Raw genomic sequence first — 72,089 nt, 5'->3', positions numbered from 1 at the left:
GCCGGTATGCCTCCATGATGTTGTGTACGTGTTGTTAAATGGTAGCGGCAGTTTCAGTCGATAACCTTTCAAGTATTTGCCCGGCGGTAATCGCCTCTCATACCACTCGATGATTTTACCAATAAAAGAGGCAGGCGCCGGAGACTGGAAGGCAGGAAACAAAGTTTTATTCCGTCGGAGCAGAACACATCAGATCAGACAGCAAGGTATCGTCACGAGGTGCTCTAACTGCATCTCTGAGACCTGGTCTCTTATACACTGGTTTATTGCTTTATTATACATAGTACATTCTTGAGATTCCCTTGATGTGCGGGGGAAATATCCCCTGAAGCCCCGGCTCAGATCCGATCCCACACATGGTTACAGTAGAGGTTCCCACCCTACCCGCAGTGGGAGATGGCTATCGCGCAGCAGGGAATTCCGCTAATTCCCGGGGGTGTGTGCAACCGGCCGGGTCTCAGGGGGTAGGGGCTTTGATCTACTGTAATCCCTTTGATGTGGGGTGTTTCCCTTACAGTAGGGGCAATAAACTGCATCCGCAGGGCTAGGTGATGGCCTGGGACCAGTTCAGACAATGGGGCGCAGAGGAAGGGGGTTATCAAAGGAGAGGCATGACCATGTATGGGTTGTCGGTCGGAAGTGGTTCCGTAGCAGGGTCGCGCAGAAGGAGAGGGTTTATGGCCTGTATGAGAGAGCGGGGGTGGCCGGCGCGCGGGGGATGCTCGCAGCGCCGGGGGAAAGCGCTGGCGATCGAGAGTGAGCGGGGAGAGAGAGTGGGGTGCCTAAAATGGCGACCGTACATTTGCTATGCGTGGCGCTGGGGAGAGGCAAGATGGCGCAGATAATGTTCAGTTTGCAAGCTAAATTTCCACAGTCCTCCCTTTTAACATATCTCGCCAGCTTGTCCGGCCAATATTCACCTTTGTTAGCCTCTCAGTTACAGTATCGTCAATGTTCGTCATACATTTAAAGATACAGAGTCTTAAGGGTAGGCAGGAGTAATCTGACACATTTGTACATTGTCTCATACAGTTTGATAAAGTAGGCGAGGAGGAAGTACATTCAAAGTTGCAGTATAGTCGTGTACATGGCTGGTGTTGTATGAATGTTACTATACAAAGTTACATTTTCTTAACTTCTCAGTGTACAGTCGGAAGTGATTGATGCAACATCATGAAGAAGATAGTTTAATATAATAAGGTGGTTGGGAGAGGATTTTCAACTTTGACATGGGTCCTTCTTTCCAGTGTCCTTGTTTTATAAAGAGCTATCACTGGTAAGCTCTCATTGTTGTCCTTCTTTCGTTGGCACTGTTGAGCACCGGCGGTGGAGCTAAGGTCCAGCTCAAATCCGATTTCTCACGTGGCAGGGTGTGACCACTCACTGTTCTTTGATCACAGTCCTGTTCCTTAACACAGTTCACCACAGGCACTTTGAGACAGGGTGCCGGCCTTTTGTTCCTCGGTAGTAGGTCAAAGTCATAGTCCAAATGAAAGAGGAAGAGAAAATGGGGTGGCGTGGGATCGGATCAAAAATGCGGACCAAGGAGAGCAGAATCTTTCAGCACTGGGCCCATCAATCGGGCCCGACGGGTTGAGACTTCAGGCACGCTGGTCAGTGAGCAGGGGCCTCGATGTAGCCCTTCGCGCTTATCGTTCTGATAATGGTGTCTCGTCTCACACCCTTTTTGCTTCGTCGCTTCCCCCTTGGTCGATGTCATAGATGCTTTATGATCCGCAGCCAGACTGTGCGTCACGTCCGACCCCTCTCTTCCGATGGCTGCGGGTTATCCTTGAATAGGTTATAAGAAACGAAAGTCTTAGGGATTTTGGCAGGGAAGACATTTACATACTTCATTCTCTCTCCCAACCACTGAGTAGTTGCGGAAATGCTCTTATCTGTTACTATATGATTGGTGTCTATTAACTCTGATGTTAAGGTGCGTGTTACTAGTCTATTAATTACTGCTGTGGTGCAGGGTTCTGTGGGTGTCCCTGTCCATCGTCTGGCCTTCTAGGTGTCAGTTTCTGCGCCCTATAATACAAGGTTTGGTAATACCCGTAAGTGCGTGGTGCTACGGTCATGCGTTCACGAGTATCCTTTTCATACAGTAGGTGACCCTTTATCAGTTTAAAACAGGGCCATCAGCTGTTTCGTTCGGGATACTCTGAGACGGCTAGTATAGGGCTGGAGTTATCTTTGGGAGAACAGGGTGCTTTAGACATTCTATTTCGGGCTAATTGGTCAGGGGTAATTCTGGGCGGTGGAGATGGTGTCCCTTAAGAACAAAAACCACTGACATATAGTCCCCGTGTTGAGGGTCAGATTGGGAGACATCAGTCGTCTTACCTGTCCTTTCCTTCTCAGCCGATTAGGCTTAACGTTTGTAAAAAGGAGAGGTAGTAACGTGGTAAAGTATGGTCGTTTTTGTTTCTGTCAATTTGTTCGAACACCACTGTGTTCAGGCCAATTATACACTTACCAAAGAGGTGTATGTCGTTTATTTATTCAAGAAGAAAAGAGGGCAAGAAAGAGCCTTTTGCGAGGGAGGGGAAGAGTGAGTGAGAGAGAGAGAGAGAGAGAGAGAGAGAGAGAGAGAGGGAGAGAGAGAGAGAGAGAGAGAGAGAGAGAGAGAGAGAGAGAGAGAGAGAGAGACGTGTGCATCAAGTAGGCTATTTTGGCATACATACGACACAAAACGAGAGAGAGAGAGAGATGGGTAAGATAATAGGCCACTTGGTGCACACACAACATGGAGTAGCATGGGTCTGTTCCATGTAAGAAAACACAAGCGGGGAAAAGACATAAATTCGGTGACCACGTACACACAAATGCCGGATAGGGTGTGACAGTACATGCATCAAGACGGAGACTCAGGGCTGCGTCGAGCACGGGGACCTCTCCTTTCCTGTCCTCTATTCCTATGCATGCTGCGTACCTTTAGTATTTTGTAGTTTATCTTATGGGTTGTCTGACCCTTTATTCTCCTCCCTTTGATCGGTGGACGAGCACTTCAATCATACAATGACGCTCTCTTCAAGTGACCCGAACATGAAATGCATACACATTCATATCGTATAATCGTAGTACACACGCACAATCATATCATACAGTTTTTCATGCTCCCAATGGTGGTCTGTAATTTTACGCACTATCTCACAACGTTTGTCTATGTTTTCCCTGATATTGAACTTGGTGCGGTCCATGTCCACTCCACTCGTCAGTCGGAACTTCGTCGTGACCTATAGAGGGGAAAATAAGAGGGGAGGGGAGGTGCAGTATTCAAAATACCCCAGCGCGCGCAGACACGAAAAGTTCTACCTACCATGTACCAGGCTAGCCGCAGGGGTGGGTAATACCACGGACCTATTATTCTTTAGTTCGAGGCAAAGATGCTCTAGTTCATTCATCTCCTAAATTCGGGTTCCCTGGTCGTGCATGTATTTCTCAATTGGTCGTGTATTATGGTGCAGGATACCATACCTTGCGTGCGACATATATCTTAAGTTATAGTTCATTATTGATTTGACAATTCTTGGAAAAAGGGGGGGGGGGCAGGCGTGATGGGTACAAATTCCGTTAAACAAAAATATTTTAGGCAAATTGAGTCCGTATTATCTGTATGCTTTCGCTTAGGAGTGACAATCTTTTATTTAAAAGAGAAACCTTCAACAACCCAGATGATTAGTCATGACACTGATTCCGTAATTCCTTTTTAAGAAGCCCTTTATTTAAAACAATGTCAGTGTAGAAATACGGGCCTACAGCCGCTATAGGCCGGCCACGGTGCGAGGGGCGTCGAGCAACATGAGCAACACTAGATTAACATAAAAATCGGTTCCCCCCCCCTCTCCCCCACCATCATGTGTGAAAGCATCGCATACATATATTTATATATCTCTTTTTAACACAAATGTCACGTGGCTGGAACGCCACAAGGAGTTGTAGGCCACTCCTACATCAGCGCCATCTTGGGGCGGGGTCGGGCCAGTGCACAGTCTAAGTCTTTCCATGAATTAGCTGTTGAACCAGAATTCCATTCGGTAGTTCGAGAACTTTCGTTAGCGTCAACTTTGCGTCAGCATGGCGTCACTGCAACCTTGTAGCAATGCCACGGTTTGTTCTTAGGGCGGGGCAGCAGGCGGGTTCTTCCGCCGACGCTTTACTGTCTCACTGCACCAAGCGGAGGCAAGGTGGCTGCCGCCCGGGGGCAAAAAGAGCGATGGTGGTGGTTTTGTCCTTATCGGAAGTCCGCAGGAGTCGAATGTCAAATGACTCCAACCAATTCTGCAAGGCTGAGGGGAGCGTTCTGTCAAGGGTGGGGCCCATGCCCTAGCAAACAAGCTTTCGAGTCCAGAATAGTCTCACGGTGGGACAGGCCTGGAACCGGAGGGGTCAACCGCCGGAGTTCAAGGGCAGCAGTAGCAGCAGCTCTTCGGTACAGTCACCGGAGAGGAGCCAGCAGCAGTAACAGCGGCAGTCCGGATGGTACCGCCACCGGGGTGATTCCAGTAGCAGTGACGACAGCAGTTTGGATGGTATCACCACCGGGGTGGGTCCCCGATTACCTTGCTGCGGGGGCCCACTCCTCATGTCGGGTGCTAGCGGCAGTCCTGGTGAACCCGGTGCTTGGGTGGTTGCCTGGCGGCCGCGTGCAGGGGTGCCGGCTCAGCCGAACGGCGAATGAAGTGGCAGGGCGCAACTCAGCTGGCTGACGTGTGAAAGATGCGGTTTGGGGTGCGCTCATCTGCTGGCGAGCCTCCACCTGGGGAGGTGGGGGAGGCCCGTCCGCGTCGCCTCCCCCCGCCAGGGCACCCTCCGTTATTGAAGGAAGAAGTGACTGGGAAGATCCGCACAGCGTGCCAGGGTGAAATTCAGCAGGCCGATGAAAAAGATGGCTGGGTGCAGCTTAGCTGGCCGGCGAATTAAAGACGGTTGGGTGCAGCTTAGCTGGTCGGCGAGTTAAAGACGGTTGGGTGCAGCTTAGCTGGCCGGTGAGTCAAAGACGGTTGGGGTGCCCGGCGAGCCTCCACCTGGGGAGGTGGGGGAGGCCCGTCCGCGTCGCCTCCCCCTGCCAGGGCACCAGCCCTCATTAAAGAAAGAAGAAGAGAAGGCGGAAAGGCCCGCACAGCGTGGCAGGCTCCGCCTTGGTGTTGCCAGAACTTCGGCGCTTCGTATAGCCTCCGGCCTATTCGCACAATCGCCCGCCACTGATGTCAAGGGATTTTTGCATGGCTTTTATAGCCCAAAGTCAACTAAGAGGGACCGCCCAAAACAGGCCAATGTTGCAATTTCAAGGAAGGAGAGGCGAGGACGGTGTCACGTGGACGTTAAGGCTTTGGGATGGAGGTTGCAGCAGACTGTCATGTAAATAGTTGTTTTAAAACGTGTTTTAACCTGTTTACCCTGTTGGTGTGTTTGTTATATCCTATAAGTTATTAAAATGTTATAACTACATTACTTCGTTGGAGTGTTTGTACATATTTGTAGTCTGATGACGAGCACAAGGAGGTTACTGTGCAATCGGAAAAATAACATAGCCCGATTGTGCGCGATCTAGCCCTAGTTTGGTGACGTCGATGGTGGGTGTCAGCAGGCTTCCGTTTGTGCGGGATTTTGTCATGCTTATTGGGCGGGGTGGGCAGTAGGGCAGACATGTTTAGGTAGCGAGAGTAATGGAGTCGGGCTACCTCGCGGTCGTCTCGACCGTGAGCTTGACTCCTTTCCCTTGGTTTCATATGTCCCACAAAGGGCTAACTCCTAGCGTTATTTTAGTTTTTGTAAGGTCAAAAAGGATCCTACCAGTGCCTTTACTATCTTGTCGATTCCTGTTAGTTCATCCTTAGTTAATCGATTCATTCTGGTGGACTCTTTCTTTCCTATCTCATGGTCGTCTAGCGTTGTAGTCGACGTTGGGTTCGGCACAAGAGGCTCAGCCGGCGTGGAGGCCGCGAGGGCCGAGGCCCCTGTACTGCTTTCGCTCGTGTTCGGGGGTTGTGGGTGTTGCACTATTGATTGGGAGGGTGCATACGGAGGGGGCATGTAAATGATCGGGGGACCTAACAGTAACTCGTCATTCGTTCGCTGCTTGGAGGACAACTCAGGGTAGAGCAAAGAAGGGGTCCTAACAGCGTACTGGCCTGAGGTTTCGGGCTCCTGTCTTAGTTTAGTTTCCCTTCTCTCCTTTATGTCTTCTTCTAACTTTCTAGCGGCAAGGTGAGCTGCCTTTCGTAATTCCTTTTCTGCTTTTACTTCTTCCCTCTTTTTCCGTTGCGTCGCTTCTTTGCGCCACATGCCGATACTGTCAAGCATAGTAGGCGTCGTCTTATTGCTACGCAGAGCTATTTCTAGCGCTTCTATCTTATGGTCGTCGAAGGATCCCATCAGTGGCCACTGACTCTCGGGGTCCTTCTTTGTATATTTATGCCATAGCTTGGTATAAGCTACGGCGACTAGTCCATATTTAGTGAACATGTCCTTATTAGGGGTGCCCTCCAGTGGAGCCGGATGGTCCGGGCAGAACCAACTACCAATCAGTGGGGAGAAGATAGGCATGACGGGTTTCAACGGGGACAAAAGTCAGCACTACCTATCTTTTCACTGCTTGCAAAGACTAGACAGAATATCTCTATTCTTCGTTATTTGCAAGCAGAGAATACCTCCAAAGAACCAATATCGAACAACTAGTGTTCGGACAATCAATCAATCAATCAATCAATGGGAGATAAAGATAGGCATGACGGGTTTCAACGGGGACAAAAGTCAGCATTACCTACCCTTCCCTATTTGCAAAGACTAGACAGAATATCTCTATTCTTCGTTATTTGCAAGCAGAGAATACCTCCAAAGAACCAATATCGAACAACTAGTGTTCGGACAATCAATCAATCAATCAATCAATCAATGGGAGATAAAGATAGGCATGACGGGTTTCAACGGGGACAAAAGTCAGCATTACCTACCCTTCACTATTTGCAAAGACTAGACAGAATATCTCTATTCTACGTTATTTGCAAACAGAGAATATCTCAAAAAGCACTATTCTCCAAAACAATCAATGTTCGGACAATCAATCAATGGGGAGATAAAGATAGGCACGACGGGTTTCAATGGGGACAAAAGTCTGCGTTACCTACCCTTCACTATCTGCAAAGGGAGAGAGAGCGAGAGAGTATTTCTACTCCTCCCCGTTTGTAGACAGCGAATATCTCAAAAAGAACAATCAATGAGCAATACTAGTATTTCCAAAGCGTCAAACAATCAATCAATTATTTCTCAATTTGTCGTGTATCACGACCTTACCCGGACCGCGTGGACAGTTTCTCGTCTTCCGCCTCCAGCGCCCGATCGTCCTCTACTCTCCGTATTTGCCGCGGCACTCCTGATGGTTCCCAGTCAGGACCGTGGATCACTCGAGAGAGGTCTGCTCGGAACCAGTGAAGTTCGGATGATCGGCTGCCAGACAAGGGTCTATTGGGCAGGAGCTCTCCCGATCGTTGCAGTCGTTCACTCTGTCGTCGGGACCTCTCCCACTGGATCCACGTGTCGCTGATGGGCCCCACGTTTGGGACGCCAATTGTTAAATGGTAGCGGCAGTTTCAGTCGATAACCTTTCAAGTATTTGCCCGGCGGTAATCGCCTCTCATACCACTCGATGATTTTACCAATAAAAGAGGCAGGCGCCGGAGACTGGAAGGCAGGAAACAAAGTTTTATTCCGTCGGAGCAGAACACATCAGATCAGACAGCAAGGTATCGTCACGAGGTGCTCTAACTGCATCTCTGAGACCTGGTCTCTTATACACTGGTTTATTGCTTTATTATACATAGTACATTCTTGAGATTCCCTTGAAGTGCGGGGGAAATATCCCCTGAAGCCCCGGCTCAGATCCGATCCCACACATGGTTACAGTAGAGGTTCCCACCCTACCCGCAGTGGGAGATGGCTATCGCGCAGCAGGGAATTCCGCTAATTCCCGGGGGTGTGTGCAACCGGCCGGGTCTCAGGGGGTAGGGGCTTTGATCTACTGTAATCCCTTTGATGTGGGGTGTTTCCCTTACAGTAGGGGCAATAAACTGCATCCGCAGGGCTAGGTGATGGCCTGGGATCAGTTCAGACAATGGGGCGCAGAGGAAGGGGGTTATCAAAGGAGAGGCATGACCATGTATGGGTTGTCGGTCGGAAGTGGTTCCGTAGCAGGGTCGCGCAGAAGGAGAGGGTTTATGGCCTGTATGAGAGAGCGGGGGTGGCCGGCGCGCGGGGGATGCTCGCAGCGCCGGGGGAAAGCGCTGGCGATCGAGAGTGATCGGGGAGAGAGAGTGGGGTGCCTAAAATGGCGACCGTACATTTGCTATGCGTGGCGCTGGGGAGAGGCAAGATGGCGCAGATACTGTTCAGTTTGCAAGCTAAATTTCCACAGTGTGACATACCGGTCCCTTCAGCTGTCTGGTCAGGTTCTGGCCTCCGCCTGCCTCCACTCCCACCACCCCTGCCCACACGAGCCTGGCCTGCCTTTGTGGGCACATCGGGTCTACGGGACCCCTGAGGGATGGCAGTTGCGGTGTTGTCTGCCTCCTCCTGGATGCCCGGCGAACCTTGTCCCTCCAGGTGAGACTGGCTCAGTTGTTCAGTGTGGGCAGGGCTCCTGGGTGTCTCCTGGGATGTCGCACTAATGGGGGTGGTGGTTGGCACAGATGTACCTGAAGCAGGTGCTGCAGGGGCTTGGACACCAGAGGGGCCAGGTGGGTTGGGGTCATCCGCGGAGTGTTGTGAGGTGTCGCTGCCGGTGGGATCAGGTTCCTCCCGAGCCTGGGACTGTGGTACTTCCCCCCCATTGATGGGGGGAGGTCCATGACGTTGCCCTGTGTGTGAGAGAGAGACAATGTTAATGCTGTTTAATGCGACATCCATGTTTCATACATATTCTAGTTGCCACAGTTCCTCCAGGTAGTTGTATGTGCCTAGCATTCACATCAATGATCACTTGTGGATGGGTATGTTGCAGGGGACTGATTGAAATGTTCTCCATGGTGTTTGACATGTCGAATTTGGGCTTGTATGCTTCTTTGGCTGTGGCTTGATCTTGTTGTGTCACATGTCCATTGTGAGAGTGGGTAACTCCATTGGCTGCCCCGGGGGTGTGTGCTTGTGTAAGGGGTTAGTGATCATCCCTCAGCCCAACGCTGTTCAACATCCACATGGCCCCCCTCACACAAGTGGCCCGCCACCACAACCTCAAGATCATCTCCTACGCCGACGACACCCAGCTCATCCTCTCCCTCACCAAGGACCCTCACACCGCCAAAACAAACATCCATGAGGGTCTGAGGGCCATCGCCGACTGGATGAGGAGCGGCCATCTGAAACTGAACTCGGACAAGACGGAGGTCCTCATCCTCGGACCCACACCCTCAGCCTGGGACGACTCCTGGTGGCCGACCGCTCTGGGGACAGCACCGACACCCACCAACCACGCACGCAACCTAGGATTGATCCTCGCATTCTCCCTCTCCATGTCCAAGCAGGTCAACGCCGTCTCCTCCTCCTGCTACAACACCCTACGCACGCTCCACTGGATCTACAGGTGGATTCCGACCGAAACAAGTAGAACAGTGACACAGGTCCTCGTCAGCAGCAGACTGGACTACGGCAACGCACTCTACGCAGGACTCCCATCCAAACACCAACGGCGGCTAAAACGCTTCCAAAACGCCTCCTCACGACTGATCGTCAATGCCCCCCGCCACAGCCACATCACCCCCCTCCTGAGTGACCTGCACTGGCTCCACATCGACAAGAGGATCACCTTCAAGCTCCTCACCCACGCACACAAGGCACTCCACAACGCCGGACAAGCCTACCTGAACATCAGACTCAGCTTCTACACCCCCACCCGCCAGCTCCGCTCCGGCAGCCTCACCCTCGCAGCTGTCCCCCGCATCCAACGTACGACCGCCTGTGGCAGATCCTTCTCCTACCTCGCCGCCAAGACCTGGAATACCCTCCCAACCCACCTACGACTGACACAAGACCTACTTACCTTCAGAAGACTCCTCAAGACCTGGCTCTTCGAGCAGTAGTGGAACCCCCCCCCCCTCAGCGCCTTGAGACCCTCACAGGTAAGTAGCGCACCTTACAAGTACCCTGATCGATTGTCCTAGATATCTGAGCTTGTTGTGTTTGAGTTTGCAGTGTTCACAGGAGGGCCTTGTGCTGCCTACAGCAGGGCCAAGTGTCAGCTACCTTGTCAGTACTTTGCCAGTCCCTGTGCATTGAGCATGGTGAATGGGTATGTACCTGGGCCATATGGGCTGAGGGCAATGGTGTCTGTTTCTGAGTTGTACAATATGTTTTGTGATCCCCACCCTCCCAGCATCCCGGACATCCAGTCTTGTGTTTGTGGTTTGTGTAGCCTGGGACATGGCATGGCCTTGCTTTGTGAATGGGGCATACACATGTTAGTGGCATGAGCGTTGTTTTTGAGTGTGGTTGTGTCCGGGGAGGGCTTGGGGTAGGTGAGTGCATTTGTTGTAGTTGGGGTGTGGATACCATTTCCCCCATGTTACGTAAGTTGTTTGTGTACTCACCCGGCTCGGCAACTCCTTCGACTCCGTGTACTCCCACCGGCGGAAGCAGGGCCACCACCTTCTCCTCCCAGGGATGGTAATGTACCGGTCTGCGGGGCAGCCCATCTCCAGTGATGTTGCTCTGGGCGTAGTCCTCGTTCATTTTGCGCTTGACTGCCCTCCTCAGATCGTACCACCTGGCTTGGCATTCATTCCTGGTCCTTCTGAGGGGCGCAACAGCATTCACCCAATCGACGATCCTCTGCCACAGGCGTGATTTTTTGGCTATGCTGGTCTGTCTGACGTTGTTCCAAAGAGCTGTGGCTCGACTCTGATGACTTCGTTGACAAGGATGTCCAGCTCCTCCCTTGTGAACTTTGGATTCTTGTCTGTGGGCATGGTGTGGGGTGTGGGAGTGGATGGTTGTGGGTGTGTGGGTATGAATGTGTAGGTGTGTGTGTGAATGTGTGTAAGTTAAGGTGTATGGGTGCAGTTGTTTGTGTGTGGTGTCTGTCAGCAGTGGGTCTGTTGCAAAGGCTCATGGTTTGTGAGTGTGGGCCCTTTTTATTGGTCCATTTGTGGGTGTGGCTGGGTTTGAAATTTTGGTGGGTGTGTTTTAAGAGGTGGTTGTGAGTTTGGGCCTCTGTTTGCCTGTTTGGATGTGCCAGGTCAGTCTTTTAGATGTTTTTTCTACTGTAGACGTGTTTTGTGGTGTATTGTGAGTCGAATTGACGCTCCTTGTGCTGTTTTACAATGTCCTGGTTCTGTACGAGTCGTTTTAGCATATGTAAGGTGCGTACATACGTGATGTTGTTGTACAGTGCTCACATATGCAATGTTGTTGTACGGTTCGTACATACGCGATGCTGGGGTACGGTCTTGGGGTTTGGTGTGTACAAGTACGGTGCTGGGGTACGGTGCGTCCAAGTACGGGGCTGGGGTACGGTGGTGGTGTACGGTGCGTACATGTACGGGGCTCGGGTACGGTGCTGGGGTATAGTGCGTACATGTACGGGGCTGGGGTACGGTGCATACATGTACGGGGCTGGGTTACGGTGTTGGGGTACGGTGTGTACATGTACGGGGCTGGGGTACGGCGCTGGGGTACGGGGCTGGGGTACGGCGAGGTGGTACGGTGCGTCCAAATTCGGGCCTGGGGTACGGCACTGGGGTACGGTGCATCCAAGTACGGGGCTTGGGTACGGTGGTGGGGTACGGTGCGTACAAGTAAGGGGCTGGGGTATGGTGGTGGGGTACGGTGCGTACACGTACGGGGCTGGGCTACGGTGGTGGGGTACGGCGCGTACACGTACGGGGCTGGGGTAGAGTGCAGACATGGGGGGTACGGTGCTGACATATGGGGGGGAGCGGGGGCTGTACGACTCGTATCCTGGGCACAAGTTTACCCGGATTATAGTGGTACGGCGTTTGCTCCGTACGGGGCCTTTTCCATGCGCGTGTGTTTTCGGAAGGGTGGTACGTATCGTACTTGCTCGCTCGGACTTCAGTTTTACGATTTGTATGTAAAACTGTCCGGGGACGTCTCGTAGACTTTTCCCGAAGCGATTTGTATGCATTTTTCACGTACGAATCGTACTTCACCGGTTGTACGGGACTTGTACGATTCGTACGTAAAAAAATACGGATACGAGTCGTACGGTAATTTTTTTTAACGGATCGGATTCAGCACCAAAATATTAAAAAAGGGAACAAATTGAATTTCAGATAAAATTTCAACAAAATGCATATTTTACAATTGAATGAAAAATATGTTTCAAACGAAAAATATTGCAAACTATAATATTATTATTATAATAAATCAAACACATATTTATACAAATTGCAACATACAATACATTACAAATAAAATAAATATATATGCATTTCCCACCACATTAAAAAGAAAACATTTTTAAACTAAATAAATATAAACATAAATACTCCCAACTAAAACAATACAACAGTAACAAAATATTTTACACAACACAAAAATATGATTTACTATTCTAACTACAATAAATATAAAATTACATAAAATATAACATTACAAAACACTACAATTTAGTATTCCCACTACACTTAAAACAACAATAAAGGGGTCGATTCCAATCCTGGAGAAATATTCCCCGTACGAATCGTATCCGGATTTTTTTACGTACGAATCGTACGAGTCCCGTACAAACTGGCAAGTATGATTCATATGTAAAAAACACCATACAAATCGCATTGGGAATATACCCCGACACGTCCTCGGGTCGGAAAGAGTGTCTGACACATCCCCGGACGTTTTTACGTATGACTCGGTAAACCGACGTCCGAACGCGCAGGTACGATCCGTCCCGTCCGTCCAAATCCCCACACGTATGGTAAAAACACTGTACGGAGCGAACCTCCACAGCAACCATGGAGACGTCCAAACATGTGCCCGCATACGCGCTGAACACCCCCCCATGTCCGCGCCGTACCCCCAGCCCCCCCCGTAGGTCCGCGACGTCCCCCCAGCCCCCCGTATGTACGGTGCGGACCCCCACCCCACCCCCCGTATGTACAGTGCGGGGGGTCCGCACCGTACATACGGGGGGGTGGGGTGGGGGTCCGCACCATACATACGGGGGTGGGGGTCCGCACTGTACATACGGGGGTGGGGGTCCGCACCGTACATACGGGGGGTGGGGTGGGGGTCCGCACCGTACATACGGGGGTGTGGGTCCGCACAGTACATACGGGGGTGGGGGTCCATGCCGTACATACGGGGGTGGGGTGGGGGTCCGCACCGTACATACGGGGGTGGGGGTCCGCACTGTACATACGGGGGGTGGGGTGGGGGTCCACACCATACATACAGGGGTGGGGGTCCGCACCGTACATACGGGGATGGGGGTCCTCACCGTACATACGGGGGTGGCGGTACGCACCGTACATACGGGAGGTGGGGTGGGGGTCCGCACCATACATACGGGGGTGGGGGTCCGCACCGTACATACGGGGGTGGGGGTCCACACTGTACATACGGGGGTGGGGGTCCGCACCGTACATACGGGGGGTGGGGTGGGGGTCCTCACCGTACATACGGGGGTGGGGGTCCGCACCGTACATACGGGGGTGGGGGTCCGCACCGTACATACGGGGGGTGGGGTGGGGGTCCGCACCGTACATACGGGGGTGGGGGTCCGTACCGTACATACGGGGGTGGGGGTCCGCACCATACATACAGGGGGGCTGGGGGTACAGCGCGGACCTACTGGGTGGGCTGGGGGTACGGCGCAGACCTATGGGGGGCTGGGGGACGTCGCGGACATACGGGGGGCTGGGGGGGTGTCCGGCACGTACCGGGCCCCCTTTTCCTCACGCTTCGCGGCATACCTAGCTTTACCGGCACTTTTTGTGTGCCGTAAAATTATAGCCGTCCGGAGTGCTGTCGGTACGAATCCTACTTGCTGGTACGTAAAAAGCTGCCTAACTCCGTCCGCATGTCGCGTACGCGCCGTCCCGGATCACATTTGTGTGTTTTTGTGTTGGTCGGTGTTTTGTACGAATCGTACGGAAATGGTGTTTCCGTACGAATCGTACTTGCATGTTTGTATGGTGTTTTTACCGGGTACGAGTCGGACGGAGAAAACGCTCCGACCGACGGTTCGTACCCGGTTTCTCCAGGATCGGAATCGACCCCAAAATGTATAGTTAACAAAAATAAAAGCAATTCCCACTCCAGTCAGTGCAACAGTAGGGAAAGCGTTGGATTACAGAGGGGTAAAATGTACTATCCCATTCCAGTCAGTGCAACAGTAGGGAAAGCGCAGGATTGCAATTGGGTAAAATGTACTATTCCCACTCCAGTCAGTGCAACAGTAGGGAAAACGTTGGATTGTGAAAGAGTAAAATCTACTATTCCCACTCCAGTCAGTGCAACAGTAAGGAAAGCGCTGGAATACAAAGGGATAACATTTATTATTCCCATTCCATTCAGTGCAATTGTAGGGAAAGCGTTGGATTGCGGAGGGGTAAAATTTGCTATTTCCACTCCAGTCAGTGCAAAAGTAGTGAAAGCGTTGGATTGCGGAGGGGTTAAATCTACTATTCCCTCTCCAGTCAGTACAACAGTGGGGTAAGCGATGGATTGCTGAGAGGTAAAATGTACTATTCCCAATCCAGTCAGTACAACAGTATGGAAAGTATTGGATTGCGGAGGGGTACATTTTACTATTCCCACTCCAGTCGATACAACAGTAGGGAAAGTGTTGAATTGCGTAGGGGTAAAATTTACAATTCCCACTCAAATAAATGCAAGAGTAGGGAAAGTGTTGGATAGTGGAGGGGTAAAATTTACTATTCCCACTCCAGTCACTTATACATTAAAAACAAACAAAATATCTTCCAAAAAATAAAAATATTGTAAAAATAAAGTAAATAAAAAATATATAAATATGTTGAAATAATAAATATATATATTTAAAAAAGGTAAAAATAAAAACATATCATAATGTTCAAAACATATCAAAAATACCTACAAATATTATTATAAATAAAATACAAAAATGATTTTCATACAAATAAATATTTTTATTTAGAAATTATTTATTAACAAAAACATTGATTATTACATAAATGTAGTTACTTCCCACTCTTTAACACCACAAAATTCACAACCTGCACCTCAAAAATTATTTACACTGTAGGAAAGTAGGATTTGCTTCTTATGGTTACCCCCACATTTTTCTTGATTTTACACTGTTTTGACTAGTCTGACTGGGATCCTGCTAATCAGGACCCCAGTCTATCTGCTTTCTCCCTAAAACAATATGCCATGTACTTTGGTACACTCCATATTGGATGCTGTGGTACCATTATAATTCCCTAGTATATGGTACACAGGTACCAAGGGCATAGGTACCCCAGAGGCCTCCCATGGGCTGAAGCATCTATTATGCCACCCATGAGAGGCCATTCAAAATTGAACTACAGGTCTCCCATTGCAGCCTGTGTAAGCTGGTGCTTGCACCACTTACTTTAGATATAGGTTCACTATAGCTATAGGTCACTGGTCAGCTGAGCAGCCTTCTTGACCTGGTCAGCACAAAATGGATGCTGCCGACCAGAGACACATTTCTGCTGTCCTGCTGCTGAGCCAAGCTTGAGCAGAGGAAGGTAGCACAAAAGGGATCCTGTCACAGGGAGGTGTGACCACCTCCCAGACAGGATCTAGTGTATTGGGGCTGGGTGGGTGCACTTCCAAAGTGCCTGAAAGTCTGCACCTGGGCGTATTTGGTGTCCCTGTGCATAGTCCAGCTCAAACCAGTTCTAGGAGCTGTTGGCTCCTGCTCTGGCGCGAAACTGGACAAAGCACATGGGAGTAACCTTCCCTCTGTCCTGGCCCTCCCCTTGGAGGGTCCCCTGAATCTGTTCAACCCTCTTCCATGGGTACATAAGGGCTTACCTGGCTGTAAGACTCTAGATTTTATGTGGACAAGATTCTGCAACAAGAAACTACTGACCTTCGACCATCTGGACATTCTGGACTTCTTGGAATTCGACTGGGCCTGACTTCGTCTTTCTCTCTGTCCAACGCATCGTCTGTGCCCTTGCACCATTCAGGCCCCATGCAGCACCTGTGGAGCACTAAGGACAACTGAAGAATCTCCCTTGGAGTGAAGGTGTCGCTCCCCTGCATTCGCAGGCACCATAATGCAACTGACCTGTCTGCTTATCCTGAGTTCCTGTGGACTCTAAAGGCTGCAGCAACACAGGAGGTAATTTCCAAAGTACGTTGAGGTTGATCTGCCTCCTCACTGAGTTTGAAGTCAGTATCACTCCTGGGGACCGCATAACCTGAACCCCTGTGCAACGCATACTTTTGCAAGTGCATATGCTTGTTGGCAATTCCTGAGCTTATGCATTGGACTCCGTGTAGTCCAGACCCCGAGCAGTATAATTACCAAAGAACTCTGGCCTCCTCACACCAAGTGCTCTGTGGGCTGGTACATTGTGATCTCCTTGCGACTCCTGGTCATTTGGTCTGTGGGTCTTCTTGAGGGTCATCTTGATTTCTATTGGGCTTCACTGGTTACTCCAGACATGCCCTGACTCCCCATTGCTTGGGAGTCTCCTGGACCTTGCTGGTCCACACCGTAACCTGCTTGACCTTCCTGCGTGGGTTGCTGTTGCCAAGGCTTGTTTGTGCTCCAGCCAGACACTGACCCCTCAGCACTCGACATCCTTTGTGGGGAAGCTCACATCTGGCTCCTGGTTGTCCTCAACGTTTCCTGTACTTCATGGCTGGAGAGTCAAGAATCCCTTCTTCGCACCTGAAGTACCCAACATCAGTGGGCATTCGTCTACCAAGCCCCTGGTCACCCTGAAGTGACCCAGACTCTGTACCCTCTGCTTTCAGGTTCCTTCCATCACAAATCCACCCTTGGACTCCTACGGACACTTTCTTCCTTCCCAGCAGCAGCTCTTCTTCTCAGCCCTCCATTGAGAACGACAGTGGTTTCTGACACCACTCCAGGCATATTCACCCGTCTCCTCTGGGATAGGTAACTCGGGTACTACGATATCCTTGGGTGGGGTGGTGCTCCAACCTCCTAAGTTCCAAAGGGTTTCCTCGAAGTCCGCCGAGAAGGGTCATTAAACTTTAAAATTATAAACGCGACTTCCCCATAGAATTGTATGGAGCCCGGGGTCGTGTCAACACACTGCACCTGTCCTCCGTGGGGTCCCTTTCTTTTCATCCTGGGTGGTTCCTTGGGGTTCCAGCGATTCTACATGATATAGACACTGTCTCGACTCCAGTCGTGGTTCTTATACCACTATTTTAGTATATGGTTTGGTCTCCCCCTGGAGCCCACTGAGGTGCCGATTACGAACCGGTAAAAACCGGGTACGAACCGTCGGTCGGAGCGTTTTCCCCGTCCGACTCGTACCCGGTCGTAAAACTTTACAAACATGGAATTACGATTCGCACGGAAACACCATTTCCGTACGAATCGTAAAAAACACCGACCGACGAAAATATACATACGAATGTGATCCGGGAATGCTGCGACGTGACGTCGGGACGCTTTCAGGCAGCGTTTCACGACCCAGGAATTACGATTCGAACCAACAGCAGTCCGGACGGCAATATTTTCACGGCACCCAAAAAGTGCCGGAAAAGTGAAGTACGGCGCGAATCGACCAGAGTAGGTGGCCCGGTACGCACCGTACCCCCCCAGCCCCCGTACATACACGCAACCCCCCCCAGCCCCCGTACGTACGCGCCGACCTCCCCCCAGCCCCCGTATGTATGCGCCGACCCCCCCAGCCCCCGTACGTACGCGCCGACCCCCCCAGCCCCCGTACGTACGTGCCGACCCCCCCGCCCCCGTACGTACGTGCCGACCCCCCCCCCAGCCCCTGTACGTACGCGCCGACCCCCCAGCCCCCGTGAGTACGCGCCGAACCCCCCGTGTATGTACACCCTTGTACGTTCGAGTCGAACCCCCCGTGTATGTACACCCGTGTACGTGTCGAACCCCCCCATGTATGTACACCCGTGTACGTTCGTGTCGAACCCCCCGTGTATGTACACCCGTGTACGTTCAAGTCGAACCCCCCGTGTATGTACACCCGTGTACGTTTGAGTCGAACCCCCCGTGTATGTACACCCGTGTACGTTCGAGTCGAACCCCCCTGTGTATGTACACCCGTGTATGTTCGAGTTGAACCCCCCGTGTATGTACACCCGTGTACGTTCGAGTCGAACCCCCCTGTGTATGTACACCCGTGTACGTGTCAAACCCCCCCGTGTATGTACACGCGTGTACATTCGAGTCGAACCCCCCCGTGGGGGGTTCGACACGTACATGGGTGTACATACACGGGGGGTTCGACTCGAACGTACACGGGTGTACATACACGGGGGTTCGACTCGAACGTACAAGGGTGTACATACACGGGGGGTTCGGCGCGTACTCACGGGGGCTGGGGGTGTCGGCGCGTACGTACGGGGGCTGGGGGGGTCGGCGCGTACGTACGGGGGCTGGGGGGGGTTGGCGTGTACGTACGGGGGCTGGGGGGGTCGGCACGTACGTACGGGGGCTGGGGGGGGTCGGCGCGTACTCACGGGGGCTGGGGGGGTCGGCGCATACGTAAGGGGGCTGGGGGGGTCGGCGCGTACGTACGGGGGCTGGGGGGGGTTTGCGCGTACTCACGGGGGCTGGCGGGGTCGGCGCGTACGTACGGGGGCTGGGGGGGGTCGGCGCGTATGCGGGCACGTCTCCATGGTTGCTATGGGAGTTCGGTGTGGACGGTGTTTTTCCCATCCGGTTGTAACATCGGACGCACGGGATGGATCGTGATTCCGCAGTCGGACTTCACTTTTCACATTTGTACGGTAAATCGTCCGAGGACGTGTCGGACACATTTTCCGACCCGAGGACGTGTGGGGAATAATTCCCAATGCGATTCGTATGGACTTTTTACCATGCGAATCGTGATTGCCAGTTTGTACGGCACTTGTACGATTCGTACGGTAAAAAGACCGGATACGAGTCGTACGGGGAAATTTTTTACCGGATCGTAATTGGCACCTGAGTATTGTGCTATTTACAACTGTTTCTTTGCTAAAGTATTGTGTGCTTTGCTTTGTATCCTCATGTAGAGGATACTAGAGAGTGTTATATACATAAATACATATTTTTATAACTACTGTGTTGTTCTCCTTTCATTTAGTCAATACTAAGGTGCCGATTCCGATCCTGGAAAAATCGGGCACGAACCGTCGGTCGGAGCATTTTCTCCGTCCGACTCGTACCCGGGAAAAAAACATTACAAACATGCAAGTACGATTTGCACGGAAACACCATTTCCGTACGAATCGTAAAAAACACCGACCGATGAAAAAATACATACCAATGTGATCCGGAACAGCGCCGACGTGACGTCGGGACGCATTCAGGCTGCGTTTCACGAACCAGGAAGTACGATTCGAACCGACAGCAGTCCGGACGGCAATATTTTTACGGCACCCAAAAAGTGCCGGGAAAGCGAAGTACGCCGCGATGCGAGCGGAATTGGGGGACAGGTACACGCCGTACCCCCCCCAGCCACCCGTATGTACGTGCCGTCCCCCCAGCCCCCCCCGCAGAAGTACGCACCGTCCCCCCAGCCCCCCCGCGGATGTACGCACCGTCCCCCCAGCCCCACCCCCGTATGTACGGTGCGTACCCCCCACCCCACCCCGTATGTACGGTGTGTACCCCCACCCCACCCCGTCTGTACGGTGCATACCCCCACCCCACCCCCGTATGTACGGTGCATACCCCCACCCCCGTATGTACGGTGCGTACCCCCACCCCAACCCTGTATGTACGGTGCGTACCCCCACCCCACTGCCTTATGTACAGTGCGTACCCCCACCCCCGTATGTACGGTGCGTACCCCCACCCCACCCCGTATGTACGGTGCATACCCCCACCCCACCCTCGTATGTACGGTGCATACCCCCACCCCCGTATGTACGGTGCGTTCCCCCACCCCACCCCCGTATGTACGGTGCGTACCCCCACCCCCGTATGTACGGTGCGTACCCCCACCCCACCCCGTATGTACGGTGCGTACCCCCACCCCACCCCCGTATGTACGGTGCGTACCCCCACCCCCGTATGTACGGTGCATACCCCCACCCCACCCCGTATGTACGGTGCATACCCCCACCCCACCCCGTATGTACGGTGCGTACCCCCACCCCACCCCCGTATGTACGGTGCGCTGGGGGTACGCAATGTACATACGGTGGTGGGGGTACGCACTGTACATGCGGGGGTGGGGGTACCGCACCGTGCATACGGGGTGGGGTGGGGGTACGCACCGTACATACAGGGTGGGGTGGGGGTACACACCGTACATACGGGGTGGGGTGGGGGTACGACCATACATACGGGGGTGGGGCTGGGGGGACGGCACGTATGCGGGCACATGTCTCCATGGTTGCTATTGAAGTTCGCTCCGTGCGGTGTTTTTTCCATACGGTTGTACAATCGGACGGACGGGATGGATCGTACTTGCGCGCTCGGACTTCAGTTTTCCGATTCGTACGTAAAATCGTCCGGGGACGTGTCGGCCACTTTTTCCGACCCGAGGACGTGTGGGGGAATTTTCCCAATCGATTCGTATGTATTTTTTCCCATGCGAATCGTACTTGCCAGTTTGTACGGTACTTGTACGATTCGGACGGAAAAAAATCCGGATACGATTCGTACGGGGAAAATTTTTCCAGGATCGGAATCGGCCCCTCAATGTGATATTCTGGTAAAACAAGCTGCTTTACATTCCTTCAAGATTAAGCCTGAAGGTTGCTTTCCACAGCTACCACTAGGATAGCTTTGTAAACGTTATCTTTGACCTCATACATCATAAGGGTCATTTGGACTGGTGCAAGCTGCCCACTTTAGTTAGTGGACAGCATATAACAGGTCAAATTCTCACATACACTATTAATATAAATATTCATCCACAAAGTAATTTTCATTAATTAAATATTCATTATTAATTATAATTAATGTACGTCCCACAATATACACCCATAAAACACACATCACAATTAATTATTAAAATAATATATTTAGTATTAATTTTTAACAAATTATTATTGCTTAAAATTGATTTATTTCCCACCCCATCCCCCTACAAAACCCAGAACCCACAGCTAAAATGTAAAAAATAAATTATTTGCAAAATTAACATAACTAAATATCAATCAAACAAATATTATCAATTAAAAAACAAATTATAATTCACTAAAATTAATTAACTTACCACCCTTTATCCTTATAATCCCCACAACCCGCACCTAAAATTTATCTTTAAAAACATTAATTAAACTATTAAAATTAATTTACATTTTATTTAATAACTAATTATAAATTAAGTAAAATTAATTTACTCCCCACCCTTTACCCCTGTAAACCCCAAACCCACACCCTAAACAAATGTAACTGAACAATTAATATAATTAATTATCAATTCATTAATTCAAAATAATTATCAACTACTTATTAATTAATTAAAATTAATTACTTCACACCCTTTGCCCCTATTAACCCCACAACCCACACCTAAAAACAAAATGACACAATTGCCATAATTAATTATCAATTAATTAATTAATAATAATTAACAACTAATTCAGTAATTATTAAAAATAAATTACTTCCCGCCCTTTACCCCTATTAGCCCCACGACCCACACCTACAAAATTACACAATTTCCATAATTAATTATCAATGAACTAATTAATATTAATTAACAATGAATTATTCATTAATTAAAAATAAATTACTTCCCACTTTTTGCCCCTATAAATCCTACAACCAACACATAAAATTAACCCCCCAAAAATTTTAATCACAATTAATACTATTAAATATCAATCAAACAAATATAATTAAATAAAAAAATAATCATTAAATTATTATAATTTAATTACTTGCCCCTCTGTTCACCTATAAGCCCACAACCTGCTACAGAACTAAGACGTCACATTTAATTAAATTAAATGAAATAACTACTAGAAATTTACCACATATATTAAAAAACATATACAACAATCATATAAAAAAATTACATTACATACATTTAAAATATATACTAAACTACGTAACACTAATAAAAAAAATCGATATTTTTAACAACTATATTTTTGCAAATGATATTAATGACTTCTATATTTTTAAAATAGATATTACTTACCTTCAAATCGATATACTTGACAACAATATTCTTGCACTCGATATTTCCATTCCACTTTATTTCCAACTCGATATTAATGAAGTTCAAATTTTTTGCATCGATATTCTGTCTCATTACCTAGTCATGACATGGTCAGTGGCATCACTGATGACATCTCAAATGACTTCACTGATGACATCATCCAGTGACTATGAGTGTTAAATATATATCAAGGTGTATTGCTGAGTCAGTGTTTTTGCTGTGAAATATATATAGATAGATACATAGCTATAGATATATCTATATATATAAATATATCCCTAATTACCATTCACCCATTTGATGAATCTGTTGCATTGGTAAAGGTTTGAAAGTTTGGCAGCCTTTTGTCAAGGGGATGCAAAGAAAAGGGGGATCCAAAAACACCCTTGCACTCCAATCCATTTCACATAGTTGTTTGTATTCTATGTAGCAGTAAAACAGCTGACCGGATTGCAATTAAATTTTACAGCAATTTAAATTAGACTATGGGGCCGATTCCGATCTGGGTCAGAAAGCACTCTGACCGAGCCGGCTCCAGAGTGTTTTCTGACAGTCCGACCAAGCGAGCACGATACGGCCGTATGCTGCCAAACTCGGTTCGGTCGGACTCCCATAGAAGTCAATGGGAGCCGGTCGTACGACGCGTACATGGGCTCCTATTGACTGAATGGGTACGTTGCGGACAAGTGCGCCCCCTACAGTGGGTATGCGTCGGTGCCATCCGCACTGTACATGCCTGTGTTGGGGACACCCATGGGTCTCCCCCTGTGTCCGAGTCGTTGGGCTGCGGGTGTCAGGGGGTCCGGCGTGGACCCCCAAAGGCAACTACTCGGATGATTTGCGAGCCAGACACTCCGGCTCGCACAGGCTGTCAGATGCGTGCATCGTACTGGCTCGGTCGTAAATCGCATCCATTGCATGCCACGGTTAGCTTCTGACCGAGATGTACGGAGCTGTTTGAACCCGGGAACGACTCGGTCGGTGAATTTCACGTAGCTCGCATCGTACTTGCTCGCTCGTCCAGGAGTATGAGTAGGGAGCATTGGCCTGTATCAAGTGATTTGTGTAAATCGTCGATGACATTGAGGATCGCTGTCTCTGTGCTGCAGCCTTTTCTGAAACCTGATTGGTGGATGTCTAGGAGGTTGGTGCTGTCTGTGTGTTGAGTCAGTTGGAGGAGAACACATCTTTCCAGGATTTTAGCTAGGAGAGGAAGATTGGCGACGGGTCTAAATTTATTCAGATCGTTAGTGTCTAAGCCCGTTTTTTTCAGTAGTGGTGTGACTTGGCCGACTTTTAGGCAGTCCGTATGACTCCAGTTGTAAGGGAACTGTTAATTATCTTGGTCCAGAGCAGGGCTAGGGAAAAATTGAGCTTTTTGGCCAGCTGTGCCGGTATAGGATCCGAGGTGTGAGAGGAGGGTTTGGAGGTGGAGATCATTTTGGCTATCTCTGCTTTGGAGATGGGGGTAAATACTTTCCAGTGATTTGGTGGGAGCTTGTGTGTAGTAGCTGCTGTCCCTGGGGACGCACTCCTGAGGGGGGGGACTGTGGTTGACATCTAAGGAGGGATCAATCTTTGTGATTTTGTCATTGAAGAAGTTGGCAAAGTTCTCACACATGTCTTTGGAGGCCAGAACTGAGGATGTAGAGGGTTTGGAAGTTTGTGGGCGAAAGAGCTTGAAGAGTTCCTTAGGCCTATTTTTTGCGTTGTCTAAAGCATTGGAGAAGAAAGAAGTCTTTTCAATCTTGATGTGTTTGTTGTATTTTCCGCATATCGCTTTGAGTCGGTCACGGAGGATTGGGGACGGGTTGTTCTGCCAGAGTTTTTCAGCAGCTCTTAGTTGTCATCTTTCAGAGTCTCTGTCTGAGTTGAACCAGGATCTGGATGGGGTATTCCTGACTCTTTTTTGTTTCAATGGCGCTATTTCGTCTAGAATGTCAGTCATAGTTGAGTTGTAGTGGGCTGTGAGTTCTGTAGTGGTGAGATCCCCTGAGGGGATGGGGGGGAGAGAAATTATCCTTTCTTCCAAGTCCGAAAGGGGAATCTGAGTTAGATTTCTCACCCAGTAAAGGGGGACCTGCATGGGGGACTGGCCAAGTAGCACTTGGTAGATGTGGAATAAGATAATGTGGTGGTCAGACCAGTCAACGGGAAGGATTTGGTCGATCGTGACTGAGTCTGGATGGGCAATAATAGCATCAAGGGTTAATCCTCCATTGTGGGTTTCCTCTACGCAGTGTTGGGTAAGGTTGTTGTTGTGTAGAAGCTCATTCAGGATTTGGATCAGCGAGTTGTTTTCGTTACTCCAGTGAAGGTTGAGGTCTTCTAGAATGAAGTTGTTGTCACGGAGAGAGCAGTGAGTTATCAGGTCGGACAAGTGTTCTCCAAATGCAGAGGTGTGGTGGGGCGAATGATAAAGGATGATAAAGGAGGTGACAGAGTAGTGGTTTGTAGTCACTCGTCTTGATGTTGACGGCTAGATATTCAAAGGTGTTGCAGTTGAAGGAGTCGGTTTCCGTCACGAAGATATTGTGCTTGTGTATGATTGCTACACCCCCTCCTCGCCGGTCATTTCTGTCTTTATTGATGATTGCAAAGTACTAGCAACTCCAAAAATGGGGAGGAGTACTCGTTGAACCATGTCTCGGTGATGAACGTGATGTCGATGTCATGTGTAAGGATGGTTTTTGCCAGCTCTGTTGCATGTTTGGTGGCTGATCTGCAAGTTATGAGCATGCAATTGGTGAAAGTCAGCCCGCTATTGTGTTTCTTCACTAGGGGGGCCCTGGGAATGTTCGTGAGGATGGATGGTGGTCTTGTGGTTCCGGGAAGGTGAGTGGTTTCTTCTAAATCCTGTTATGACCTGGATCTTGGTTTTTGGGGAGATGGAGGAAGCAGTATCATATGAGGAGGCAAGCTCCAACATTTCGCTCGTGGACAATGCATCTCTAGTTCTTTTGGGTCTCTGTGTCTGGTTTAGGAGAGGGGTTGAGTTCCAATTGGGCCCTGGAGCCTTGGCGAGCCTTTGATGATTCGAACTGGAAATATTGAGGGAAGAGAGCAGGCGTGGGTTGGGCTCTCGAAGTGTGTTGAGGTTCAGTAAGTTTTCACGAAGGCCCAGGATTATAGTTTCCAGTTGGCTTTCTAGAAGAGCGAAATGCTGTGTCGTCTTCTCAGAGGAGGGATTGGGGGTGGTCTGGGCGGGGCAGTCCCAGGAGGGGGAGAGCTTGTCCTTGTTGAGCTGGATTTTGGGATCATTGGAGTCAGTGTTATCGCTGTGGGTGGCCATGGGATAGGGAGGCAAAGAATCGCATCGTGATGCTGACGTACTCATATGTGTGAGTAGAGGGAGGGCGCTCGGCTTCATTGATAGGGGATTAGGGTTGATGGTTGCTGGATGGGGGTGGCATTGCGGTGGGGGGAGGGTTGGGCACCGGACAGCCTGGGGTTGGAGAGCCTCAGTATTATCATACCAGTGGTTGGTATTGAGGGGAGTGAAAGCATTGTGTGTGCTTGGAGTGAGGGGATGGGGTGGGGGTAGGTGTCCAGGGGGAGAGGATGCCGTTTTCGACATCAGGCATGGGAATGGTTTGCAGAATCTCAAGGCAGGTCAATCTGTCAGAGGATAGGGAGTTGGTCAGGCGGGGTTGGTGAGCGTGAGAGTGGGCGTTGCGTAGCGATGGGAAGAGGGAGTCGAATGCATCTAGGTTGTCGTTGTTGGCTTGGATCAAGACTGTGCCATTGAAGTGGATGGTCACCGAGGTGTTGCCGCTGTGCAGAGGGCGATTAGGGGTTGAGAACGTTAATTTGCAACTGTGGGGGTTGTTAGTAGTTTTGGAAATGTGAAGATGTGATCTCAGAATGGAGTTCCAGTTTTCCGGTCTCTCTGTGTGGAAAATGAGATCCATTTTCAGCTGGCCTTTAGAGGAGTAGTGGTAAATGTCCGCGAAAAGTGTTTCTGGGTGTAGCCTGATCAATTTATGTTTTAGGTTTCTTCTCGCTTTAGGGGGGAGGTTGGGGGGAAGATGATGGAGAAGGAGTTCGGGTCATGAGGTTTAAGGAAATTGTGAGAAGGGGGGCTGAGGGCATTTGGTGTGGTAGGTGGCATTATGCTGAAGGGAGGGGGGTACCTCCTTCGAGAAACAAATCCGGCTGCGGGCTCCGATCAGGACCAGCTATTCTGTTCTGGTCTGAAAGAGCGAGTACGGCACTTGCAGGGCCAGCTATTCTGTTCTGGTCTGAAAGAGCAAGTACGGCACTTGGAGGGGCTAGATCGGGTGTAGTGGCTAGGCTGGGGAGCTAAGGGATGTAGTTGAGTGAGGGTTTATTGCGAATCAGTCGCGAGGACTGTGGAATGTACTAGTTCTATAACCAATAGAAAGTGGGAAAAGGTGTGTCGAAGCCGCCGTCAAGGGATAGCTATCACGCTGGCAACGTGTGGCGGATTGCATCAATTGTGCCTCTATTTGCTGGGGCATGAATCGTTGGTAGGGTTTTACTGGGGAGCTTGGGAGTGAATGTAGGGGTGGGCATGTAGCGGTTCAATGATGAGAGACCGGCGCGTGTCCCCTATGTGGGAGTATTGGGTAATCAAAGTCCGACAACTTGGAGCTGGGAATTGCTCTAACTCTGGTAGAGGCCGTTGAGTCTACATCCTCTGTTCCTTCTGTCGCTGAGTCAACGTGGCTATGTGGTCGATTGGGGTGGCCTGGGAGAGGATGCTTTGGAAAAGGACTGAAGCGATATCGTGGGGGGAGTTTGTACCTTAATCACTGGGATGGAGATTAAGGCTGCACGGAGGTCACCATCCTGGGTACAGATATCTGCGGTGTGGGGGGATGACGAGTGCTGAACTGCGTGAATGTGTGATGATGTTGCCAGGTTCAGGGGGACGCAGTGGGCAATGGACGTGTTGAATGAAGATGCGGAGATTGGTCGATGTTATTGACTGAGTGAGCATGAGTAGAGAGCCACCATTTTAGGGTCAGGTATCACAGTCGCAGGACCTGAATCTCTCAACATGGGACAGCGCTACAAGTGAGACTCTTTCAGGAGCTAATGGACCGGTAAGTAGGCCCTTCATCAATTATTGGCTCAGGTACTCACCGGAACTGCTTGCTGGATGTTGCAAGTAGGACACCACCATTATGGGGTCAGGCAAAGGTTCCTCTGTGGTTACTTCCTGTCGCGTTCACGTTGGGTCAGGAGCTGCTGGACAACGGGAGCTTGCCAGGATACAGTAATTCTCTGTGGGCAGAGGCGGTTGGACCGAGTGTGGCAGGAAGTGGCTTAATGGGATTGATTCGGCGATATGGAGGTTAATGGGGGTAGGGCGCTGCCATTTTGGAGGTAGGCAGTGAATCCTCCTTGAAATGTTAAGACTATTCACCGTTGCGTCTGGAGCTGCTGTCTGGCGCTACTGGGCGTCCGATGTTTGCCAGGATTTAAGGGGATGGAGCGGGCCAAAGGAATAAGGTGGAAATCGCTCGGTGAATAGAGGTTTACTGAGAGCAGGAGGCCGCCATTTTTAGATCAGGCAGCGCGATGGCGAGTCCCATGTCTCCTAGTCCTCGATGCAAGTTCCCCGTTCCGGGGCAAAAGTCTTTATAGCAGTGAGGCAGGAATCAGCATATCAGACTTCGGTGAGATGCTGTGTGCGAAGGCGGTTATGGGCCGATGAGAACTGGTAAGGGAGCTAAGAGGGGGTGGTAAGCCACCATTTTGAGTACAGGCAGCACGGCAGCGACCCCTTTGTCTCCCGTTACTGGGTGCCCAGGACAGGGTTCCGTAGAATGAGGAAGATTTTGGCCTTATCACAGGTGTTGGAGTTGAAGATATCTGATCGGCTCTCTGAAGGTTGTTGCAGTTGAAGAGGCGAGGTGGCCCTTCTGTTCCATCGGCCATCTATCTTTGGGGTCTCTCGCTTTGTGATTTTTTGGATGAATCCATGTGTCTGGAGTCTTTGGTTGCTTCAGCGGGGTTCAAGTGGTGATATCCTGATGTTGTATAGTCAGCCGGCTGGTAATTCCTTCTCCAGTGGTGGTGGGAATCAGCGATGCCAGCAGAGAATCCAGAGCACGGTTCCGAGGTACCCCATAGCAACTTAGGATCTGGTGAGTGTCAATGATCGACAGGGTGTTGCCATACTACTTACGTATAGCTAATGCCGTAACACAGGACACAGCCAAAGTGTAGTAAAAACAATATGGCTGTCATTTTTTTCTCTAAAAACAGTCATTAACTCATTATATAATGGCTTGTCATCATCATGTACCATGGTACACTGAAAAGTTACAGCAGTATACCATGGCCCAAAATATAACTGAGGCCTAGATGTATTATTGGATTGCAGTACCTTTGCATCACAGATCCAGGTCACAAGGGCAATGCAATAGTTAAGTCAGATTTACAAAGCTACGCAAGGCCATTATGTGTGGCCTGCATTGACTGGCAATTTATAACAGTTTCCTTGACTCCACGCTATGCTACTTCAACGTATGCCACCCCACTCTACTGCAATCCACTGTACCTTACTCAACTCTATGCCACTCCACTGTACAACACTCCACTCTATGCTATTCCACCCTATGCCACAACACTCTCCTTCACTCCACTCTACGGCATTCCACTGTACGCTATTCCACTGTATGCTACTCCACTTTACAGTTATCCACTCTATGCCACTCTACTCTGTGCTTCTCAACTGTATGACACCCTCCTCCACCCTATATAGCTCGACTCTATAAAATACATTGTGGCACTCAAACATTCTATGCCACTCTATCCCTGTACACTCCACTGTCCAGCTCTATACTCCATTCTATGCCAGCACACACCATTGTACAACACTTTATTCAAAAATTCAGCACTTTTATATACGACACAGCACTTCAATCTACTGTACGAGACCCCACTCCAGTTTATAACAGTTTACTGCCTATGCTATGACCCTCCACTCCATGCCACTCAATCAATCAATCAATCATAGGCATTTGTATAGCGCACTGCTCACCCGGAGGGTCTCAAGGCGCTGAGGGGGGGGGGGGGAACGCTACTGCTCCAACAGCCAGGTCTTGAGTTGCTTCCTGAAGGCGAGATGGTCTTGCGTTGTCCGGAGGTGGATGGGGAGGGAGTTCCATGTCTTGGCTGCCAGGTAGGAGAAGGATCTTCCTCCGGCGGTGGCTCTGCAGATGCGGGGGACGGTGGCGAGAGCGAGGCTGGCGGAGCGGAGCTGGCGGGTGGTCTTGTGGAAGGTCAGGCGGCTGTTGAGGAACTTGGGGCCCAGGTTGTGGAGGGCCTTGTGTGCGTGGGTGAGGAGTCGCAACGTGATTCTTTTGTTGACGGGGAGCCAGTGCAGGTCTCTCAGGTGTCCGGAGATGTGGCTGTGTCGGGGGATGTCCAGGATGAGTCGTGCTGAGGCGTTCTGGATCCGTTGGAGTTTCTTCTGGAGTTTGGCGGAGGTGCCGGCGTAGAGGGCGTTCCCATAGTCCAGCCTACTGGTGACGAGGGCCTGGGTGACCGTCTTCCTGGTCTCGGTGGGGATCCACCGGAAGATCTTTCGAAGCATGCGCAGGGTGTTGAAGCATGAAGACGAGACGGCGTTGACTTGTCTGGTCATCGAGAGGGAGGAGTCCAGGATGAAGCCTAGGTTGCGTGCGTGGTCCGTTGGCTTGGGGGTGGCTCCCAGGGCGGGGGGCCACCAGGAGTCATCCCAGGCGGAGGGTGATGATCCCAGGATGAGGACCTCCGTCTTGTCTGAGTTCAGTTTCAGGCGGCTGTTTTTCATCCATTCGGCGACGTCTTTCTTCCCTTCGTGTAGGCTGGCTCTGGTGGCGTCCGGGTCGCTGGTGAGGGAGAGGATCAGCTGGGTGTCGTCGGCGTAGGTGATGATCTTGAGGTTGCGTTGACGTGCGATGGTTGCGAGGGGGCTCATGTAGACGTTGAAGAGGGTGGGGCTGAGCGATGACCCTTGTGGAACGCCGCAGATGACTTCGGTGGCCGCTGACCGGAACGGGGGGAGGCGGACTCTCTGGGTTCTTCCGGCGAGGAATGAGGTGATCCACTCCAGGGCCTTCTCCTGGATGCCGGTGTTGTTCAGGCGCTGTACCAGGGTGCGGTGGCAGACAGTGTTGAACGCTGCGGAGAGGTCCAGGAGGATGAGGGCCGCAGTTTCCCTGTTGTCCATTAGGGATCTGATGTCGTCTGTGGCTGCGATGAGGGCGGTTTCCGTGCTGTGGTTGGCTCGGAAGCCGGATTGCGAGTGGTCGAGGGATCCGTTGGTCTCGAGGAAGGTGGCTAGCTGTCTGTTGACGGTCTTCTCGATGACTTTGGCAGGAAACGGGAGGAGCGAGATGGGGCAGTAGTTCTTGAGGTCGGAGGGATCTTCAGTTGGTTTCTTCAGCAGGGCACTGATCTCGGCGTGTTTCCAGCACTCCGGGAAGGTGGCGGTGTTGAAGGAGGCGTTGATGATGTCGCGGAGGTGGGGTGCGATGATGTGGTCGGCCGTGTTGAAGATGCAGTGTGGGCAGGGGGCCGTAGGGGATCCGGAGTGGATGGTGTTCATTGTGCGTGTTGTGTCTTCGGTGCTGACTGGGGTCCAGGTGCGGAGGGTGGCGGTGGGGGGCATCGGTTCGGTGGTGGGGTTCGTGGTTGGTGGGCCGAAGCTGTTGTGAATGTTGGCGATCTTGTCGTGGAAGAAGGCTGCGAGGGAGTCGCAGAGGTCTTGCGAGGAAGTGATGTCATTGTTTCCGGCGTCGGGGTTGGAGAGCTCTTTGACGATGCTGAAGAGTTCCTTGCTGTTGTGGGTGTTTTTGTCCAGTCGTTCCTTGAAGGCTGTCTTCTTTGTGGCGCGGATCAGTTGATGGTGTTTGCAGGTGGCATGTTTGAGGGCCATCATGTTGTCTGTGGTCTGGTTGGTGCGCCAGGTGTTCTCCAGGGAGCGGCAGTTCTTCTTGGAGGTGATGAGCTCGTCGGTGAACCAGGAGGCTTTCTTGCTGCCGCGTCTGCTGGGGGGGTTCTTCTTCAGTGGTGCGAGGGCGTCTGCGCAGTTGGTGATCCACTGTGTGAGGTTGTTGGCGGCTTCGTTGGGGTCCGTTGAGCTGGTGGGGGGGTTCTGGCTGAGGAAGGTGGTGAGCTGGTCGCCGGTGATCTTGTTCCAGCTCCTGCGGGGGGCTTGTTGAGGGTGGTGGTGGGTTGTCATTTTACTGAAGCCGAAGTGGATGCAGCTGTGGTCAGTCCACTGGAGATTGGTGGAGTGGCTGAAGGTGACGTATTTGCTGGATGAGAAGACTGGGTCAAGCGTGTGGCCGGCGTAGTGGGTGGGGGTGGTTACCAGTTGCTTGAGTCCGAGGTTGGCCAGGTTGTCCTGCAGAGAAGTGGTGTTGCGGTCCTTGTTGTCCTCCAGGTGGAAGTTGAGGTCCCCCAGGAGGATGTAGTCGGTGGAATTGATGGCGTGCGGGCTGACGAAGTCTGTGATGTCTTCGCTGAACTGTGTGCGTGGTCCCGGTGGTCTGTAGACGAGGGTGCCTCTGAGCGTGGTCTTGGGGTCGGTGTGTATCTGGAAGTGGAGGTGTTCGGCGGAGGTGAAGGTGTCATCGGAGTTGGTCGTGATGCGGATGGTGTTCTTGTGGATGATGGCGATGCCTCCTCCTGTCTGGTTGATGCGGTCTTTCCTGTTGATTTTGTAGCCTTCCGGGATGGCGATGGCAACGTCGGGCGCTGAGGAGGCGTTCATCCAGGTTTCCGTCAGGAAGGCGATGTCTGGTGCTGTCGAGTCGAGGAGGTTCCAAAGTTCGACGGCATGCCTGTGAATGGAGCGGGTGTTGAGCAGGATGCACATCAGGTGTTTGTTGCTGGGGCTCGGTTTAGCAGGTGCGGTGTTGGGTCGGAGGCCGGTGAAGTGGCAGGTCAGGCAGGTGAAGGGTCCGTGGGTGCGTCTCGGGGTGGCTCGGTAGCAGGCGGTGTTTCGGCCGGCGTTGAGTGCGTGGAGGGTTTTGGCATCGTAGATGTGGAGGGTGTGCTGGCGAGGGCGAGGACCAGGGGGTCTGGCACTGGGCACGGTCCAGGCGCGGACGGGCGCAGACGGGCTTACCTTTGGCGCTCAATCGGCGCTCCCGCTACGCGCATCCGCTGCGCGGTCGCTCTGGGGGCGTCATAAGTAAGGAGCCGGGAGGGAGGAGCAGCTGGGTGGCGGGAGCGGGGCGGCGAAAGGAATCACAGGGGGGCGGGGCCGCAGGGAGGCAGCGGCGGGAAATTCCAAGAAGCAGCGGGCAGCGGGAAATTCCCAGGAGCAGCGGGAAATTCCCAGGAGCAGCAGGCAGCGAGCGAAGGAATCTGCAGGCAGGAGGCGGCAAAGGCAGGCAGGAGCGGCAGCAGTGAGTGGGGCGACCAAGCCCTGTGGAGGGCTGAGCCACTCTACTCTATGGCACACCAATACCTTTTTTTTTGTACTTTACTACACACAACGTTACCCCAGTCCCTCTACTCCACTGTGTGAGACTTTACCTCACTGTACTATAAAACAATCTACTCTATGCAGCTCCACTGTTTGACACACTTCTGTATTCTATGCAACACTCTACTACACTGTATGCAACTCTCTGAAACTTTACTCCTGACTATACCCCTAAACTCCACTGTATATCACTTTACTATACTGTATGCCACTGTGTAACACTCTTCTCTACTCTTTGCCACTCTACGATACTCTAGTCCACTATATGAGAATATACGCAACTCTTTGTATGCCATTGCACCCCACTTTACTGCTCTCTACTCTATTGCACAGTGCTCCAAGCTACTCCACTTCTCCATTGTAATCCACTGCACTCTATGCCACTTTATTCTATTGTACTCTATAACACTGTATGCCAATCCACTCTACCACAATCTGCAACACTGTACTGTAGTGTACACCACTCCTCTCTACAAAACTCAACTGGACTGTTTGCCACTCTACTCTATTGTAGCCTACATAACTTTCCAGTACTGTACAATACACTCTACTGTATAATGCTGTAGTCCAATTTATAACACTTTCCTCGACTATTTGTTACACCACTCTATTCTGCTGCACTCTGTGCCACTATAGTCCATGACACACCACTCCATTCTATGACATGTTACTCCACTCTACACTGCCCCACTGCAGTGTACTCCACTCCACTATACTCTAATTTCCACTCTATGTCACTGTACCACACACAGCTCTATGCTACTTCACTGTCTGACACTCTACTCCACTGTATGCTACTCTACTGTACACCACTGTACTACACTCTATGACACTTTACTCCACTATATACCCATCCACTCTAGGCCAATGTACTATAATGTATGACACTCAACAACACAGCACTCAAATTCTCTCTATGATTCACCACTCAGGTATATAATACAGCACACCAGTCTATGACACTCTCCTCCACTGTACTCTACAGCACTTGACAATACTCCACTGTACGACAATCTACTTCAGCCTAGTCCCCTCTAAAACACTCTACTCTACTACAGTTTGCGACACCCTACTCTACTGTTCGACATGCCAGCTCACTGTACCACTCGCTGCTCCAGACTTTGATACTGGATTCCATTATATAAGACACCATGCCACTACACTATATAACACTTTAGTACACTGTATGATACATCACTACACTCCTCTCTTCTCCACTCTATTACAATCTATGATACTCCACTCCATTACAAGAGACTTTACAACAATCTCCTCCACTGTACTGTATGACGCTCCACATAACAAGTTTCAATTCACGACACTGCACTCTACGATTTGAAACACATTTTTATTGAAAAATGGAAATTCAATGAAAAAAACAAGGGTTAAAGCTTAGTTATAGTTAGGAAAACTTTTTTCCCTATACAAGCCAAGCTCAAACTACAAAAGACTTCACAATTCTACAATTATAGTTATACATCTCATTACAATTTTCCCGCCACCTTCAAATTATTATAAGTAGCACATCTTGTTACACACTCCTTTCAGCTCACTAACCAGGCAACACTATAACTTCACACTCTACAATGAACTATGTTCCTACAAATAATGTTACTCTGCTGTACATCACTACACTATATGAGATTCTCCGGTACTGCATGACAATGCATTTAACAACACTGTACTGTATGGCACTCTACTCCACTGAACTCTACTGTATGCCAGTACATTCTACAACACTCTGCTACACTCTATGACACTCTACAACACTCTACTAGATGACACTTCAGTCCACCACACTCTATTTTATGACACTCCAGTTAACAAGTCTCCACTGTAAAACAATCAACTTTACGTTTCGACACACCACCACATTGTACAACATGCCGCTCCACTCTATATTACCCCACTACATGATATGACACTCAATGCCACTCCACTTTATAACACTATACTCCACTCTACACTCCGTCACTCCACTCTATCCCACTCTACAGTACTCCACTCTACAACACTAGACTCTACGACACTCTCTTTTACTGAACTGTACTACATTCCACTTTACAACACTGCAATGAATGACACTCCATACTGCAGAAATAAAAAACATTAACATACAATGAATAAAACAAAGTTTAAGCATCATATATAGTTAGAAATAGCATATGTATTCTTACTATACAAACCAAACTTAAAATACGCAAACTTTATAAATTAAAAAATTATAATTATAACTGCAATGTATAATTTATGCACCACCTTCAAAGTCCTATAAGTAGCGCACCTCTGAAAACAATCTTGTCACCTCATGCGCCACACTACAATAACTATTAGCTCATGCCTTTTCCATGCACTGGTTATACCCTTGCATAGTACATCACTAATAGCATGTGAAGTCATCACATTCATAAAATGTATAACTTCTCAAATGACATAATTTGTCACAACAGAGTGCATAGTAGAGCAGCAAGTTATAGCTAGGGTTGTCTTGTTAGCGGGCTGAAAAAGTGTGTAAAGAGCTGCAGTACATAAAATAATTTGAAGGTGATAAATTGTAAATGAAAGTTAAATCTGTGACTTTAGAATGTTTAATGTTTGTGTAGTTGAAGCTTAGTTTGTATAAGAGAAAAAACGTTCTCAACTATAAGTTTTAAGCTTTGTTTGTATTTTATTGCATCATATATATTGCAGAGTGGCTTCAGTGGCTTTAGTTAACTGCAGTTAAAATAAGGGTTTCCTGAGACTGAAATTCCTCTGAATTTCGCCCCATTTCATGGAGTTCCATTAAACTTTGCAGACCTATTCTTCCTTCTACATTGGTGGACGATGCAAAGTTCTGTGTGTGACTGGTCAAATGGGGACAAAGAAAAATGGGGAGTCCCAAAACAGATTTTGACGTCAATGCATTGTACATAGACTTTTTGTATTGGACATAGTGCCAAAACCTCTGAATAGATTTTCATGAAATTTGGCAGGATTAGACATTACGGTGCGCAGATTATCCTTTTTGGTACTGTAGGTAAGTAAAGTAAGTATGTTTTGAATAATACTAATGCATTTTAACTAAGTGATATCTGTTGTCCTGGTTTTTTGCTGTATTTTGTGGAAGTACTACAGTACATTGTGATGATAAGTCTTTAGGTGATTGGTTAATGACTGCCTTTACAAAGGTTAATGGCAGCCATGTTTATTTTAGGTACAGTTTGACTGTGTTCAGTGCTATGGCTTCAGATCTAGGTAAGTAAAGATCATTATTTTACCCCTATCTATTTGAACTCCAGTAAAGTAGTAATAGGTAGGGAAATATATTTATATATTTCTATATTTTTTTTAACTATGGCGTACAGTGAAACTACCTCAGAAGTACCACAGCTCCAAAAAAAAACGTTTTACAAAACATGATAAAAAATTTAAAATACACTATATTTTACAAATGTAGTATACCCAAGGGTATTTTTGATTTTTAAAATATTTTTATGCACAAAATAAATGTACAGACGAGCATGGTATTGCATACATATAACTGCAATACCTACATACGCTATTCTACCTAGATTGTTGTTAAAATATATAGAACATTATTTAATAACATTTGGTACCTAGTACCACTTGAATAAAATGGTAAAAGGTAGTAAACAACAATAAAACCTAACACTTACCTACATCTAAGACAGTACCAGAGTTCGACACTGTTCTCCATGATACTCTACTCTATGCTACAACACTATGTGCCACTGCATTCTATTTCACAAGACTGTACACAACTAAACTCAACATTATTCCACTATACAGCACTCGGGTGTATGCTACTCCACTATATGCCTCTCCACTCTATGCAACTCCTCTCTTCACCACTAAACTCTGCCACATTCCAATGTACGCCACCACACTCTACCAGATTTCACTCTATTTCACTATACTTTATTCTACACTATGACATTATACTGTACAACAGTACTCTTTACAACACTATCCTTGACTTTACTGTACCTCACCACACTTAATTACACTCAACTTGACAACATAAACAACAACATTTTAATTCTTGTAAAAAAATGAAAGGTTAAGGATAAGTAACAGTAAGGAAAACAATATTTCTTATTTCTATACATACCCAAATTAACTGGACAAAAATTGGAAATTCTAAAGCTATTGTTATAACTTACATTTATTATTTACACACCACCTTTAAATTGCTATAAGTCATAGTTATAACTTACAATTATAATTTACTCACCAACTCCAATTACCTTTAAGTTGTGCACTGCCATAAACAGTGTGATCATCTCACTCACCAGACTACATTAACTATAACCTGCCACTCTACCATGAACTGTGTTCTCACAAATCACTCACCACACTACATTAACTATAACTCATGCCTTTTCCATGCACTGCTTATACCCTTGCATGGTAAATCGCTAAAGCATGTGAAATCATAGTATTCATAAAACGTATAACTTTTAAAATGACATAATTTGTCACAACACAGTCCATGTTAGAGTGGGAAGTTATAGTTAGGTTGGTTAGCGAGCTGAAAAGATCTTAGAAGAGGTGCAGTACTCAACATAATTTGAAGGTGCAAGACAAATACTAAATGAAAGTTAAAACTATTACTGTAGAATGTTTAAAGTTTGTGTAGTTCAAGCTTGGATTCTATAGGGAATAACATTTCCCAACTATAAGTAAGCTTTAATCTTTATTTTTGTTTTAAATTGAATATATACATATATAACACAATGGCAGTAGCCATTCTGAATTTACAGCCAGAGCTACTAGAGAAAGGAATTCCTTGGAATTTTGCCCCTTAGAAATTTTTCACCCATTTGATGAATCTCCATGAAACTTTGCAGACCTATTCTTCCTTCTACATTGGTGGATGATACAAAGTTCCATGGTGATTGGTCAAGGTAGGAGAAAGAAAAATGAGGGGTCCCAAAACAGTTTTTGACTCCAATGCATTGTACAGAGACTTTTTGTATTGGATTTAGCACTAAAACGTCTGAACAGATTTTCATGACATTTGGCAGGATAAGACTTTATGGTGCACAGATGATCCTTTTGGGTACTACAGCTAAGTAGAATCAGTATGTTTTGAATAGTAATGCATTTTAAATAAGTGATACATGTTGTCCTGGTTTTTCACAGTATTTTGCGGAAGTACTATGGTATATTGTGATGACAAGACTTTAGATGATTTGCAAATGAATGCCTTTACAAATGTTATTGGCAGCCATGTTGATTTTAGGTACAGTTTGGCTGTGTTCAGTGTCATGCCTTCAGATCTAGGTAAGTAAGGTTCATTGTTTTCCCCTACCTATTTCAACGTCAGTAAAGGGGTAATAGGCAGGGAAATATATTTATACGTGTCTATTATTTAGAAAACAAATATGGAGTACAGCAAAACTACCTCAAAAAGTACCACAATACCAAAAAAAAACATTCAAGAAAAACATGTTAAAAACTTAAAGACACTATATTTTCCAAATATAGTATACTAAAGTGTATTTTTGGATTTTAACATTTAAATATGCACAAAAAAGTGTACAGATGAGCACAGAAATACATAAAAATAACCACACTACTTAAAAAATGCACTGTTCTCTTTAGATTGCTTTTAAAATATATAGAAAATTATAAATACAAATCTGTACCTAGTACCACTTAAATAAAAAGGTAATAGTTAGTGAACAACAATAAAACCTAACACTTATTTATATCTAAAACAGTAGCACAGTTTGACACTGTTCTCCATGACACTCTACTCTATGCCACCACATTCTATTTCTCAAGACTGTACACAACTAAACTCAACATTATTCCACTATACAGCACTCGGGTGTACGCTACTCCACTATATGCCTCTCCACTTAATGCAACTCATCTATACGCCACTAAACTCTGCTGCATTCCACTGTACGCCACTACACTCTACCACATTCCACTCTACTCCATTACACTCTATTCTACTGAATACAAAAAATAGTAATCTATATTCCTGACACATTAGTTTTACACCTATCCACCCACTTTCATGCTAAGTGTGCTTGAAGTAACTCATTCCAATGTATGTAACTCCACTCTAAGCTATTACACTCTACGCTACTATACTCTATGTCACTAAGCTATACGCCACTGCACAGGACGCTAATCTATTGTACAACGAGCCATTGCATGCCAATCTACTCTATGCTAATCCACTGTACGCCACTGCCCTCTCCACACTCCACTCTATGCCACTACACTCTAAATCGGCCCACTGTACGCTATTATACTCTACACCCTGCATTCTGCGATACTGAAGAATAATGTACATCCTTTACAATACACTACTACACGCTATGCTATTACACTGTAAGTATCTCCACTCTACAATACTCCACTCTACTCTACTCCAGTCTATGCCACTCCACTTTATGCCTCTTAACGGTGCGTCATTTCAGTATACACCACTCCACTATACGACACTCCACTGAATGGTATTACAGTTTACACGACTTCAATCTATGCAACTCCAGTCTATGCCACTCCAATCTACACCACTCCACTGTACGCTACTCCAGCCTATGCTATTCCAATGTACATCAGTCCTCTCTACACCACCCCACTCTATTCTATTCCACTATATAGCACTCAACTCTTTATCACTCCACTGTACACCACTATACTCAAACGTATTCTACTCTACACCCCGCCACTGTACACTACTCCACACTATGCTGCTCCACTCCACGGCACTACACTTGATACTACTACAGTTCATGATATTCCACTCTATGACACTCTACTCTATGCTATTCGATTCTATGACACTCCAATGTTTGCCACTCCATTGTATGACCCTGCACTGTACACCACTCCACTCTGCTATTCCACTGTACGCAACTCCACTCTACGAAACTGTACTCAATGCTCTTTCACTGTATGACACTCCACTCTGACACTCCACTTTTCACCACTCCATTGTATGCAGATCCATTCTACACCACTTCACTGATCCTCACTCCGCTCTACACCACTCCACTCCACTCCACTCTTCCTCACTCTACTGTATGCTATTCCACTGTATGCCACTACAATATACTCTATGCCACTCTACTCTACACCAATCCACTGTACACTATTCCACTCTATGCCACTCTATACCACTCCATTGCACCCTACTACAATCTAGGCAACTCAACTCCACCCTACTCCATGCCACTCTACTGCTCCACTGTATGCAACTACTCGCTACACCACTCCACTCTGTGCAATTACACTGTATCCCACTCCAATCTATGCCATTGTACTGTAGCCTTCTCTACTCTACACCAATTCACAATATGCTCTTCTACTGTATGCCAGTGCACTGTACACTACTCCACTGTACACAACTCTGATTTACCAAACTACTCTTTGCCAATATATGGTATTTCACTGTATGCGACTGCACTGTACACCACTACACTATCAATCAATCAATCAAGGAATTTATATCGCGCACTACTCACCCGGAAGGGTCTCAAGGCGCTTGGGGGAGGGGGTCTGCTACTGCTCGAACAGCCAGGTCTTGAGCTGTTTCCTGAAGGCGAGGTGGTCCTGGGTCAGCCGCAGGTGGACGGGCAGGGAGTTCCATGTCTTAGCCGCCAGGTAGGAGAAGGATCTTCCTCCAGCGGTGGCTCTCTGGATGCGAGGGACGACGGCGAGGGCGAGGTACGCGGATCGTAGCTGTCGGGTGGGCGTGTAGAAGGTCAGGCGGTCGTTGAGGTACCTTGGGCCCAGGTCGTGGAGGGATTTGTGTGCGTGGGTGAGGAGCCTGAACGTGATCCTCTTGTTGACAGGGAGCCAGTGCAGGTCTCTTAGGTGGCTCGAGATGTGGCTGCGTCGGGGGGCGTCCAGGATGAGACGGGCGGAGGCGTTCTGGATACGCTGAAGTCTTTTCTGAAGCTTGGCTGTTGTACCGGCGTAGAGGGTGTTTCCGTAGTCTAGTCTGCTGGTGACGAGGGCCTGGGTGACAGTCTTCCTGGTCTCAGTCGGGATCCATCTGAAGATCTTGCGGAGCATGCGGAGGTTGTGGAAGCAAGATGAGGAGACGGCGTTGACTTGTCTGGTCATCGATAGGGAGGAGTCCAGGATGACGCCCAAGTTGCGTGCGTGGTCCGTTGGCTTGGGTGCAGTGCCCAGGGCCGGGGGCCACCAGGAGTCGTCCCATGCAGAGGGCGATGGTCCCAGGATGAGGACTTCTGTCTTGTCCGTGTTCAACTTCAGGCGGCTCATGTTCATCCATTCGGCGACATCTTTCATCCCTTCGTGTAGGTCGGCTTTGGCGGTGTCGGGGTCTCTGGTCAGGGAGAGAATCAGCTGGGTGTCATCGGCGTAGGAGACACTGTACGCCATTCCACTCTAAACTTGTCTACCCTAATACACTGCTCTCTGCACCACTTCACACTATGCTATTCCACTCTATGCCAATGTACTCTACACCAGTGCACTGTATGCCATTGTGCTGTACACTACTGCACTGTATGCCACTCCACTCTGCACCAATCCACTCTACACAATTTCATTTATGGCACTTAACGGTACACTGCTACACTCTACGCCACTTCAGTTTGTGCCACTCCACTCCACACTATTCCACTCTACTACACTCCACTGTACGCCACTCCACTCTACACTATTCCATTGTCTGCCACTCCAGTCTATGCCACTACACTGTACACCAATCCACTCTCTGCTATTTCACTGTATGGCACTTCACTCTACACTACTACACTCCATGCCACTCCAGTGTACGCCACTTCATTCCATGCTATTTCACTCTACTACACACCACACCACTCTGCACCACTCCACTCAACACTATTCCACTGCATGCCACACCAGTCTACGCCGCTACACTGTACACCACTCCACTCTATGCTATTCCACTATATGCCACTCTATTCTATGCACTCTATGCCACTCCAGTTTACACAACTTCTCTCCACGCTATTTCACAGAACTCCACTCCACTGTACACTATTGTATTGTTTGCCACTCCACCTTACACTACTCCAGTGTATGCTACTTCACTGTACACTATTCCAGTGTACGGCAATAGACTCTCCGGCACTCCACTCTATGCCACTCCACTCTGCCCTATCCCATAGGACTCCACACTGCACCACTCCACTGTATGCCACTAGTCAGCGCTATTCAAGTCTACACAACACCACTCAGCTACTGCGCTACTCAGCTGCATGCCACTGAATTTCACTCCACTCCACACTATGCCACTAAACTCTGCGCTATTCCACTCTATGATACTGCACTCTACTCCACTCCACTCTACACTATTACACTGTATGCCTCCACACTCTACCGCACTGCTGTGAACCCCACTCCACTGTTCGACACCCCTCCACTACATAGCACTTCTCCCTACACTACTGCACTGTACATTATTCCACTGCACACCACCCCACTCTACACTATTCCACTGTATGCCACACCACTGTACACCACTACACCACACGATATTCCACTCTACATGGCTCCACTCTACACTAGTATACTGGAAGCTGCTCCACTCTACAGCACTCTACTCTATGCTACTAAACTCTATGCTATTCCACTGTATGTCACTCCAATTTACGCCAATCCACTCTACACTATTAAACTGTACACAACTATACACTACCCCACTCCACTGTAACCCACAACATACCATTCTACCTTAATCCGTTCTATGTCAATGCACTCTACACTACTCCACTGTGCAACACTCTACTCTAGCCTGCTCCACTGTACGCTATTCCATTGCATGCAACTCTTCTGTACGCTACCACAATATACACTTTTCCACTTTTTGCCACTTCATTCTACTCTACTCCACTATGTACCAAGTCCCACTGTACGCCACTCCACTATGTGCCACTCTACTCTATGTCACTCCATGGAACACGATTCCACTCTAGTCTTTGCTACTCCAGTCTATGCCACTCCATGGACGACACTGCAAACTACACTATTCCAATGCACGCTATTCCACTGCATGGAACACCATTATATGTAACTTTGCTCAAAGCTAATACACTGTACACCACTCCACTCTATGCCACTCCACTGCACACCATTCCAGTGTATCATATTGCACTGTACACCACTCCACTGTATGCCATTGCAGTGTACACCATTACACTCTATTCCAGTGGTACTGAAACCCGCGGATCCCTTGACCTATTTGCCTCTGACCACAGTTTCCATTATGTTACTTTTCCCGGCAGGTGAGGGTATGGAAGCCTGGCCTCTGGAGTACCTACATTTTTCTCCCTTTAAAAAAACTGGTATAAAGCCGATGAAGATATTATAATCATGTGGCCTTCATCTTGTCTGCAGGCCCCACAGTGCCAGCAGTGTGTGCATTCATGAATTCAGGTGCTTCTAGGAGATCACCACTGCAAGCGTTATAACAATACTCTGGAAGAGGTGTCAGAATTAAAGTAATGTAATGTAATGTAATGTAAAGGTGAATTTATAGAGCGCAGCTACCACTCCAAGGAGTATCTTGGCGCTAAATCAACCAGATGGAATGGTTGGGGGAGGCAGACAAATTTCACGCTAACACCAATAACTACACCATTGCTAAGCAGGCTGCATCAGTAAGAGAAAAAATACATGTCTTCAGAGCCTTTCTAAACTGAGTCTCCTGAGACAAGGATCGAATGGAAGAAGGAAGATTATTCCAGGCTTTAGCGCCCAAGACAAAAAGAGATTTGCCACCTTTAGTGGCTAGCCTGAATTTAGGGATAGTAAGCAGATTCAGTCCTGAAGATCTCAGACAGCGTGCCGGGTGGTAGCGTTTAAAGCCATTACACAAATATTTAGGACCTCGCTGATGGAAGGCCCTAAAAGTAAGTAGAAGGATCTTAAAAAGAATCCTTTTACCGATAGGAAGCCAATGAAGCGTATTCAATGCCGCTGATGCTGATGATTTGCGAGGCCAGCGTAGTACTAAACGAGCCGCAGCATGCTGGACTATTTGTAGTCTACGTAGTACTGATTTGTTGGCTCCAGCGTATAGACTATTACAATAGTCCAGCCTGGAGGCAATCAGGGCAACTGCGACTGTCTTCCTAGCTGGCAAGGGCAGAAGGTCGAAAAACTTCCTTAAAGTTTTTATTATGCAAAAGCATGAACCCGCTACAGTCAGCGCTTGTTGTTTGAAGGATAACTGGCAATCGAACCTAATGCCCAAGTTTCGAGCAGAGGTGATGGTCATAGGGGGAGCCTCTGTATCATCGGGCCAGCAAGTTGTTGGAGAGAACAGATTTTGTTTTCCAAAGGGAATAATTTCGGTTTTGCCAGCATTGCACTTAAGGTGATTGTCCGCCATCCAGTGAAAAGTAGCTGCTAGGCACTGTCTGAGATTTTCCTCGATATCTGATTGGTCACTATCCAGTACTAAAATACGCTGAGTATCATCAGCATACGAGATACTACTAATCTGGAAGCTTGTGATTAGTTTCATCAGGGGGACCATATACAAGTTAAAAAGCAGAGGACTCAGGCTTGATCCCTGGGGAACTCCAGAGCTAAGGGGCCTGGCCTCCGATTGAAAATCACCTAGCACTGTAATTTGTCGTCTATTTGTGAGGAAATTTTTTAGCCAAGCCAGAACCACCCCACCTACTCCTGCGGCAGCCAGACGGTTCAGAAGGATGTTATGAGAAACCGTATCGAAGGCTGCCGACAGGTCGAGTAGGATTAACACAGCTTTCTTGCCCTGGTCCAAGGCCATCCGAAGGGTCTCTGCTGTAAACAGCAGGGCAGATTCGGTAGAGTGATTAGACCGAAACCCTGACTGATTAGGATGCAGAATATTATTTTCTTCCAAGAAACTCGTGAGTTGGTAATTCACGAACTTCTCAGTCATTTTGGATAAAGCAGGGAGCAGGGATATTGGCCGTAAGTTGGAGAGGGTGGTCGGGTCAGCTAGTGCCTTTTTTTGAAGAGGCTTAAGAGCAGCAAGTTTCCAATCGTTTGGAACATCCGCTGTGGCTAGAGATGAATTAATGATCCCATTGATAATGGGATTCATTACTGTAGCTAAGGTCTGTAAGACTGATGGAGGGCAGGGATCAAAAGGAGAGCCCGATTTACAGGCAAGAATGGCCTTTAGAGAATCTTCCAGCAGGACGTAAGAAAATGTTTCCAGAATGGTTACACTTTTCTTGCTCTCTGTGTTTTCAGTGATTTCTAAAATGGACGATGTTTGGGGGAAGGTCCTAACAATATCAAGAATCTTATTTTCAAAGTACACTGAAATTTCATCACAGAGTTTCTGAGATGGAGGGATTTCCTGCAGGAGGACTGAAGGATTGGTAAAGTCCTTAACTATTTTAAAAATTTCTTTTTTTTTTTTACCTTGAGCTGCCATAGAAATGGCCTGAAGAAAGTGGGCTTTCTTAGCTGACTTTATGCTAGCATGATAGTTTCTTCTTGCTTGTTTGTAGTTGTCACGAGCAGAGGCTTCATATAGCCTGCGCCATCTCCGTTCCAGTTTTTTTAACTCTGTCAGTTCTAATCGCAAAGCAGATGAGAACCAAGGGGCTCTCCTCTTTGTTGTTCTAGTATTAGAGCTTGAGGTCTGAGACCTGATAGGATCTAATTGGTGACCTGCCTTGGTTAACCAATCGCAGAAACCTTGATTGTCTCCGGTTGTATTCCCTGTTGTCCTAGGTGCACTAGCTGTGAGAGATTCAATCACATCAGGTCTATTGGATAATTTCTTACAATTGGGTTTACATATAAACTTGGAAGTGAGTTTATTGTTGGTATTAGGTATCATATTTTTGTAATTTAATGAAATATGAAAAGGTATAAAAAAAATGGTCAGACCAGATCTGGGGACAAGGTGATTTTACAACAAGTCTAGTGAAGTTGGAGCAAATACAGTCCAAGAGGTGACCTCCTGAATGTGTGCTTTCATGGGTCAAGAGAGTAAGTCCCAGGACATTAATGATCTCCATAAAGCAGTCAACTCCAGGAGCTGAAGGAGAATCAAGATGCAGGTTTAGATCTCCTAACACAGTAAAATTAGCAAATCTAAGCACTAGATCACTTAGTACATTTCCCAAGTTATCCAGGAATTCCTTCGATGGGCCTGGGGGGCGATAAATCAGTACACCAGAAAAAGTGAAGGACTCATGAATGGCCAGAGAGAAAGCTAATGCTTCGGCTCCTTTGATGTCTACCAATTCATAGGAAGAGCATTTTAAGGAATTACGATGAATAATAGCAATGCCTCCTCCCCATTGTGTAGGTCTATCTAACCGCTGAATAGAATAGTCCTGCGGTAGGGCTATGGCTAAATCAGGGTTACACCACGGCTTCAGCCAAGTTTCAGTAACCAACAGCCAATCGAGCATGTTGTCAAAGATCAAATCATGAATATTCTGAGCATTTTTGCAAATAGAGCGGGCATTGATAAGGCCACCTCGAAGTGCTATGGAGTTGGCAGTAGTCTTATGATACGACGAATGAGGCGTGGAGAGTGGCAGAGCAACCCTAGGCAACATGTCCAACATACCCATGTAGGCAATAGTAGATTGTGATAACTTACGTCAAGGGGTCCGCTCCCGCGCCTCCGTGACGCTGACGGGCGCAGACGGGCAGGACTCTGGCCCGACTCCGGCACGAGTCAGGCACGACCGCTGCGCGTTACCGTTGCGCGAGCTGAGGGAGGGTTAAATAGTAACTCCCCACACCTTCACCTGAGCACTAGAGCGCTCAGTGCAATGGCACCACCAGCTAATCCAGTCCCCCAAGATGGCGGCGAAAGCTTAATGGTTCGGTGATACAATCCGCTAAAGCAGCGGTGAGGACACAATTTAAAGTGCAGGAGTGTGGGCGGTTTGAACTACAATTAAAAACAAGGTATGAATAAAGCAACTAACTCAAATACAAAACTAGGGAAAATTGTTAAAAACGCTAATAAATTTCTTTGCGGCAAGAGAAGCGCTAGCAAGTACAAAGCGCCGCGATTGTGAGTCTGGCTATCCCTTAGGGCATGATACTAAGCGGTCAGCTTAAATAGTAACTCCCCACACGTTCACCTGAGCACTAGAGCGCTCAGTGCAATGGCACCACCAGCTAATCCAGTCCCCCAAGATGGCGGCGAAAGCTTAATGGTTCGGTGATACAATCCGCTAAAGCAGCGGTGAGGACACAATTTAAAGTGCAGGAGTGTGGGCGGTTTGAACTACAATTAAAAACAAGGTATGAATAAAGCAACTAACTCAAATACAAAACTAGGGAAAATTGTTAAAAACGCTAATAAATTTCTTTGCGGCAAGCGAAGCGCTAGCAAGTACAAGGCGCCGCGATTGTGAGTCTGGCTATCTAAAAGTACATCTTTTAGTAGATGCTAATGGAGACCGCTTTGTTTTGAGATACAAAAAAAGATTTTCCATTGAACGTTACACACAATTTGTAGACTTCTATCACTGGTGGAGGGGGGTTGTGGCCAGTTACTCAGGCCAGAAGACAGATCTATGGTGGTGACCTAGCATGGGGGGTGAGATACGGTCAAAGAGGTCAACCAATCCAGGAGAACTACGGTAAGAATACTGTCCTGGTTATTCTCCAGATGGAGATCACACAAAATGTAGACAATGCCAAAATCGAGCTCTTATTGAGCCTGTAGTCAGCTAAGGATCATCCAGCTAATTGACAGATTGCACAAATGATGGCACCACCTACTCTAACAGTTGTGTCAGATAATGACCATTTGAACTGGCCTAAAATTTGAGGTCAAAGAAGGAGGGTGCACTCTCTATATATTCACAGCACAACAAAGTTGCACACAGCGATTCACAGAAGCTTCTAACAAGGTACGTAAGAGTTAGGTGGTTCATGCTCCTTCTTGATTATGACAGTGCCTCCTCCTTCCTCTCATGTCCCTTTAAAGTCCACAATTAATGTCTCTGGGCCAAACAAGAGGTAAAAGTAAAGTGACAACCATGCAAACAAAAGTTGAGCCCCTGTCACTTCTGATATTTTCACAAGCCTCATGACATCATGACACGAGCTGTGAGGGCTGTAAAAAAAAGAGGAGTCTCTTGATTTTAGAGCCCAGCCAGTCACCTGATTTCTTCCTCCCTCTGCTTCTGTGTCCCTCCACAGTCCCGGTAACACAGATGGTAAAGAGAATGGAACGCATCCATGGAATCTGCGTGTTGTATAACATCTTTTGAATAGTAGTGACATCATTAGCACTGAACTATTTTGATTGTTTTCATCCACTGTTAAGTTAAAAATAGGGACCGCTGAGCATGGACCAAAAATAACTTCAGCACTGGAAAGTGAAACCTCCAAACAAACATTTAAATACAGAGTAAATGCACAGAAAAGTGATAATGGCAATATTTCTGTTATTTGAAACGATTATGGGCTCAGGTAAATGTCAGACCGTATTATTTGTTACAGAGTTGGCCCCACTTCGCACAAGTCTTTTCAACAAGGCTATCCATCTACAGCATTTGAAGTGCCTTTGGATGGAGGGCTGGGGACACATTCAGTGTTAGGTCATTGTCACAGGGAACAATTAAGTTAAATCTATTTTCCCTTCAAATACTGTCAGGAAGCCGGGCCGGTTGGATGAGTGTAAGAAATGTCACAAAGCAGGTAGGGAGGCTTGTCCCTAAATACAGGGTCAGTTACAGTGATGAACTTCAGAGGAACCGAATAAAGCAAGGCATGAGGAATCAGAGAGGACGTGACCCTGCAGTCACCAGCACCTCCGTTTCACAGAATGTAAGTTAGTGAAATGTTAGTGAGGCTTTACTAATAACTGTTTATTATGAAAATGTTCAACAATGTTCAGACAGAGTAGATACACTTGAACACAGAATTATTAGATAAAGAAGAACTTCACCCCTGAGGTATGACTCTGATGGGCATGCAGTAGTCATAAACACCTTTCCTTGTTGAATGCTGAGAGGATGGCATAGCAAGTCCTGCACTCTGCATAATTGTCGACTTGAGGACATAGCTGCTTTGATGCACAGACCAGCGGAGCAGCTGCTGTTTCTTTACTGAACAGTACTTCCATTGTTCAGAAAGGGTATGCAGGTGAAAAGCATCTATATAACTGGAGTAGGCCTCTTTTGGTCCTAAGATTAGCTTAATTAGCCGATGAGAACAGTGATCCATAGAAAGCTTGCAATATCATCAGAATTATGCAATTCCTCCTGTTGACAAGTATTGCCATTATTTTCATAAATGTTGCTATTCATTTTGTGTGCACTAGGATAGGATTTAAATTTGTTTAACTTGAAAATGTATTCCTGGGGCGTGGCTACGGCGCCGGACGGAATGGCCGTCTGAAGTGAAGCTCCGCCGCAACGGGACGCTTTTAGCCATGCTGGCGCGTCTTCAGCGCCAGCCTCCCAGGGACGCTTACCTCTCCGTTCGTCGGAACGAGTCAGGAGTCTGGTGAGCCCATTCTTGGTATCGAGCGCTTCGTCCACAATACGTTTCCTCACAGTTTCTTTCTGCTGCTGTTGCCTGCACTGGAGCGCCCGCCATCTTGAATATGCGTGCGTTTCCTCAGCAAGTTACCTCACAATGGTATTTACTTCGGCTGCAACTTTGAAGCCTCGTTTGTTCTTCTGAAGACTTCCTGCTTATTCCTTAAAGCAACATACACCCATTTCTTTTAATGTGCATAAACCATGGAACCTGGCTTTTTCTTTGCATGCTCTCTCTCAGGATGCTTTCTCAGCACATTCTTTTCAAGAGATAATTTCCTTATATGCCCAGGACTGCAATATACTTCGTTATTGGGCACTTTTTCAACGTTTTCTGGAGGTTTTATCCGGCTATTATTTGACTGGATTTGACTGGAATCTTTCTTTTGCTTAGCTATTGACTGATTACAGGGCTGCGTTTGATCTTTTGTCTCCCTGCCAGGCGGCCAGGATGTTATCCTTTTTTTTTTATTGTAGCTATAATTTTTGGTTCCTATGCGCCAACGTGCTCCTCCTCATATTAACTGCGGCTAGTTTCACCATTGATTGTTTCCACTGGGAACTTCATTTTTATGAGCCTCTGCAGGGCGTGCTCACCATTTTGAGGAGAGTTTTCACATTTAGGCGCCTTGTGGGGGGAAATATCTCACAAGGCCACGATTGTGTTTCCTCTCAATCATTTATTATTTCATTATACTTCTGCATGACCATGCTTGCGCTTGTTTCGACTCAGCATTGCTTCCCCTTGTGGTGACTCCAGCCTGTCTTCGCGTCTGCCTATTTTCCATGGACTCAGGGTCCCTGTATTTTTATCATTGATCTATTGCTTCTGTCCAACTGGCTCATAGACTCTTGATGGGTAAACTCCGGAATTTAAAGCTGGCTACTTCTTCTCAATTACCTGTAGACTCAGAATCGGACTCTCCTCCTCAGGACATGGTGGACACCACGGCACCAAATTCAGAATTACTACGAGGAGCCATCCCTAAAGCGCGCAACAAAGGGAAGCTACCATCCTCTTTAGCTTCCTCTAAACGCCTGAAGAAGGATCCACCATCCCCTGGGAGTAACTCCTCATCCGCCTCCATGGATCTCATCTTGGAAGAACTTCGTGCGTTCAAACCCTTTATGGAAGCTACCACAAAGAACATGCAGGCTATGCAGGAAAAATGGTCGTCTCTGGAGTCCCGTGTTCAAATTTTAGAAACTTCCACAGACTCTTTGCAATCTTCTTGTTCCCGGATTTCGTCAATGGAGGCGGAGATACTTCTACTTAAACGTCAGTCGGAGGATTTGGAAAATAGGAATCGTAGGAATAACCTACGCCTGTATGGTCTTCCAGAACTTACAGAGGGATCAAACCCCACCGTCTTCTTCCAATCCTTTCTGGCCAAGATTTTAGATGCTCCGACCTTAACCTCCGTTAATATCCAAAGGGCTCATCGCCTGGGCCCGAAGGTCGCTAGCAAACCTAGAGGTGTCATTATGCTGTTCCTGCAATTCACTGACCTTCTACAGGTCCTTTCAGCTGCCAAGCTCAAGAAGCAAATTGTGTGGGAAGGTCATCGCCTCTATCTTTCACAAGACGTCTCCAAGGCCACTGCAGATCGAAGGAAGAAGTTCGTGGTCATGCGTCCTCAACTACGAGCCCTGAATGCTAGATATGGACTACTACATCCTTGCCTCTTCAAGGTCACATATAAAGATAGAACAACTACATATGAAGACCCAGCAGCCCTGCAGGCGTTTCTCCAACGGCAAGGCCCAGATGTTATGGATGTATCCAGACCTGGTTGACAAGACCTGCTATTTCTTCTCGGAACTTGTTGTGTTATGATTCTGTTGTCTCTCCATTATTGCTGATGTTGTGATTCCCCTAATGTCTCTTCTCCCGATGGTCGCTCCACTCTCATGTGCCCCCTCTGTGGTTCATTTGCAGTTTTTCTGTTTCATTGTGATATGTCTCTTCCTTCAACTATATATTTCTCTTGTTTTAACAGACATCTCCTCCCTTCCTCCCATCCTGATGTGCCCTGCTCCTTTCTGTATGCTGCATTTTTGGATCCATGGTTTTTTGAGGTTTGATGTCTGCTCTAGATGTTGTCGTCGATGTCTCCCGGCGCCATTACCCCATCTACGTGCTTGAGTTTTTTCGTTTCGTAAGTATGTTATTCAGTCGTTCGTTTCGAGCGTGTACTGTCTTTTTGTGGGTTTTTGTCTCTGTCCTTTTTTCTACCCTTGATCTTTCACCATTTGCTCTTTCCTCTCTTTTTCATTTTCCTTTATCTCCCTTCACCCCTTCTTGTTTCCTCCTTTCCTTGGTTTCAGTATCATATTTATAGTGGTTTCTTCCTTCTTTCCCTTTCCTTCTATTCCTCTTTGCTTTCTCTCTTTCAGCTCTCTCCTCTTTATTAATTTGCTACAATTCTCTCAAGTTATTTTTTCTACAATAATAAGCATGTTGCTATTAGCTGTTTTTCTCTGCTGTTTCGTTCCGTGTTACATCGTGGAACGTTAAGGGTTTAAACAACCCCATTAAAAGGCAAAGGGTTTTATCACACTTAGCGAGACTCAAGTCTGATGTTGCCCTCCTTAAGGAGTCTCATCTCTCTGAAACGGAGGCTCTGAAACTCAAACGTTGTTGGGTGGGTCATGTTTTTTACTCCCCCACAGTTTCCAAGAAAAATGGTGTTGTGATTTTATTGCATAAAAAGTTAAATGTTTCTTCAATCTCTCACGAATGTGATGCTGATGGTCGATGGGTTATTGTGACACTGCTTATAGATAATATTCCTATCACTCTCTTTAATGTGTATGCCCCAACTGGGATTGACAAAATATTTTGGCCCTCTATTTCAACTAAGTTGTCCTCCCTTTCTGGAGATTACATACTTCTCGGGGGAGATTGTAACCAAGTTGTGGATCCCTTCCTCGATCGTCACTCCAATGTTAAATATATCCCCTCTAGCATGCATTCTCAATTTGTTAACACCTTTCAAAACAATGCTTTGGTAGATATCTGGAGATTGAGTAATCCTGATCTTAGAGAATATAGTTTTTACTCCCCTCCACATCAATCACAATCCCGCATTGATCATATCTTCCTTAGCAAATCCCTATCCCAACACGCTATACGCTCTGACATTGGTTCCATCCTAATTTAGGATCATGCTCCGATTCATGTGGACCTGGATCTACTTCCCTTTTACCCCCACTCTGGTAGATGGCGTTTCAACAATGCTTTGCTTTTGGAACCCACTTTTTGTTCTGAATTCACTGCCTTTGCCACTGAATTTTTCCTTATCAATCATACCCCTGATTCATCTTTTGTTACTGTTTGGGACTCCTTTAAAGCAGCCTCTAGGGGTTTTATTATTAATTTTGTAGCCCGACAAAAGAAACTTCGAGAAGCCAAGTCCGCACGCATTCTAGCTAATATTAAGACTTTAGAGCTTGATTATCATGCTTCTGAATCTGAGACTTCTCTTAAAAAGCTTATTGATGCAAAAATTTCCTTCAATAAGTTTACAACCGATGCTGCTTCTAACCTTTTGCTAAAATGTAATTCCAGGTATTATGGGGGTAAGAACAAAATGGGGAAACTTTTGGCCAATTATTTAAAGATAAGAAAGGAGCGTACAAAAATTGAATCCATTAAGTCTTCCACTGGGAACTCTTGCTTTAAAGATAAAGACATTCTTTCTGAGTTTGTTAAATTCTATGACAATCTTTACACTCCCGAACACATCCCGGAGAATACGGATCTTCTTTCTTATTTCCATTCGCGTCCCCCCCCCCCTCGACTTCTCACGTTGATTTTATTGCTCTAGATCGGGATATTTCGCTTTCTGAAATTTCCCATGCTGTTTCTAAATTGCGGCATGGTAAGTCTCCAGGCCCTGACGGTTTCACTATTGAATTCTACAGCCACTTCGCCTCTCTACTTCTCCCTAAACTATTACTATTATTCCAATCTTTCCTTGCAGCGGGCTCTTCAAGCGGCTCCTTCCAACAGGCCTTAATCTGTTTAATTCCCAAAGAAGACAAGGATCACTCGCTATGCAAAAATTACAGACCAATTTCCCTGGTCAATACGGATTATAAAATCCTGGTTCAAATTTTGGCATTGCGTATGGATCCCCTCTTACCCGATCTTATTAGTCCTGAACAATCAGGCTTTGTCAAGGGCCGTCTCTCAACTGACAATTCTCGTGTTTTACTTAATATACTTAGCAAGGCTTCCTCTCTGTCGCTTCCCTTTGCGGCTATCTCCTTAGACGCGGAGAAAGCCTTTGACAGGATTGGGTGGGATTTTATGTTTCAGGCCTTACGCTGGATCGGTTTTTCTTCCAAATTCATCTCTATTATTTCTTTACTTTATTCTAATCCCCAGGCTTCCATTTTTGTCAACGGACTGACCTCGGATTATTTCTCGTTACACAGGGGAGTTCGGCAATGCTGCCCGCTATCCCCTCTACTCTTTGTTTTAGCCTTGGAACCCTTTCTCACCAAAATTCGTCTGGACAGCAGTATCTCTGGTTTTAATTTTGGTTCGCGTCAGGTTAAACTCTCGGTCTACGCTGATGATATTCTTTTTTACTGCTCTGATCCGGTTTCCTCCATTCCCTCTTTTCTCCAGCAGGTGTCTTCCTTTTCCGCGGTCTCTGGTTATCGCCTAAATGCTGATAAATGCGAGATTCTACCGTTAAACCCCATCTGTCAAAAACACCTTTTTTCCCAAACGGGTTTCTCATGGCAATCATCTAAGATCAAATATTTGGGTGTTTGGTTCGCTCCTCTTTTGGCTGATACGCTCAAATTTAATTTTGATTATGTCTTCAAAAAAATGGAAACGACTATTCAACGTTGGAACCCGCTCTTTTTGTCCTGGTGGGGTCGGCTCAATTCAATAAAAATGATGTTATCCCCTCTTCTTCTTTATACCATTTCCATGCTTCCAATACCCATTCCAGCTTCCTTCTTTAAACGAATTGATTCCTTGTTGCTGAAATTCTTATGGAACGGCAAGCGATCTCGGATAGCTTTGGCTTCATTGCGCAAGGATAAGGCCCAGTCTGGTGTGCGCTTTCCGGATTTCAGAGAATATCACCGAGCTTTCTCTTTGAAACAATCAACCCGTTGGTTCTCTTCTGATCTTCCGCACTATCCGCCCGTCTGGTTAAGTATGGAATCTTCCTTTCTGTCTCCCTTCACCTTTCGCGAGTTCCTATCCTTTACATCTTCTTTAGTTCGCTTCCTTACTCCTGGTATTTCTCATTCCCGTACTCTCCTTCTCCCTTATATAACATCATCTTATCCCTCCCTTCTCTCCATTCACGAACAACCGATATGGCACAACTCTCTTTTCAAAATTCGTAACCGCACTATCTTTTGGAGGGCATGGCATTCTCGAGGATTATGTTGGATCTCTCAATTAATTTCCCAAAATACTCCTCTCTCATTCCAGGAACTTCGATCATCTTTCTCATTGCCCTCTTCTCCTCGAACGCAATATAATGCCCTTCTCCCAGTCCTAATCACCTATCTTCGTTCCTTGACACCATCTACCGATATTCCTTTGAACCGCAAAGCTACTTCTCTATTATTGGAGTCGTCTCCCTCAGCCTCTGCTATTTTTAATTCTTTCCGGTGCTCCACCGACAGACTAAAATCTAAGGTCGAGAATGCATGGGAATTGGATCTTTCTCAGGTTTGGCCAATACCTCTTTGGGACAAAATATGGGCTAAGCTTCATAAAACCTCTAGAGCTGCTAATACTACCCAAACCTTATATTTCATTTATAACAGAACTTTATTTACTCCACATGCTTTATCCCGTTTTTCACCTAACACGTCCCCTATCTGTTGGTCCTGTTCCTGTCCCGTTGCAGATCTCAAACACATGTTGTTTGAATGCCCTCCTATCTCCAAGTTCTGGCGCCTAGTGTGGACGCAAATACAAAAGATATTCCACCTTCAAATTCCCTTTTCCCCTCTGCAAGTTTTTCTAGGTTCCCCATCACCGGGACTCCCGCAATCTCGTTCCCATTATCTATTACTTGACCTTCTAGTTGCTGTGGCTTTCCATACCATTACTTCTAATTGGAAACAGGCTGCAAATGTCTCCTACCACTCTTGGTGGAATGCAGTTTGCTTCCATCACTGCCTAGATACTAATTACGTATCTCCCGTTTCCCTGGCAGTTAAACGCGACCTGATTTGGCTCCCTTTGGTATCCTATCTCTCCTCCTCTGCTCCAGCACACGCCTCTCCAGACCCTGACACAGTTGAGGTGCGTAAGCCACCATGATTCTCTTGTTTCTTTATTGCCTTTTGTTATGATATCACGTTCTACTTTATTATATGATATTTTTCATTCCTATACGTAGGTTTTTGTTCATGTAAACTTCATGCTTGTTATATTTGCTTTTAATGAGAGTTTCTATTGGACTGCTTATTCTTTGTATTTGTTTATCATGATGATTGTACCCCTCTCCCCTCCCTTCTCCTCTCCTTCTTTTGTTTTTTCTTCAATAAACTCAAACTTAAAAAAAAAGAAAATGTATTCCTAGTTTCCTAGTGTTCTTGAGATGTGCCTGTTCATGATAAGAGAATGTTTGGGGTCCACAAACTATACCAGCAAAATCTTATGCGAATAATTGTTATCTATATCTCACCTCACTCAAGTAATGCTTACTGGGTGGTTTGCAGTCCTCTAGGTTCTCAGTCTCATGTTGGCATATTGGCTAAATCATTGATGCCAGAGTGTCTATCAAAACAATTCTGGGCCGTATTCTGGAGAGAAAGCCAGAACATGTACAGAATGTTCTGTAACAATAGTTGTATTGCTCAATTTTCCCAGTAAAATGGAGCCTCAAATTCTACTATTTGTCTGTCATTATTGCTTATGCCCTAAGTTCCCACAGGCTGTTCAAAAGTACTAGTGGGGAAAGAGTCAGTGTAGTGGCATATCAAAGCCCCAAATTGTATGTCCCATTCTGGGGAGATGTTTCATTTATCTTCTACAATTTGTTCCAAGGAGATATACTTTTTGATCAAGAAATGCTTCACTGTAAGTATACCGCCTATGTGCTCTCATTTTCACGTATACTGGTGTTTTGATTTAAATCAGCTATATGACTTTGTTCTTAAAATTGTTAAACATGTTTTCATTTCTTTATTCTCATTTGCACAATTTACTTGATTTCTAAATAAGCCTAATGTTTTTATAACTGTATCTTGGGTTTAGTTAATACCTGCTTTTCACAGACACCCTCCTTGCATACACTGTTGCAAATCTTCAACCTACTCCCAATTGTTGGATGTGATGTTGCTCATCCTATCTTCAGCTGGTCCCAGAACCATTCTCTCTCAACTCAGTGTTTACTCTTCCTATCCACCTCCTTAAAATACACCACAGATCTCTTGCATGCTTGCCACGTAGATGGAAAGGGTTGGCACCAATGCTTAAAGAGTTCCCACCTTGAAAGTTAAATCAAATACAAGATCAGTTTTCAATTCTTTTACTGGGAGTGGTGTGCCTCCCACTTCATGCTAAACTAGACCTAAATGCAATTTAAAAGGGGCTTACTTCCATGATGGTTACTAAAGAATCAGAAATGGTCTTACCCACACCTAATCAGAATTCTTACAGATGTGGGCAGAGGATAAACATGTGTACATCATCGGCATCACAACAGCATCAGCATTTATACTTCAAATCTTCACTTCACCTTATTTTTGCCAATTTCCTTGTGATCCAATAGACCCTATCAAGAGTTGTGAAGTGATTTGCTCTTAGTGCAGCAGGTTTCATCACAGATTAAGACCCTTATTACAATGGTGGTCGGTCAAACCGCTGACCGCCATCACAGCGTGCAGGAGACCGCCCAACAATTAGTGCTTTTTTCCACTGTGGCCTGTGCTGCGGCCCAGGAAAAGCACTTTACGCACACCCATGCACCGTGTGCCAGGCACCATGTGTTGCCTGGCACATGGCACATGGATGTGCATGGTGACACTACATGTGCCCCCATGGCCACTTTGCAGTGGCCAGTGGAATATGGGGGCCCTGCTTGGGATCCCCAAAGTCTGTTTCCTTTTGCCTGTTTCCTTTTGCCTGTCAGATCACTATGACAAGGCAGTCAGAAAGGGGCATTGTGTTCCCTACGGGTGTGCCTGCGCAGCCACCACCATAACAGCTTGTGGGTGGCAGTACCCCAACATCGTAATCAGGACCATAGTGTAGACAAAGATACTGCCATATCTCTTCCAGCTCCATGCCCGGCAAGTATCTGTCCCATAGGAGGTATTTTCCTCAGCTGCCTTCAGAAGATGCTGGTACCAGCGAGCCACTTACTTCTTCATAGCCCAATGGTCTTGAAGATCTTTCTACAGTTGACCAGGCTCAGAGTCAGTCCAACCCTGGCTCCTGGACCATGTGTTTACTTTATATATTTTAAACCTGGTGAGTGCCCCATTTACCCTGCTATTCCAATCGTCCCAGGATAGTGTCTGTCCATCATCCACCATCTGGCCCCATCTACTAATGCCACTCTGTTTTAGAGGTTTTGCATGGCTGTCAAGTGGGCGCCCCAGAGTCCCTGGGCAATTCCATACTGGGGAAAACTTACTATAATATGAAATACCCAGAGGTGACCTTTTTTAAACACTGTTGGTGCTGCGAACTTATAAGAGAAACCTTCCTCTGATAAGCCAGAAAGCATGGCACTAAACATTACACCCAGTGGTGTCTCATCTGGCTGAAGGAGAAGCATTCTTTTATTTTTCAGCTGAAAAGCCCAGCAATACATTTGTAGATCTGGAAGCCCTAGGCCTCCTGCCACTAGTTTCCTTCTCAGTTTCTTCCAGGAGAGTCGTATTCCTCTGTCAGCCAAAATAAAAGATGTAATTTTCCCTTGTATTATCAGGCGGGCCTTTTTGCCAAAGTTTAGTATAATATTATCAAACAGAAAAGTAAATTTGGGTAAAATAGACATTTTCACTAGATCTATCCACCCATTTATAGTGAGGGGAAGGTTCTTCCATCTCTTCAACAGCCTATCTGTCCCACTACCAATCCTCTTAAGATTCACAACTGGGAATTTTCCTAGGTCTTGGGTGATTCTTACCTCTAGATATCTCACATCTTTAACACTTGTTATCCACGCTGCAACTCTGGTTCCAAGAAATTATCTCACTTTTTTCCTCATTAACCTCATAACCAGAGAACCTGCCGAACTTTCTCACCGCTGTCATTAGATGTGGTATAGCAAATGAGACATCTGAGATGTAGACCATTAAGTCATCAGCAAATAGGGAAATTTTCCAGGAATATGTTCCTGCTACAAAAGGTTTTATCTCCCTATTTGATCTTAAACTTTGAGCAAGAGGTTCGATATATAGGTCATAGAGGATGTGCGAAAGAGGCCAGCCTTGCCAAGTTTCCCTTTCTATTTTCACTGGTGCAGATAGTTTGTCATTTACCAAGACCCGGGTGATTGGAGAATTGTAAATCTTGTATAAAGTGTCTATCAGGGCTTTGCCTACCACAACATAATCTAACACAGTCATCACGTACCTTCAATTGACATGATCAAATGCCGTGGTGGCATCCAAGTTCACAATTGTCAGTGGAACCCCTGGGGATGTTGCTAGGTCTATCAAGGTGTAGGTCAACTCTCTCAAATTTCTCCCTGGCAGAAAATCCTTTTATTCCTCATGTATCAGGCTCCCATTACTTTATTCAGTTGAGCAGTTAAGATGCTAGGAACTTCTAATTGTTTATGTTTCCAATCCGGAGTGTTTTTATGTGGTGATAAGACCCACTGGCTACAGTATGAGTAAAATCAAAGGTGCTTCAACCAGAATTAAACTGTCCCTACTTCACTATACCACGGCATTCTGATGAAGTAACAGTCCAAGTACATCTAAAATCACTTGTTGATTGCATCTCTTCCCCTGACCCTGTACAGTGCTCTGCTGCCTTTGCTAAGGCTTGCACTATCCACATACCACATACTGACTTAAATAAATGCATACATATATAAATACACAATTTAAGATGCACAATTACATTTAACTGTTCTACTGATTTATTCCAACCATTTAATAAAAACCCTTTTTGTATATCATAAACATTTTCAAGCACTTTATCACTAAAATCATATAAAAAGTCTTTTTAAGGAAAGTTCCTTTATTTCAATTATCTACTTGTTAATTTCTACTTTTAGAACAGCTGGTTATTTAAAGGAGGAGGGACAGGTAATGGGGTCATGTGCATTTTGTTCACCGAAACACAGTGGACAGTAGGTCCTCATTAAGAGTTAGCCAGTAACTCCTGTTACCAAACATATCAAAAATGTTCTTGTGATGAATATCGGTAGTTAAACCTGCTGATATTTATTTAATATAAATGTCTGTTACATACCAGGAAATGAGGATTCTGGTCAGTGATGGACTGGGTTGTTGGGCACACTGCTACTCTGGCAGTGCCTAGGCCCCATCACTAAGACAAACCCAAGATAACTGCAAGTTTTAAGTTGATGGAAGGCACACGCAATTCAGGTACACTAGAAACATGACTGTCCGGTCATAAGGTTGCACCACTAAGAGATCATAAAGGAAGAGAAGTGAGGGATTGGCTGCAAGTTACTGCTACAGCATGAATTGAAGTGGGATAGAAAAGAGGCAGGCATCTGGTGACTCCTGTGAATATGTGCATAACCAGAAAAGGAGGAAGAACAGTCAGAGTAGCAGGGTAAGCTCTTATCTTTATTTTGTGCAACAATTACATTTATAAGTTATCTGGGCTCTTATTTCATAGTCTTGGGTCACACATTTGGGCTTCTGCCATTAGCAGCCTAACCCTAGGATGGTTTGCTTATGTACTGTTTCATTGAATGGAGAGGTGGGACGTGCCTATACTGTTTTGTTATACTTTTAGTGAGCAAGACTGAGTATATATGGACCAGACTGTAGTTCTGCAGTGTACAGGTAGCTGATCACCTGTGGCAGCCACAGAGACCAATGTCTGTGATGTTAATGTAAATTTCTAACGCTCGTTGAAACTGCCCTCTTTGAGAAGGAATGATCAGTATTGGAGAAGTGAAGGCTTGAAGAGGACTATTCTCAACCAATGAGACAGATAATTCTGCCAGATGATTATGTAAGGAGGAATTCTCTCAAGAATAAAGCCCACAGTTGTCACTGCCTATGGTGCCACCCCTGACCCATCACATGGCTACTATGTGATGGGTCCAAGGCACCTATTTCAGATCCAAAATGAAAGAACCACATCTTGGGATGTAAATCACCAAAGGTGAGATGTAAACTCTAGAGACCTAGACTTCTGAGTAATACATCAGGATTGTAATAGGTGCCACTCTGTCAATGAGCTACATTTTTGGTACAGCATAGGAACAGTCTCCGTAACAACCACGGTTGAAGGTATGGATCTCTCACATTTTAGTGAGGTGCATCTTAGATAAAGAACTACAAAATAAGTCTCATCTAGTCTTACAGATAACTTTTTTTTAAGGAAGAGCTGTGTAAAAGCTGGATATTAATCAGAAACCTGAGATCCAAGAAATGGCCAAGGGAAATAATGTGATTTTGTTGTGGAACTCAGATTGGATCCAAGGAGGTTATCAATTGTTTATATAGGTTTTACTGAGATGGAGTGAGAGAAGTGGCTTTCAATGGCATAAGTGAGGAACTACGAACAGGTGTGATGTACATAATTCATTCTCAGAATGAGAAAATGTTGTAAGGTTTAAGTTATTTGAAAATACGAAATGGTATTTCTTAATCATGTCATAGCAAATTCCTCGTAATGATAGACCATCTCAGGGGGCAAAGTATGCATGATTATTAGCAAACTTTGAATGTAAAACCACCCTAATGATTCACTGTTGGTGACCACGCCTGTGCCAAGACAAAATTAATACATTTACACCTTTAGAATTATGGAAAAGGTTCTTTGCCATGTGGCAAGATGCAAAAGCACCCTATGAAAGAACGGACCTCTGCCTTCAGTCAGTTTCCAGCCACAGGACTAGGGGCTCAAGGGGAAAAATCATAATTTAAAATTAACATGGAAGCAGTACTAGTAGTGCTTAAATAACATAGGGCCTCTTGTACAAAGATTCCAAAGAAGAAACCATAACTTTTCACTAACAATGATTTGAAATTTCTGATTTAATATTTGGAATGTACTACAATGTATTTGGTAAAAGTAGTCCCAATTTGTACCCAACTTCTATTGAATGCATCGGTATTTTGCAAACCAACCAATGTACTATTTGGTTGGTTAAAAAATACAGGAATGTAGTGGATCGTGATTCAACTTACCGCATCAATATTCATGAGGTAGGTCACTAGACGAAACTGGGTTACCGGTTGAGGGGGAGAAGCCCCCCTCAAGCAGCAACAACAATTCCAGGCCAGATACTGGGACAAGTTTAGGCCCCTGAAGAAAGTGCCTTAAATCTTGGTTCCGGACCATTGCAAGATCCTGCATTGAGGATGCATCATGCAGAGGCTGGTCCAATGAGCTGTGATGCATCGAGGATATGTCATGCAGCAACGGTTCCGATTAAGCTGTGGACAGGGCTTGCAATGTGAGGTCTTGCATTGGAGATGAGCAATGGCTGTTCTGCGGAGCTGCGATGCAATGTTCTGCGTCTCAGATGTGTTGCACAGCAGCAGTTTTAATGCAGAGCTGCAAGGAGATGAATTGCGCTGGATCGGTTCTGACCAAGAGACCACAGCTGTACTGGCCCACTTTCAAGGCTCAGGGACTGAAGTGGCATCACTTGAGGGGCAAGGGTCACAGAAGACAGAGTCCAGGTGTTGGGTTCAAAGTGGTTGGAGCCTTTTCTGTCCCTAAGGCTCTGATATGATGTCCAGTCAACTAGCCTTTGGAGTCACTTTGTTTGTCCCGGGTTTAAGATGCAGGTCCAGTCCATTTCACTCAGGCAACAGCGCAGCAGGAAGCAGGGCTGCAGAGTACCAGGGCAGGAGAGTAGCATTCCTTCTCGTAGGGGAGCAGCATAGCAGTTCTTCTGAGTTGACCTCAGGTCCATAGGTGTACTGAGGAGTTGGGTCCACTATTTATCCTTGGTACTAGTTTTGAAGTAGCATATGTTTCCAGAGGGTGCCATCCCCAGCAGTGTTTAAAATGATCTTCCTCCCTGCCCTGGCATAAGCTTTTCTAGGGGCACAAAAGACTGGTGTGAAACCCTTTGTGAGTGTGCTGAATGTGATGTGCAAGTGTGGTAGGTGACAGTCCCACCCTCCTATCAAGTAAGGGGTGGCAAATCCTGCCAACACCTATTAACTCCTTGTCTTGAAACAATAAACAAAGACCAACTGCCAGTCACAACTAGTCATGTGAAACAGGATACAAGCCGCAGGTAACCAAATAGTTGGGACAAGAAAATGCCAACTTTCAAAAAATTACATTTTTATAATTGTGACTTCAAACTGAACATGCCTACCTGCTCCCAATTGAACGTTATCACTTATTTACAGTAATAAGGTAAACCAATATTATCCTAAGGGAGAGGCAGGCCTAGCAGTAGTGAAAAACACATTTACCTGTATTTCACTACCACCACATGTAAAACTTAAGCAGGTATGTCAAGCATTTTAAATAATCTGCACCCTGGATTTTTTAAACCTCTGGTTTACATAATCAGAGGGTTTGCGAATGCTAAAACGCTTTCTGGCACATGCATCAAGATATGCTTTTGCGAGTCCTTAATTGTGATTATTAAGGAATCGCAATTAAGGACTCGCAAAACCATATGCATGTAGGAATCGGTATTAAAATAGCGATCCCTAAGCATTCCTTCTTTGCGACTCGCAAATTGCGACTCGCAATTAAGGAACGGCTTCCCATTCATTCCTATGGGCCTATGGGCCTATAGGCCCATAGGAATGTATGGGAAATTCAATGAGCAATTTGCGAGTACCAATAGGTACTCGCAAATTGCACATGCAATTTCAAGGGTGCAAGGGTGTCAAAAGGAAACCCTGTTGCACCCCTGAAATTGTGGTGTGCACCCATGTTGCGCACAGCCGCACACACATGCCCCAAGGGCATGTGTGTATGTAACCTGAAACTTTGAAAAATTTACTTTAGAACATTTTTTAAAGTTTTTGCAAATTACAGAACAGTCTAATTTCTCTGTAATTTGCGGCCCCAAATAGCGAAATTGCTATTTCAAAGTGCTTTCTGCATTGCATTTAAGGAATAGCAAATTGCGATTCCTTAAATGCAATCACAATTTAGGCAATCGCTAGAAATTGAGATTACCTAAATTGCGCGTTCCAAAAACTTTCATGCATCGCAAAAGGTCATTTTGCGATCGCAAACGGCCGATTTTTGCGAAAAGCACTGTTTGCGATCGCAAAAACCTTTGATGCATGTGCCCCTAAGTATTAAAGGCCATGCTAACACAAGCTTACATCAACAAAAGTACAATTAGAAACCTATCCCCCCTTTTGAAGGCATACTGGGACAGGTGCAAGCAGGGTAGAAACTGCAAGCTCTATTAAAAAGATGTAATGCCTGGGAAAATATTGCTTTGCATCATGTCAGTGATGATACCAGAAGCACCTACGTTTCAAGCTAGTTAAGAGTGCTGTCATGAAGTCATGTAGTATCTCTATTACTGCAGGGCACCCTAGGCAGGAGACACAATCACAAACTGCTTTCAATGTATGTTTTGGAATGTTCCCAATATTATATGTTTTCCCTGCACTATTATATTAGAAGAGTACAGGCTAATTCAGGGAATTATATCACGTTTTTGTTTATTCTATTTTGCTGATCACCTTGCTGTTTCACAGGGACATCACTAGACTCCTTTATTTTGGAACGACCAATATTGTTCACACCTTAAAACTTGAATTTGCATACATATTTTTTCATTAAGAATGAACATGCGAGTACAGTTTTGTCCTTTCTTTGTGCTTCGTGGGATGGTTAAAGTTTCTCCAGCTTGTCACATTTCTGAGAACAGTACATATGACATGCAGGGCAGTGGATGGTTCTTTGAAAGGACAAAGAGAGCATTTTAAATGTCCGACTATCATTTAAATGTGGTCTTGTGTCTTTATTAAATCATTATTTTATATTATCATTACATGCTAATGATCTGTGAAAGTACTCTGATCTGTGTATGGAAACTGGAGCCTTGAGTGCAGTATAACAAGGAAGGGGGTGCAATTCAGATTATATCCAGCCTGACAGAAGATTCTTGATTTGATCTTGGCATAGTCTAATATTAATGTAAACAGAAAGAAACTGCAGTAAGATAACTCCAACAACTCTTTTACCAAAGCAGGCATGTGTATTATCATATTCTATGTCTATTTACATTCATTTAGAAACGCATGAATCAAAAGAAACTATTCCAGATCGTTCAAGAGTCTGCATCATTTAAACTTGGGCCTGGTATAGTGAAAGTCTGCAACATAAAAAAATGTCAATTTGACTTTGATAGACATTCAATAACTTAATTACAAATATTAGAATGCTAAATATTTGAATACCCTTCATATTTGTACCTTTCATTTCATTCATAGTAGTGAAAATCCACTTGAGCATGGGTTTTGTATTAGTGGTAAATCGTATTTGTCTAAAACCCTTTATGAAGTAAGCACAATGAAAAAATAACTATTTTAACATCAACCACCAGTTCATTCGTGTTACCCCCATTATTTGGGATGAAAGAAGACTGATCAAAGCAAGAAACCTAAATTGGCGTCAGAGATAATGATTAAACGGAAATGCACCCAATTGAAAATAGAATTGGTGATGTTAAGTAAAAGGTTACAGGGGAAGAAGATGCATGAACCATAGCTGGACTGGGTGTGAGGAAGACAATAAAAATCAGTCACATGAGATGATATCCGGAAATAGGAGATGAGTGAAAGATGCTAGCAGTGGAACATAAAAGATCCTAAAATCTACCATGTGAAAAATGATAAATCATATCAAACTGTTGTTAAGTGCAACATGGAGCCCACATTACCTGGTGAGGAAAACTCAATATTAATACAAGATGTTTGTGTTTGATGAAAGAACTCAGTTGATTGGAAATGTTGGTGTAGATTGTGTTAGGGAGCTAGCCTGTCAATGGTTAACTCACTCACTGGGAGTAAATAGGTCCCTAGGAAAAGATTGGAAAAGCAATGCTTAATAAACAGTAAGGTGGCAATTACGATCCGTTAAAAATTTTCCCCGTACGACTCGTATCGGGTCTTTTTACCGTACGAATCGTACAAGTGCCGTACAAACTGCCAATTACGATTCGCATGGGAAAAAGACCATACGAATCGCATTGGGAATAATTCCCCACACGTCCTCGGGTCGGAAAATGTGTCCGACACGTCCTCGGACGAATCTCCGTACAAATGTGAAAAGTGAAGTCCGACCGCGGAATCACGATCCATCCCGTGCGTCAGAAGTTACAACCATATGGAAAAAACACCGTCCGCACCGAACACCCATAGCAACCATGGAGACATGTGCCCGCATACGCGCCGACCCCCCCCAGCCCCCGTACGTACGCGCCAACCCCCCCAGCCCCCGTACGTACGTGTCAAACCCCCGTGTATGTACACCCGTGTATGTGTCGTACCCCCGTGTATGTACACCCCTGTACGTGTCGCACCCCTCCGTGTATGTACACCCCTGTACGTGTCGTACCCCCGTGTATGTACACCCCTGTACGTGTCGTACCCCCCGTGTATGTACACCCGTGTACATTAGAGTCGTACCCCCACCTGTATATGTACACCCGTGTACGTGTCGTACCCCCCGTGTATGTACACCCCTGTACGTGTTGTACCCCCCCGTGTATGTACACCCCTGTACGTGTTGTACCCCCTGTGTATGTACACCCCTGTACGTGTCGTACCCCCGTGTATGTACACCCGTGTACGTGTCGTACCCCCATGTATGTACACCCATGTACATTAGAGTCATACCCCCACCCGTGTATGTACACCCGTGTACGTGTCGTACCCCCGTGTATGTACACCCTTGTACGTGTTGTACCCCCCGTGTATGTACACCCCTGTACGTGTCGTACCCCCGTGTATGTACACCCATGTACGTGTCGTACCCCCGTGTATGTACACCCCTGTACGTGTCGTACCCCAGTGTATGTACACCCGTGTACGTGTCCTACCCCCGTGTACCCCCGTGTATGTACACCCGTGTACGTGTCGTACCCCCGTGTATGTACACCCCTGTACGTGTCGCACCCCTCCGTGTATGTACACCCCTGTACGTGTCGTACCCCCGTGTATGTACACCCCTGTACGTGTCGTACCCCCGTGTATGTACACCCGTGTACGTGTCGTACCCCCGTGTATGTACACCCGTGTACGTGTCGTACCCCCGTGTATGTACACCCCTGTATGTGTCGCACCCCTCCGTGTATGTACACCCCTGTACGTGTCGTACCCCCCGTGTATGTACACCCGTGTACGTGTCGTACCCCACGTGTATGTACACCCGTGTACGTGTCGTACCCCCGTGTATGTACACCCGTGTACGTGTCGTACCCCCGTGTATGTACACCAGTGTACGTGTCGTACCCCCGTGTATGTACACCCGTGTATGTGTCGTACCCCCGTGTATGTACACCCGTGTACATTAGAGTCGTACCCCCACCCGTGTATGTACACCCGTGTACGTGTCGTACCCCCGTGTATGTACACCCCTTTACGTGTTGTTCCCCCCGTGTATGTACACCCCTGTACGTGTCGTACCCCATGTATGTACACCCCTGTACGTGTCGTACCCCCCGTGTATGTACACCCGTGTACATTAAAGTCGTACCCCCACCCATGTATGTACACCCGTGTACGTGTCGTACCCCCGTGTATGTACACCCGTGTACGTGTCGTACCCCCGTATATGTACACCCCTGTACATGTTGGACCCCCGTGTACGTACACCCCTGTATGTGGCGTACCCCCCTGTGTATGTACACCCCTGTACGTGTCGTACCCCCTGTGTATGTACACCCCTGTACGTGTCGTACCCCCCGTGTATGTACACCCCTGTACGTGTTGTACCCCCCGTGTATGTACACCCGTGTACGTGTCGTACCCCCATGTATGTACACCCCTGTACGTCAGAGTCGTACCCCCACCACAACATTCTAAGTACGGAGCGCACCCCAGGCCTCAACATCACAACCGCATGTACGAGTTGTACCAAGCCACACACAAGGACAGCACTGTACAACAAAATGGCCCATGTACACACCGTACACACGCTAAAAATGCACGTACACAACCAGGACAAACCAAAACAACACAAGAATACACCATTCGAATGGCACAAAGCCACTAAACTTGTCCAACAACCACTAAAACAACACATTCACTGACCTGCAACTGCCAAAAACAAACAGAGGCCCAAAACACCACCACTCCTTATAACACACCCACCCAAACTTCAAATACAGCCACACCCACCAATGGACCAATAAAAAGGGCCCACACACACAAACCATGAGCCTTTGCAACAGACTCACTGCTGCCAGACCCCACAGACAACCTACAGCACCAAACTAGAACCTTTACTACACCTTACACTTGCACACCTTCACACACACACCTTCACAAATACCCCCTCATCACATTCACACACACACCTGCACAACCACACCCACACACCCACAACCATCCACACCCCCCCCACCATCCACACCCACACCCCTCATAATGCCCACTAACAAGAATCCAAAGTTCAGTAACCGAGAGTTTGAGGTCCTTGTCGATGAAATCCTCAGAGTCGAGCCACACCTCTTTGGAACATTGGTCAGACAGACCAGCATTTCAGCAAAAACAGCCATGTGGCAGACCATCGTCGATGCTGTGAATGCTGTTGCGGACACCAGAAGGAACAAGCAGGAATGCCAAGCCAGGTGGTACGATCTGCGGAGGAGGGTCCGAGCCAAGATGACGGATGAACACAACCAGGCCAACGTCACTGGAGGAGGGCCGTCCCGCAGACCCGTACACTACCATCCCTGGGAGGAGAGGGTGATGGCCATACTGCCGGTGGAGGCAGTCGAAGGATTAGGAGGACTCCGAGACCCGGGTGAGTACACAAACAACGCACCTCACATGGGGGGAACGTCATCCACAACCAAACTCACAAACAGGCACGCAAACACCCCAAGCTATCGCATGACTCAACCACACTCCATGAACACGCACATGCCACTGGCGCCACCATGCCCCATGCACCCAGCTGGACAATGTCAAGTCACAGGCCACAGAAGACACCAACACATGACACGGTAACCCGGATGGCGGGAGGGTGTGCCCAAAAAATCACATAGTGCAACTCAGAAGCAGAAAACAATGCCCTCTGCCCATATGGCCTAGGTCACAGCCAGACAAACAGTGTGTCCCCACACAGGAAAGACTCGCCAGCAAGTGGCGGACACCTTGCATTAACACATGGGGGTGAAGGCACTGTTTTGCACATGACAGCAGCTAATGAACAGCCAACACTGTGAAAGAGTGGCAGCACACACCACCACAGCAGCAGCGCAGACATAGACACTACACCCAATGGGTGCCTGGAGATCAGAAACAAACTCACATCAACAAGCCAAGGGCCATTCAAAGATCTGCTAACAGTGTGTGCCCAGGAAGCTGGGCTGAGGTGACAGAGGGTGACACACAGAGGGAGGGAAAGGGGGACAGAGAGGGAGGGAGACACAGGAAGACGGACAGAGGGAGGAGGCCGACACACAGAGGGAGGGAGAGGGGGACAGAGAGGGAGGGAGACACAGGAAGACGGACAGAGGGAGGAGGCTGACACACAGAGGGAGGGAGAGGGGGACAGAGAGGGAGGGAGAGGGGGACAGAGAGGGAGGGAGACACAGGAAGACGGACAGAGGGAGGAGGCCGACACACAGAGGGAGGGAGAGGGGGACAGAGAGGGAGGGAGACACAGGAAGACGGACAGAGGGAGGAGGCTGACACACAGAGGGAGGGAGAGGGGGACAGAGAGGGAGGGAGACACAGGAAGACGGACAGAGGGAGGAGGCTGACACACAGAGGGAGGGAGAGGGGGACAGAGAGGGAGGGAGACAGAGGAAGACGGACAGAGGGAGGAGGCTGACACAAAGAGGGAGGGAGAGGGGGACAGAGAGGGAGGGAGACACAGGAAGACGGACAGAGGGAGGAGGCTGACACACAGAGGGAGGGAGAGGGGGACAGAGAGGGAGGGAGAGGGGGACAGAGAGGGAGGGAGACACAGGAAGACGGACAGAGGGAGGAGGCTGACACACAGAGGGAGGGAGAGGGGGACAGAGAGGGAGGGAGAGGGGGACAGAGAGGGAGGGAGACACAGGGAGAGCAAATGAGCCTTGTGGTGTGTGGGAATGTCTGCTCGTGAGCAGGTGGATGTAGACAAGGGTGGCCAGTGCCAGCACCCCCCCCTCTCCTCCATGGCAAAACACAGGGCCATGTCACAACCTGTGCACGAGCACAACGACAGCTACCTGCATCATTGAAGTGTGTGGAACAACTTCATGTGCCCACGTACAGTGCAACACGGAAGGTGCCAATGCACGGCTCGCCACACCTGCCCACTCCACTGCTGACTGCAGTCACACTTGACGCAGCAAGTAAGACTGTGCCACACATAGTTAAAGTCGCCAAAGCTGTGCCCAAGGGACACACCCATGCACAAGTGCACTGTGAGTGGAATGCAAGACAGATCCAAATTCCCAGAGGAAATGTTCCAACTTTGAAACGAATGAAACATGGATGTTGCATGGAACAAAATTAACATTGTCTCTCTCACACACAGGTCAACCTCGTGGTTCACCCCCCAACACTGGGGGGAAGACTCACAGGACCCGGCTCTGCGGGAGGCCGATCCCACCGGCAGCGATGACTCTCACCACTCTGTGGACGACCCCGACCAACCTGGCCCCTCTGGTATCCAACGACCTGCAGCACCTGCGTCAGGTACAACGGGGCCAACCACCACCCCCACTCCTGCCACATCCCAGGAGACACCCAGGATCCCTGCCCCACCACCACAAAGCAGCCAGTCTGTCCAGGAGGGACAAGGTTCTCCGGGCACCCAGGAGGAGGCAGGCAACACCGCAAATGCCATCCCTCAGGGGTCCCGGAGACCCGATGTGCCCACAACGGTAGGCCAGGCACAAGTGGGCAGGGGTGGTGGGAGTGGAGGACGGCGGAGGCGCCAGCCTGACCAGTTGGCTGGGGAACCGGTATATTCCCATGTCCGAAACATCCTGGACACATACCGGCAGGACACCATGGGCATGGCCCAGGTTGTGTCCACCCTCAACGATATGAAGGGGACCCTCGATGAGATCAAGACCCAGCAGGCCCAGCAACATGCGGAGCAACATGCCTGTCTACTGCAACACCAACGGAGGATGGAGGACAGACAGGCTGAGCTCGTGATGGTGTTCACGGGAATTCACAGTACACTCCGTCGGATGGCCGACAACATGGGCAACCCTCCCTGTGCCAGTAGGCGTAGAACATCACCACCCACAGGGAGGGATCAGGAGGAGGAGGAGGAAACATCCGATGGAGCATCCCAAACATCGTCACGGCCTGCTTCTGAGGGTCCCCGCAGGAGGGCGGGTCGTCCACGGAAAAGACCGTGAGGGTCGGCGCTACAGCACCATCTCCCAGGACACCTGGCCTGGCACCTGGCCCACTGGAGCAACAGCAGCACAGCATCAAAAGACATTCTCTGCCACATGGCCTTGCTGGTCACTGTCTGACCAATGTTGACAAAGACTGTGGCATGTACTCTGAGGATTTCCAATGGCAAGGACACCAACTCCCCTACTGAACTTTGGATTCCAAACACCCGGAAAGCCCCTCATGTCATACCCCCCCACCCCCCCACTAAAATAAAAAGTCACACCATGAAGAGACGATGCCTGCTGGTTGCATTATTACCTTACATGTGTCTTGTAAAGTCTAAACATGCCCGAGTTCTCTTTTGACTTCAACCATCCACACCCTGGGGCCTGAGTCTGGCACAGGACACACGGGTCACAGTGTATTAGGCAAGACAGACATGGAGCACCATACACACCCGTGATGGGCCCAACCGGCTGAGGGGGTGGCCGCACAACCGTGCCGACAGACATATTGAGTACAGCAACAGTCATGCGCAGAGGTCAGGGATCATGTGGAGTGTCCTGGGGGGCACCCAGGTATGTGTAGACAGGTGGCAGAACCATGTCCTGCAAGCTTGAGTCCGGTGGATGCAGAGAATGGGGGCCTGGCCAACGTTGGATGCATGGGGATGGCACATGTCACAATACCCACACAGTCATGGACATCATGCACAATACACAGTCTAATCCCACACACACAGCTTGCATCTTGCTACTCTACACATAGACAAATAGCCACTATCAGGGAAAACCAAGCCAGACATGCCGGAGGCACCGTGGCAACACACCAGCATTGACTGAGAAGAGACACCTTGGAGGCATAGGGACACCTTTATTAGTCATGTATTCGGGATTGCAGAGGCAACTCGGAGTACACATACACAGGTCATGTGGAGTAACATGTGGGTCCAACACTGACACCCCCCTTCTGCAGCACAAATGCGTGATAGCCATGGAACTGGCACACAAGTGTCGGCTAACAGCTAAACACCCCCAGCTGCTCACGGAGAGCCTGCCATACACCATTGATCCGCTGATGTGGAAGTCCCACAGCATGTCAAGCCAATGCAAACCGTATGTGTCCGAGGGCAGTGTTACACAC

The sequence above is a fragment of the Triturus cristatus genome, chromosome 8 (assembly GCF_964204655.1).
Source record: "Triturus cristatus chromosome 8, aTriCri1.1, whole genome shotgun sequence".
In the NCBI taxonomy this organism is placed as follows: domain Eukaryota; kingdom Metazoa; phylum Chordata; class Amphibia; order Caudata; family Salamandridae; genus Triturus; species Triturus cristatus.
Note: the sequence above shows the minus strand (reverse complement) of the source record.